This window comes from Mercenaria mercenaria, chromosome 13 (genome assembly GCF_021730395.1).
Source record: "Mercenaria mercenaria strain notata chromosome 13, MADL_Memer_1, whole genome shotgun sequence".
NCBI classification, from domain to species: Eukaryota; Metazoa; Mollusca; class Bivalvia; order Venerida; family Veneridae; genus Mercenaria; species Mercenaria mercenaria.
In genome coordinates this window covers 17,721,993-17,794,081 of record NC_069373.1, presented here as the reverse complement: position 1 = coordinate 17,794,081, position 72,089 = coordinate 17,721,993, and the positions used below count along the sequence as shown (strand labels likewise).

Sequence of the window (72,089 nt, the reverse complement as noted above, 5' to 3'; positions counted from 1 at the left end):
CGCTGGAATGTTGTTGATTGACCTACATTTCGCTCTCCCTGATCACCCTTGTGATCCGATTAGCGTACACAAAGAAAGTTATCCAAGCTCCGGTGGTCGCGACTTAAAACAGGCGTAAATTGTATTTAAAGTTAAGTCAATACATGAAAGCTTCATCACCATTAAATTATCTGCATAAAACTGCCTTTAACCTAATTCAAAAACACTTTTTCTAAACGAAAATGAATCACCTCTAACAGATTCCGCAACAAAATAAAGACTGACTACTCAGCTAGCGATTGGTTCATATAACCATGTGTCATAAAGGAATGGATCTCATTGGCTCCTTTTTACGATACGATTAACATAAACCCCTTCGTTGATCCATGAGTCATGGTTAAAACATATATGCAGAACAGAATAAGAAACAAGTACATAAAACATTTTATACATATATAAAATATATTTATATAACAGTGCGTGACTTTAATAATGAACCTAGCATTATTAAAATCAACATGTTTTTGCAGTTTGAATGTATTACATGTTTGATACAATATTGAAATAGCATTCTGAGAAAGTCAAAATGGAAAACAATAAACGTTTGTAATTGTGTTTGACGGACGGAGGGAGTGGAAATTTGTCTTGCAGCTTTCTTGGTCGTGCCCTTAAAGTTAGGCTCTTGGTGCTCTGACTTCAGATAAGTTGTTGAGTACATTAGTGTAATTATACCTTAGAAGAACCTTAATTTTATGTTTTACTTAATATGATCTGGTATTTTTTCGCTAATGTTAGAGCCTTTTAGTTTAATCATATTTTATTGCTTAAGAAATACGGCAATACAATTCTATACAATACATGCAAATAAATCAGCAAACAAACAAAAGGAAGAATGAACACATGTAGTAATAACGCGAATATCAAAAGCAAACGGGTTGGGCCACAAGTTATACCAGCATTAGCGGACGGCCCTTCCCTATATTCAGACATAAGGTACAAGACTTAAAAGATTTTTGTATTGTCGTCAGGCTGTTTATACGTTATAATAGCAGAAAATGTAAAATAGAAAGTTCTAAAAGTGAAAAGACAAAAATATTGGAATGAATCTAAAAAGGCAAAGGATACATAGCACTGTAAAGTATTCATTCATACTGAATGGTAAAGAAAATAAGTAAATATTGGCTTCAGAAAAAGAAAACATTGTTAACACAAACAACATATTAACCTCAAAAACAAACAAAGGAGATTACCATTTGTACGCTTCCTACAAGGTTGCAGCCACCCCGGATCCCCAACGCGCCCCTCCAGTCCCTATTCTAGCTGTGTTTAGACAGAAATATACCACGTTTAATACTGAAAATTATTTAAATATTCAAGAAAATCTCTTGGTGGTTTTTATGTAATTTTGTACCGCCTTAAATATTAACGCATTCACATCATAACTTTGGTTTTCTATTCCAAAAAGTATTTTAAAAGTACTTAAAGGGTGATAAGTCCGTGTGTTGTTAAAAAGTTCACGTCTTTGTAAAACAAATGATGGGCAGCGGAAAAAGAAATGTTCTGCATCTTCAGACGTATTTCCACAAGAGCGACTGGGATTATCGCGTAAATGATTGCGAAATAAATCTGCATTCAAATTGCTTCATCTATTCCTAATTCTAGCATGGTGGACCTGGAAGACACGGTCTCCTGGAAGATAATACGAAGGGACTTGGGGTGGTTTAAACTTTTCTTTTCGTTTACTTTTGAATGAAGATAAAGTATCAGCGGTCCGTATGTCTATATTAATTCGTTCCACAATTTGATAAATGATGGTATGGTTGATTTAGAATATATTTCGAGCCGACGAGCCACAGTGGCATAATCATCGTTATTTCGCAAATTATAGGTAATAGATTCAAAAACAGTAGGCGGAAATTGTTCTTTCAGATAACTCGGTAAGTCTCCATTTTTGTACTTGTAGACTAAAAGTAGTTTTTGTATTGTTCTCCTATCACTTAATTTGACCCAACCTAGTTCTTTCAAAAGTAATTCAATCGAGACTGATCTGGTAAGTCCAGTAACAGTTCTTGCTGCATCATATTGTATCTTATCTAATACTTGTTTTTCATATAGGGTACAGTTATCCCAAACTATTGATGCATATTCTAGAATTGGTCTTAGGTAAGATATATAAATTTGGTTTAGAGTTTTTCGTTTAAGTTTAAACATTAACATACGCATAGTTCCTAAAACCTTACTCGCTGATTTTGCTTTATCAGAAATATGCTTGTGCCAAGTTCCGTCGTCATTTAGTGTGACTCCTAAGTGTTTATGCGTCTGAACATAAGTTAACTGTGTGTTCTGAAAGTAAAGTGAAGGGAGATTTCTATTATTTTTAGCCAAAGATAAGAGCATAACTGCTGTCTTGGATGGATTAAACTGCACAAGCCATTGTTGTGCCCAAATTGACAAGATTTGAAGATCGTGATTGATGGTAGTTTCTATATAATTAGCGTCATTCGAACTAACAGCCAGCGAACTATCATCTGCAAATAATCTGGTAAAACTAACAAGAGAATCTGCTATGTCATTGACGTATAATAAAAACAACAGAGGACCAAGAACCGACCCTTGAGGCACGCCGGCGTTGATATGTTTTTCACTTGAAAATGTTGAGCCTACAAATACTTTTTGTCGCCTGTTATGTAGATAATCAGAAATCCAGTGTATGATATCTCCGCTAAACCCATACTGTTTTAATTTGAAAATAAGACCCCTATGCCAAACCCTATCGAAAGCTTTACCTATATCGCAGAATACTATACATGTTGATTTTTTGTCATCAAATGCTCTACATATTTGATTATAAATGTCAATTAATTGGTAGACTGTTGAGTGACCAGGTAAAAAGCCAGATTGGTGTTTGTATAAAATATTATTCATATGTAAGTAATTATAAAAGTACTTAAACATCACTCTTTCCATAACTTTCCCAACACAATTAATCAGGGACACAGGCCTGTAATTTGAAGGAACGGATCTATCACCCTTTTTGAAAAGTGGCATTACATCTGCCCCTTTCAAACAACTTGGGTACGTATTTTCATGTATGGATCGGTTAAATAGCATTTTTAGCGGTCTACAGACAGAATTACATGTATATTTCAGCATTCGGTGACTAATTTCATCCGGTCCACTTGCTTTATTAATAACTAAGTTAGATAAAACATCAATTACGTCTTGGTCTGATACATTAATATCGCCAAATGTCTCGTTTGTTTTTAGTGTAAAGTTGGGTAACTCTGAATGAGAATCGTCAATAGTTGATATAGACACGAAGTAATCATTTAGTGCGTTGGCTTTTTCTAAATCCGAAGTCGCATACGAGCCGTTGTTTGATGAGAGTGGTGGTATAACGTCACAATCTGATGAGTTTTCCTTTACTAAAAGCTTTACTAGTTTCCAGTACTGACGAGGATTCGTAGAGTGTACATCATTTATTGTAAATTCAATATTGTTAAAAACGATTTCTTTAGCATGTTTTTTCATGTTGTTAACTTTATTCCTAAGTACTTTGTAATAATTCCAATCAGAGATTTTCTTCGTAGTAAGAGATAAACGTTTTTGCCTATCGCGTTTACGGGAGAGTTTCCTTATTTCTGAATTGTACCACGGTCTATCGTTTGGTCTAATTGTTACAAACCTGTTTGGAATACACGATTTAGCAAGTTCTAAAAATTTATCAGTGAACTCAATTTTTGCGGTATTAATATCATTTGATAATAAAAAGGACCAGTCTGTTTCACGAATTTTCTCATTAAATGCTTCAAAATCTGCTCGTTTGTAGCACCATACTCTGCGCTTGAAAGGACTATTAAGATTCATGTTTACTTTAATGTACGCAAAAGTTCCGAAATGATCGCTAATGTTTCTGTGTGTCTTTAATGTACCAGAGTGATGACATGTAATATTATTCGTTAGAGCTATAGTATCTATTGATGTTTGAGAGGTGTCAGTTACTCTTGTTGGTTCATTAATTACATTTGTCATATTATTCAAGAGCAGTAGTTCTCGAAATTTAGTATAAGTCAAATTCATTTGATCTTCGTTAATATCTCCAACTACAGCTATTTTATTGGAAACTTCATGAGCTTTATCAAGGCAAATGTTAATCCTTTCCCAGAATTCAACGGTGGAATGGGGTGGACGATACAAATTGCAAATTAAAAATGTTTGGGAAGAATCTTTAATTTCAATCCATAAAGATTCCGGAAGAATATTTTCCAGTTCTAAAAGGCGCCTCGACTGGATATGTGAAGCTACGTAAATAAGTAATCCGCCAGAGTTTGCAGTATTATCTTTTCTATACATTTTACCATATCCGTCTAATTTTAAGAAATCATCAGCAATATCAAAAGACAATTTACGCTCTGTAAAACAAAGTATATTAAAGTCTAGATAGTTATCTTTGATATAATCGAGTTTATGCCTGATACTACGTATATTTTGGTGTAGAATTGAAAGACAGTCATGATCTGTCTCAGGTCCTGGGTTTACCTCGATATCGCCACATAGTTTGAGAAGAAACTGTACAATAAAAAAGTAATAGACATTCTCAACTAAAAATACAACTGGAGATATACATGTAGCTTCTCCCTGTTTTGAGTATGTGACATTACATACTATTAAAACGGTATAAAACGCAAATTTGAAGTTAACTATGCTGTGGTACAATTCAGAGATGCCTTCACGACACACAGTCGTTAACAAATAGAACAATTTTTGTACCCAGTATAACATACGTTTTACATAGTTTCTGTCTACGTATATGAAACAGCCCAATGGTTGATAGGTAAGAAACTATATCAATCACCTATACGGGTAAAGTACTACACATATACAGAGTACGATCGACCATTGAACTGTATTCAGAATGAATAAACAAGCATAGGGACTAAGAGACGGACGCGCACCAGGATCCAGGACAACATACACAACAATATAAAAAACGTACCAAAAAATCACGTTTCCTACCATTTGCAGAAAAAAAAAATCTAGAGAGATCTAGTTCCTACTGAGGGACGAAATGCTAAAAATCGCTCAACTAGAGTACCAGGATATTTAAAAAGTGAGGTACAAATAAGTAAAAAGATTATTATATAAACTGACTGAAAGAGCAGTAGAGTTAACAGACAGAAATATGCAGACAGACAGGTAGATAACGAAATCGCACGTACAGACGAACAGAACTGGGAAATGAGTGCAGACGAACAGGTAGACAGACGACCGAAAACGTAAACAGATGGACAAACAGCGACGAACAGGTACACCTGGACAGACGAACGAAATAGATGTGTGCAAACAGACGGACGGCAGCTGAGCATTAACATATGAAGACGGTCGTAGAAAATAAAAATAACTGTTAGCAAGCAGACAGGTGAAAATAAATAGAGTTTGGAAGCTGAGAGACGGTTTTTCAGACGGACTGACTGGTAGACATGTATACAGAAACAAAGTACAAACAGTTGAACGGACAAATTGGCATGTAGAATAACGGACTTATCTATAGTCCTAGCAGACGAAACGGGTATATTATCTTTTGGATGACAACATGATGTAAAAGAGCAAATATATAAACAACTGCAATGTTATTTTACAGTTGAAAACAAACAAACAAATAAAAACAAACAGGCATTCAAGACAAAATAGCAAATCGTATACAATAAACCTAAATTATGTCAAGTAATAATGAAAGTAAACACATACACATACAACAGTTTCAATGATATAAACTATACATAGTTCAAAAAACAATTCACTATTTTACCTTTCCGATAATAAACTGAAAATGGTCAGTAGTAGAACATCCTTTATAATAATAAATTGAATCAACGATGCATATTATAAGATTTGCTTCCCTTGAATTGTGTAATGGACAATGTCTAACCTCATACCCTATTTGCTCACGAAAAGGCGTCAAGTTATCCTGCACGAAAATGCCGGCACCAAAATCTTTCCTGGCCGCATAAACCCTTTGCCTTGCTTTGCAATTGGTGAAGTTAACGATGACTTTACGGTTCACCAATAAATCTGGATTGAATTTACCTTTTCTATGACATTTATCAATATCTGAACTTTTCAGGTCCAGATTATGAAGCTTGGCATGGTCCAGAATTTTACTTTCCACATTTTCATCAGGTGAGCCAGTGTCTCCCGGTATACCTGAAATATCCAAGCACATTCGTCTACCGTATTGTTCAAGCTCATCACGTTTTGCCTTTTCAGTTTTCAGTTCTGTCTCAAGTTCAGTTACGCTAGACTTCAAAGAGTTAATTTCATCTCTGAGGCTTTGAGTTTCCTGTTTCACTATCTGTTGGATATCTTGCCTTATTTCATCAAGTACTTCAGCTCTGAGAGCTGCTTTGAGGTCTCTAACAAGTATAGGTGCAAGTCTAGCACTCAGTTCTGTTATATCCGATTCACTGAATTTTGACATGATTTGAGGAGTTATGGGTGGGGTATTGCCAGGTGCGTAGTCTTTGTCTGATTCAAATGGCTCAAAAATGGTCAGTAGCCTCACTCTCGCTATCGGCTATGTAATCGGAGTTATAAACTGTTGTAGAATTGTCAGTTATTTTGTGTTTTTTGCTGGATGGTTTTTGTCCCGGGGAAGATTTTACTCGCTTACGCCTTCCCATCAATATGGCGGTATGACCCCCTCCACCTGGCTCAGGTAAAAGTCTTTTTTGATTCAGAAAAGGTTTTGGGGAATGGCTATACTTATACAGACATAGGTGACTTTATGACGACTCTATCGGCACATAATCTGGCTGTGAATCCTCTCAAGAACTAGTACAGTTATAAAACGTTTACATTTTCTTTGTTTTGAAAAAATCACAACCATCTTGTTGACGCATGCGCAATAAAATGTTAGAGCCTTTCTCAGCGGGGATTTTATTTACATTGTGTTGTCTAACTTGTTGAAAATATAGAAAGTGCGAGGTTGGAATGCCCAAAACGCATTTAAACCCCCGGTTTCTTTATTTAGGTTACTGAATGTTCCAAGTCGGTGCCCCTATTTTCAACTGGTTTTCTGTCTGTCTTGTATTTAGTGTTACGTATATTGTCTTGTTTGTTGTTAGCGTTTTTTCCTCATTCTCCTCAATCCCCCTATTGCCCCCATCCTTTCCCCTTGCAATTGCGCTCCCTTGTTTTGGCATCCCCTCCCCCTTTACTATGAGTAAGTTTATTTTGACTGCCGGAATTCTAAGGCGGTACACGATTGTTTTTTTTCCTACTTATATGTGTGCGTGTGTGTGCTTTGTCTGAAGCGGTGCCCTACAGTGTTGTTGTATCTTACTTGTCTGTTTATCTATGTTAGTTAGTTGGGTGTGGTTGTGTATGTTTATCTTTGGTACATGAATGTCTGCACTATTGTGGTCTACGTTCAAGGAACGTAGCTTTCTCTTTGTATATTCATCCTTGTTCTACTTTCCCCCTTCAGCCTCCTCCCCACCACCCCTTCTACCCTTTCTACCCCTTATCCCTTCCTCCCCCTCTATCTATACTTTGCATAAAATTTAAATGTACTTGTTGGATTTTTGAAGCAACCCGTCTGTAATATTTTTCCGTTACAGCTTCTTTTTGTTGTGGGCCTACTTTGCAAATGCGTGGCTCTGAGGCTGTGTTTTAGTGCTCTGTGCTTCCGAGAAATCTTCCCTTACCTTTTATCTTTTGAGGTTATCTTAATCGGGCAAATTTTGTCACTCTCGGAATAACGTTAATTTTGTAGATGCATGTATTTAAGTAAGACATGGTAAAATTTAGTAGGAAAACCATCTTTTATATATATATATATATATATATATAAACACTTTACGAAACGAAACAGCATCGATGTAACTAATCTTTTTTCTGTCTCAATGTTTTGAGATGGTGATATGAAAAATGTTCACCTCAAGATATATGAATATCGACTGAGGCGTCAGCGTAAAGTATCGTACAGTTATGCTTCAGACCAAATTTAAGAATTTCATAATAAAAAGTAGTTTAAAAATGTTTCTATTTGATATTGTAGCTGTCCCTCAAAGTAGACAGGCGTTCCCCATTTAAGGAATATAAAGTCTAGACCTTATAATGATGCTACAGACAAAGTTTGTTAAAGTCCCACAAGGTGGTTCATAAGAAACATTCGTTACTTTCTAAGACCTAGTGGCCGCTAATGGGACCAAACTGTAAAGATTGAACAAAGTTTGGATATGCTGATGGCAAAATGCTACTTACCAAGCTTGATGTGGCTAAAATCAGGTAAAGGTGTTACAGTATAACGGACGACCATCGCAGGAACATGCACCTATAATAAGCTGACCTTTAAGCATGTTCAGGTGAGATTTAAAAAGTACCCATTTTGTTTGCATAGCTTATAACATATTGATGCAACGCCTGGAAGTCGCAGTCCTGCTAGAGAATTGAATTTTGTTCTAGGTCTTCTAAAGTTCGCTGAAGTTTTCAATGTAATTACATACTTTAGCAAATCTGTTTAATGATTGTTTTATATATCCCAGATTGAAATATAAGTCACCACCGACCTTAGATTGTTTTATAATAATAATGTCATTATATAAAGATAAAAATATTCTTGTTAAAACAAGTTTCCAATAATATTAGTCTGGATTACCTGCCCCTTAACTGGTACACAGTGGGCCAGGAACACGCCATCAGTGGCGACCTGCGATGGACTGTTAAAGGTAACGGAACTGTTTAGATTTATTAATCATCTGGAAACCAATACTTTCCAAACGAAAATCAATATCATTATATTGATTAAGGGTATTGTTTAAAAGAACATCCCAGTGGATTATCAAGTTAGTGAAGTGAACGGAATTCAAACATAATACAAACATAATCGCCATAACAGGAATTTCGGATAAAAGAATTTCAGGATTGTTAGGCTTGGTTTTCATGAAAATTTAGAGGTTACATATAGCAACGGTCCTGTTCCTGATTTCCTCAAAATTTGAAAATGATGTTTACACTTGGGTGGGTTAAATGTAGGCTGATGATGATTAATGACTTATTTTTGTGTCCTCAAGCCAAAACACTATGGCTCAGCCATCATGGATTGTCACTATGTTTTGCACTCAACAGCGTAAGCAAATAGACCAACTGAGTGAATACAAAATGCTTGTTTTTGTAGAGTTTTAACATCAGATCATCATGATTATAGTCATATTGTAATTTTCCAGGTTTTGATGTACCTCTAGGAATTATTTCAGGCATGGGTGGGAATCTAGGTAAGACCACTGACCTATAAGCCAACTGGAAAGGGCATAAGTTGAGATGTAACTATTTAACTGTATGTTAATAAAGAGATAGACCCTACATTTTTAAAGATAGAAAGACATTAAATGCAGTCTAGAAATTGATTTCTAAGTCCTTTGAATAACCAAAAACGATTTTACAAATGTGAAACTCATGACAGTTGGGTTTATATCAATAACTGAAGTTTTAATATTGACCACAAAGAGTGACAACTCTTGCCTTAGGTAAGTATTTTTAAGAGATATCCATTACTACTTTTCCCTTGCAATTACACACTTGACTGAAAAAAGAAGGTTTTAGACATAATGTCACAATTCTCTTTAACAACAAAGGCAATTAGAATGTATTGATATGTGTTTCATTTACCCTTAAAGAACACTTTCAAATGTTATCAGCTTATTTTTGGTAAAGAAACTTTCATTAAGCTGTATAATAGAATGAAATATCACTTACTATTTTATAGTGAAGATAATACAGTTTTGCTTGTATCAAAATGTCACATTTATATACGGGTGTTGTTCTGACAGGTAGGATGTAGTGGTGCAATTATTTTGATCTGTATAAATTTTCCTACGTACTGGTATCCAGTAGACTTTGAAATTACCTCAATGTTTTTTGGGTTTGTTTTTTTTTTTTTGGCTGTTGTTTTTTTTCAATTCAATTTGCTGAAAAAATGTAGACATTTAGTTTAAAAAAGTAACTATACACGCGCAGACAGGAAAACATCACAGAGTGAATTCAGTAAAAGCGCAATAACAGACCACTCAGTGCAAGACAATCATATAATAGGTTGGGAGGGGGCAACCATAGCGGATAAGGAAGCAGATCACCGAATCAGACAAGTCAATGAGGCAATTAATATTCGGAGAGTGGGCACGGTCATGAACAGGGATGAGGGGGCATACAGGCTGTCCCAAGTCTACGACCCTTTGTTCGTCGTTTCCATGAAAACGGAAATTGACGAACAAGGCCGAAGATAGCCGATTATGATACATTTGAGGATGACAACAGACCGTTGTCGAAACTGTCATTGTAAAAACATATTTTAGTAGTGTAAAAAGGACTTTATTTCAATGGATTACACCTACTAAATGAACAGCTTCAAGGACTTCCATCAATATTTATCATCATGTGAATTTACCCCCACCCCTCCCCCCGTCACCACTCATGTTCCAGATTTCTTACTTGATTGTGCTCTCTTAAAGACTTCTGTTCTTTTAAGTTCAAATGTAATGAAATTATCTGCTTCTTAGTGACATTCTTAACTTTTTGCCGGATATATTTCTTTGCCATTCCTCACCACGAACCCATTTGCCATTCCTCACCACGAACCCATTCGGCGGGGGATACCAATTCATCGAATTTAATTTGCCCGTTTATTTGTGTTTTTGCAGTTTCTGTGACACACTGGCTGTATAACCACACACAGATCCCCTCCCTCAATTCCAGTTTGCTTAGTTCTGTCTTTTGTTTTCTCGTTTAGGGCATAGCTAGACAATACGCCGCTCTTCATGGAATTGTTCAATGTGCTCCGCCGTATGAATACATCTTCGGATGTCCCTCACTTATATTCAGGTACTTATAAACATGTGTAAATGTTGCGTTCTGCTCAAACCGGGGCTAGAGGGCGTGGACCGTAGCTTGCATTTCCATTACTATACATGAACAGGCTCAGACAAACCGAGCCTGCAACATCTTGGTTTATGTCGTGTTGGGCGGTCTGTGGTTTTCCACTTTATTATAAATTTTCTATCTTATACAAGAATAGCGTTCACGCTTGTTTGTTTCTTAAGAGTATGACTTTGATGTTTCATAAATTGTTGTTGTTTGTTTCCGAAGGTCACATTGAAAATGACATTTTGTTTTTCAACATGATTAATGTGTTTACCTTTGTTAAACTGATAAATAAAACTATCTCTACATATGATTAAAAGTGTGGTTATATAATTCACAGAAGCAGACTTGCTCTTTATTATTTGTAAAAAGGCGCATGAATAATTGCTGTAATCATTTTTAAGATAATCTGACTTTGTATTGATGTCGCTTTCTCTGGTGATGATTACTAACCGTTTAAGGGCAAATTATAAATTTAAGTTTATTCCTAAGTCAGATCTCCTTCCTTTGGTGAATAGTGGTTAAATGGTTATTAAAGAATAGCTTATAATTTGTAATACCATGTTGACAAATAATATTTAATAGCTAAAAACTATGCTAATATAGTATAATTCGTACAGATTCGATTCATAACCATATTTATCATATACTTATATGAATTGTGTCAAATATACACTTGTATTTCACAAGTGAATATGAAGAGGCAGAAAAAAATCCGTATTGTACTTTCTGTATTGTATGTTGCTGGACTACTTTTGTTTGTCTATATTCATGACATGAAGTTCAGTAAACAGGGCACACAAAAATCACTTTATTGAGGAATATTTAGTCATCAGTTGCTAAAAAACAATAAACAAAAAGCTTGAGGTGTATAATAAAAGGGTCAGTATAACAGTAGCTTGATCTAGGATATTGTGTTCGGCTCTCGTGGATTTTGCCTGACTGGATCACACTCGGCGCTTATACGCCTCGTGTGTTCCGGTCCGAAAAAATCCACTCGAGCCGAATACAGCATCCCAAATTAAGCTACTGTTATAATAATCCTATTGTACACTTCAAGCTACATTCGACTGATACATAGCTTTTCCAGAAAATGCATGTTACTAGATAGCCAGAGATCAAAGGATTTCGGATGATTGGCGTATATCGGTGGAATAGACCGATCGGGGTCAGACATGATTGATGATACATGAAAATGTATCCAGGTTTTTTATCTTGTCTTGTGAAGATATGCATATTTTTTTAACAGTACGAATTTTGTGTTTCATGTGTAATGGCTTGTAGTAGTGACTGAAAGTTTATGACATGTATCTTATAGAGCACTGACTATATTTGAAAGTAATTAACCACAACGAAACACTCATGTGAGAGGCATTGCTTTAGAATCAATTCTTTATTAAAAAAAAAAAAGACGTTTACAATGTAGTATAATTTGTGAAATTTACTGTTATAACTTCCTATTTTGTACTTCTTAAGCCGGTGCTAGAGGGCGTGGGCAGTGTTGCATTTTCCATTTCTGCTCGTGAACAAACTCAATCAAACCGAGTCTGCAATTTTCACAGTTTGACTTGTTCTCGGTGCTTCCGAGGGATCTTCTTTCCAGATTTTATTAGTATTCTTACGTTTAAGGTACTTATGCACGTTCGGATCGAAATTTTCTCTACAATGTAGAATTTGATTAAACCCTGATTTTTCAAAGCTTCAAAATATACTTAGAAAACTCAGCAAATAAAAAAGATAAGTTCGTGTGCTTGTTCTTTTTTTTCTAGACTGGATTGAAAATTTTGGACCTCACACAATATTTCATAATGGGAGTCTATGGGAAAATCACAACTTTCATAACATTTTCGCGAATAGAAAATATTCTACAATGTAGATATTAATGAAACTTCTCACAGTCATAAATAAACATGGTGAAATAAAATGTATAGGACCGTGTGCTTATTTTTAAGATATTTGACCATGATTGAAGTGAACCGTACATTTCAAGCTAACATTTAAGACAATATTTTGAATTATTTAATGTGTCAGATGTTTCAATACCATATTTTAACTTAGAAAGATAGTAACAGTGCCATTATAATAAATTTACTCACGGTTTGCCATTAATTCATTAAATAATTTCCATTGCGTAATCTAGGCTTTATTATACGTTTGCCGGACGTTACGCCATCACATCTGGTTTATCAAACGTGCACAACTACCTTAATAAGATTGATTCAAACATATTGTTTTCACGAGGGATGTTTTTTTTTTCTCTTGATATTTTTATTTACGGTTTGAGCATTTTACCTAATGTATTTTCATATATTCTTTGAAAAGCAAAACTCTTCTTTTCGTTTTTGTAAAGAATTTGTACAAAACATTTTTCTTTTTGAAGTGTGTGTGTGTGGAAGGGGGTGGTGTAATACAGCTGCTCTTGAAAAAGCATGTTACTTTGTGGTCAGAGGACAAAGGACTCGGAAATCGAATAACTGACGCATGATCAACTTAGAAACTTTTGGAGTAGAATGTCCATGGTGTGATTAGGGAAAAGACATAATTGAGCCGTGCCATGAGAAAACCAACATAGTGGCTTTGCGACCAGCATGGATCCAGACCAGCCTGCGCATCCGCGCAGTCTGGTCAGGATCCATGCAGTTCGCTTTCAAAGTCTATTGCAATTAGAGAAACTGTTAGCGAACAGCATGGATCCTGACCAGGCTGCGCGGATTATGTTGGTTTTCTCATGGCGCGGCTCATATTTCTTGTAGTTGAAAAGAGGCCTTTATACTTTATAGTTTCGACAAAACTATTAGTCCTAGTACACTTAATATTATAAAGAAAATGATATTATGTAACTATTAATTACATCTGACTTACAAGTATTTGTCACAACTTTAAGACTCATCTGCTTTTACAGCGTTACATTAGTCAGAATATATTTAAATATATGAATATGCATTTATTCAAAATATAACGCCCACTGTCAGATCATCAACTTTCTTCTTAGACTGGCAAAATTATAATAACATAAAACGGACTATACCCTGTAGGTTTATTACATAGGTCATCAAATTGTTAGTGCGGATAACAGTAACATCACGAGTCTACGAAGCGCTGGATTAAATATCAAAGCGAAATGAAATGGTTAATGTCCGAGGTATTAGTATATCCAGTTCAAAGTAACATTGCGATGTTCACATCGAAGCGCCGGTTTAGAACTATGTCAAACGTTATGTCCAACAATGGAGAAAACATGATGATTTTTCTTTTCAGCAATACAGCGAACTTGCCCTTTCCGAACCAGTTTTTAATTTCTTATCGTTTTACTTCGTCAAGTTTATATTTAAAATATGAATTTCATCTTAAATGCTGGACAAAAATATGTCACGATCAAAGTAACGTGAAAAGAAATTCGAAACAAAACATTGTTTATAACAGATTTCTGTAACTGATCAGACTGGTACTGTGCGTAATCCGGGTCATACTCGCCTATTCGGAATCACCACAAATGAACTAAAATGGTTTTCTTATTACTATCCACAATAACATAAAACTACCATCTTGAATCGAAAACTGAAATTATTTTATGTTAGGAATAGAAATAATCGCATTTAAGACCAATAAAATGACTTAAACGATAGGCATGACATCCTTCTTTGGCATTATTGAAATATGCTGTTTTAAAACAATCAGGTGGGCGGTCTTGTCCTTCGTGTGAATAAAATAGTTACATGGTATAATAATACCTCCGCCTTTTTCTTTAACAACTGGCCATGGGTAAAAATAATAACATAAGTTAAAATTTTGGACACACTGAATCGGCATTTTTCTGCAATCTTTAAACAACATGCAGCAAAACAGAACAGAACTGAAAATATGTGATTCGGAATAAGCATAATGTATGCCATCTATATTTCCTCTTTAGGCATCTCAATGGTCAAGTTGTTTTTAATGTGGAATATATGACAGGAATGAACGTAAAGTTTCTTTCTTTTTAATCTCCCTTTCGTTTCATTTCGTTAAAAAATTAGAACGCAAGCGCTTCTTGAATCTGACATTTTTATTTACATTCGTCAGAAGAAAAAAAATAGCATTTGGACAATGTTGCAAATATGGATTATGTAAGAATAACTTGAACATTTACCAGCAATGAATTATTAGTTTAATGCATTACATATAAAACCAAAACATAGCTTACGGTTTTTCTTGACGTATGCGCGACGGCTGCTTAAAAGCTTGGAAATGAGTCAATTTGCAGACTGGTTCGGAATAGGCGAGTTCACTGTATTTCAACTTTGTTTTTGCCCTGTCATTTAAAATTTGACTATTTGCAATTAGACCGAATTCACTAAATTTTGTAAAGGATATTGTCTATTTTACGATAAAAAAACAGTGAAACTATCACGACCGACTTCTTTCTTGCGTGACGAATCGAGTACGGTCTAGATTATTAAAAGCAAACCAAATTCAAGCTGACACACTTCAAAGAATGGCAAATGTCTGTTCGATCTAAACAAGAGTATTTCATTGAAGACGTCAATACATTTTCAATTAAAATGAAGAATACCCGGTCTCCAGACATTCGGATGGAAGACAAACGAAAAAAGAATGAAATTCTCTCCAGATGTAAGGCAGGGAAAACAGCTAAAAGAGGTATATTCATATTTCAGATAATGTCATCATCAAAACTCATTTTGACGTGAAATCAATTTATTATGATATGAATGTATCGTACGATATAATTTTCAAAATAACAGATAAAAGCATGAAAAAAGTATAAATACGCCGAATATATTAACAACTTGATTCAATAATTATTGTCGATAACTCCGATATATATTTTTGAAATAATAAAATGGCTATAACAAAGTTACTTTGTGATATAGTCTGGAAAGTTGAACAAAAAATTTCTACTAAATTCATTTTCCCCGTATCTTTCATTTTATTTTAATTAAGTTCGTTATTACCACTTTTTCGTTCTACAACTATATTCTAATTCATAGATTTGTGCGTTTCTGGTTGGCTGCTACAGCACACGTGATCATCTTTCATCTCTCAGTGAAGCCATTACGTATTCATTAGATCTAATTAATATTCATAATTTTACGGTCTTTTTTTTAGTTTCGGGGTCACACACTTTCAGTTTCAATTCGCCGATTTTAATGATGTTTTAGTACATTTTCTGACCATAAATCTTGGAACAAAATAAAAATGAATAATATCATATCTATTATTTGGTTTTATTTACGCCCTTTTAATTTCTATATACATTATATTTACTGCAGCATCTAGCGTTCTGTATAAGTCAGAAGAAGGTAGTCAAGATGAAATTCTTGAGGACATCCATGCCCTATTGGCTCTTCCTTTCGATGACGAACTTGAAATCGAAAGTGAAACTAAAACTGAAAGTGAAACCACTACCAACCCGGTGTCTACTAGCGCCAAAGATGAAAGTGAAAGTGCTAAAATTTTAGAGAATAATACAGTACAAACAGAAAATGTAGCTATTGAAGCTAAAGCTGTAGATGTGACACAGACTGCTGCTCCTCCCAGGTTTAAAACCTTGTCACCAGAAGAATTTGAAAAAATCAAAGAGAACAAATATGCCCACAAGACTAAACAAAATACCAAGTAGGTAATAAATTCATTTCAAGATAAATACGCTGTTACATATAAGTTAAAAATGTATTTTTTATATTTTATCAGTATCTTCCATAAAAACTGAAAAAAAGTTATTTACTTAGCAACTAGAGAGTTTGCACAGTCAGACCAGGGCTCGACATAAACTGTAGTAATTATCTAATTCTGCAGCACTGCTGTTTTTCAAGATGCAGAAATATTCTTGCATACTTAAAATGCCATATTAACAAGTATAATTATAACTGAATTTTAATCCGTTTTTAAAGAATGGAGCATGGAGAGGTATGGGCATAAATTTAATCTGGAAACTGTCCAAAAGGAGCAACTTAACAACTATTTAAACCAATTCCATGCAGAAGCATAAACCAAAAACCAAAATTACACCAGACAGAAAAAGATTGTTCAAGGCATAAACCTAGCTGCAGAATACCACCAAAACACAATGAAAAATGCACGAGCAGCTATTAATAGACATTTCCGTGGCATTAGCAGGTGCATAGATATTGTCCGTGATACTGCTTTTCAGGAGGGACGCAAAACGTAAAGTTAACCTAAAAGCTGAACTTAACATGCCAACTGCCCACAAACTAATCATTCCGTCTAAAGATCTGAATACCATATATATAACCACTTGATTTTACGTGACTTCGATTTACATTTCTTATTGTGTTGTTACTTTAATGGACAAAAAAAAACAACAGATACTTCTATGGAGATGTTGGCAAAACATCAACTAAAACTAAGTACCACTTCTTTAGAGCGGAAATTACGAAAATATCCGGTTTATTTATTAAATTTCTTTACATTTGATATACTTTCAGATAGGGATCTACACTTGTCGTTACGACACATATATCCTCCTTTTTTTTTCAAAAGTCTATAGCGGATGTTAGCAGTTTTACGCTTTCTACACCTATTAGCCTTATTCCAAATCATACAGTTTCATATGCTTTATGTCATGGTCTAAGCAAAATTCCGTTAGCTCACAGATCTCCTCTAAAGAACGTTCTCTCAAGAAATTGTGCTCACTGCTCTTAAAATCTTCATTCAAGATTTTCAAACTGTATGATCTTCCCTCAACACATAGTCTAACAGCAGTGGTTTTAACTAACATATATCCTCTATAAGTTGAATACGCTATAGAATTACGCTTTCTTTAATTAATAGAGGATTACATAATATTTGATCTGCTTTAAAGTTATGGTCTAAGCGATATTGATGTCAATCATTAAAAAACTGTCCATTATGCTATAGCGCAATTAATCTAACTAAACAGAAAATCATAACCTAGAATTTTTTTGTATAATCTTATCGGAAAAACAAGATGGCATATTTTGCATACATAAACAAAAATAATGTTGTAACATATATCCTGTTTAAACCAGCACTCGCCCCGATTATATGCGTAACCTTGTTGTACTTGCTGCACATTTTAGTAGCGATAGTAATAAATGTATCCGCCGCCCCCCCACCCCCATATTACGTCGTAAATTAAAATATGAGCCGTGCCATGAGAAAACCAACATAGTGGGTTTGCGACCAGCATGGATCCAGACCAGCCTGCGCATCCGCGCAGTCTGGTCAGGATCCATGCTGTTCGCTAACAGTTTCTCCAATTCCAATAGGCTTTAAAAGCGAACAGCATGGATCCTGACCAGACTGCGCGGATGCGCAGGCTGGTCTGGATCCATGCTGGTCGCAAACCCATTATGTTGGTTTTCTCATGGCGCGGCTCAAATATATTGTTTCAAAACTTAACAATTAAAAGGTTAATACGACTTTTACTAGTTTATGACATAACTTGACAGTATGGAAACTCTAAAATGCAAATGGAACGTGGTTTAATTGATGCCAAAAAAATCTGTAAAACGATCCTTTGGAAGCAAAGAATGCAACCAAGAAGAATAATAGCAGACTCGGTTTAATTTAGTCTGTTCATGAGAGGTAATGAAATGTGCAACACCTCTCACGCCCCCTAGCACCACCGGCTTAAGCGGAACTCTTATTACACACATGTTGAATGGTCTCCATGATCCCAAAGGACCGGAAGTATAACAACACTGAATCCAAGTACGGGGAGACTTTTTACAGCCACCACATGGCACTTAAAGCTTGCTGTTGTGATAGTTCATAAAATCTGTAAGAAGGTCCTTTGGAAGCAAAGAATGCAACCAAGAAGAATAATAGCAGACCCGGTTTGATTGAATCTGTTGAAGTCATTGAAACCATGTGCAAGAAATCGTTAAGTTATATACATATCCACATCTTAACCCTTAGCCTGCTGGCGGCAAGTGATTCTGCCTTTGCGACCAGTGCAGACCAAGATCAGCCTGCACATCCGTGCAGTCTGATCATGGTCTGCACTGTTCGCTATTCAGTCAGTATATTTTAGGTAATCACCCCTTTTAACAGTTAATTGTACTGTCCAAGTTGAAAGATGGTCAAGTTCATTATAGAAATTTAGCAGGGTAAGGGTTAATCTAAAATTAGACGAAATGTTTTTGCGTTTGATAATTATACACAGGCAGAACACTTATATTCACTGAGAAGATAAAATCTCTAAGTCAGTCAGATAATAGTTCATATGAACTTAGTTATATTTGTACATATATTAAGGCGGAGTTGAGGTATGATTTATGTGCAATTAATTTTATTTACGACAGGAAGAACTCCATTAACTGTGTCAACGTTTTGGCGGTATATGACAAAAGTGACTTATGACAGTTATCTTAAACAAAAACAGTTCCTATTGTGATGTTAAATGTTTTGCAGTGAGTCACTCAAACTGCTTAATTTTCTAAAGGAATGAAACTTTCATAAATTATCAGACTCGCAGATTTTATACAGCGGACTAATAATTGGCATTTACTCATAGTAACATCCTTTGCATTCTGACAAAGAGCTTTCACGGGCTTTTTCTATAGATCGAAATTCTCTCGAAACTTGTAAAATTATTGCTTAAATTTGGACAAAGCTAGCTTTCTTTGCAAATATCAAAGAATCGGTATAAGTTATAATTCACTGGTACTGCCAGTTAGTAAATAATACAATATGTAAGAAGCTCCTTTGGAAACTTAGAATGCAACAAAACAATAGCAGACTCGGTTTGATTGGGTCTATTCATGAAAGGTAATGAAAAGTCAACAACCATGCGTCTCCCCACACTCCCTCACTCACCCCAGCACCGGTTTAAGCGGAACTCTGTTACAGATGTATTGAGTGGACTCCATGTATTGAGTGGACTGAGTGTATTGAGTGGACTCCATGTATTGAGTGGACTCCGTGTATTGAGTGGACTCCATGTCAAAGGACTAGCAAATATAACAACATTGCATCCAAGTACGGGGAGACATTTAAAGATTACTTTTTGTGATAGTTAATAAAATATGTAAGACGATACTCTTAAAAACACGTCAGAGAAATTTAGGCAGTTTTGACCGATTAAAAATGTTGGTAAAATTACATTATATTTTTTCTTTGCACGAAAATTGCCGTTAGCTAACAAAGTCAATACGCCGATAATCCGGAGTATTGTCACAAAACTGTTCCAGTTCACGTAATGTAGTTGGGTAGAGAAGAAGTGTGAACTTACACTGCCTAGCTATAGATACTGCTATTATAGCGAAATTGTAGCCTTGGGTGTGAGAAGTCATTGATTCGAGTCCCGGTCGATCGCTCAAGATAATATGTTGATCGCTCGAGATAAGATGTTGATCGCTCAAGATAATATGTTGATCGCTCGAGATAAGATGTTGATCGCTCAAGATAATATATTGATCGCTCAAGATAATATGTTGATCGCTCAAGATGATATGTTGATCGCTCGAGATAAGATGTCGTGCGCACGAGATAAGATGTTGATCGCTCGAGATAATATGTTGATCGCTCGAGATAAGATGTTGATCGCTCAAGATAAGATGTCGTGCGCACGAGATAAGATGTTGATCGCTCAAGATAATATATTGATCGCTCAAGATGATCTGTTGATCGCTCGAGATAAGATGTTAATCGCTCAAGATAATATGTTGATCGCTCAAGATAATATGTTGATCGCTCGAGATAAGATGTTGATCGCTCAAGATAAGATGTCGTGCGCACGAAATAAGATGTTGATCGCCCGAGATAAGATGTTGATCGCTCGATATAATATGTTGATCGCTCAAGATAACATGTTAATTGCTCGAGATAAGATGTTGATCGCTCAAGATAATTTAATCCTAAAAAAAATAATTGCATGTCCTTAACATACCACCGTAAAAAACTGTATGCAAACAGTTTTAGAGTTATACAGTTTATTTATCAAAGTTCGTTATATTTTATGTATCTCTTTAACATTAAATTCAAGCTTTTAAGCTTTTTTTATGTGAATATTGAAAAGCCTAGTTGGTATTTATATGATTTTAGGTTTTGATCACGATATTTAAAATGGAAAGTAAATGTACATCTCTTATCGAAAAAGTGCATCAGTGACACAGTGGTTAAGCTTGCTACACTTGCCCCTCATCGTTTCGGTTCGAAACCTCTCATTGGGTGTAGATGTTTTACATGTGAGGAAGCCAATCAACCTGACTTAAAGAAGGTAATTGGTTCTATCTAGGAGCAAGCCCGCCCGTTAAGCTCAATAGGGAGAGCCCAGATCTACGGATCGCAGGGTCGTGAGTTTGATATTCAAATACTGTTGAAAAACGGCGTTAAACCAAAAGCTAACAAATCTACCTAAATAATGTCTGGAGCGACACCTGTGGTCTTCTCCAATCGGCAAAAGCTGAACGGTCGTTTAAAATTGTGTCAGTGTGACATTCAAATCAACAACAAAAACCTTTCATAGCAAAATTAATTAGCATAGTTGGGTAAATATAGCTGTCGGAAATTCAGGCGTTTCGACATTTATTACTGGGCAACCTTTAGCGTTTCTGATTGATTCTCCTTTAGGATTAAATATTAAATTGAACAGCTGCGGATGGTACCAGACAACCCGCATTAATCGAACCAAAACATAATGTGAAAATATTTTTAGTTGGTAAAAAATGAAAGAGGTCGATCACTGTCTGGAGGAAAAGCAAATGCAGAAATACCTGTTGACAGAAATATAGAAAATGTAGTAAATGTTTTTTAATGTTTAGTGTTATGCAAATTGTATGCATGTTATAATTGTAGTTTATTTATACTGTTTTACATATGTAGAAAATCATACACAAATATAGGCAAAGAAACTATATTTGTTAAGATATTCTATATAGAAATGAGTTATGTTTTGTACATTGGGACTAAATATGAGTAATTTTATTAACAATCTCAGAGAAAGCATGGACTCTCGTGATATTTATGGTTTCGGATATAAGCTTTCTAAAGAGTTAGAAGGATGTCCATTGAAAAAAAAGGATATGAGCCGTGCCATGAGAAAACCAACATAGTGGTTTGCGACCAGCATGGATCCAGACCAGCCTACGCATCCGCGCAGTCTGGTCAGGATCCATGCTGTTCGCTAACAGTTTCACTAATTGCAATAGGCTTTGAAAGCGAACAGCATGGATCCTGACCAGACTGCGCGGATGCATGCTGGTCGCAAACCCACTATGTTGGTTTTCTCATGGCACGGCACATATGCATTTTTTGTTACATTTTGTATATCTGAGAAAATATGTTCAAACAAAACAGATATAAATAATATCTTTTAGATTTTTGAATGATGCCGACAATATCTCATCGAAAAAATATCACTAGATTTTGCAGTTTCAAAATTTGCCTCGAGGCAAAATATTTTTTTACTTTAATAAGTAAAGGGACCTTGTTAAAAGAATGAAAGTTACATTACAGGAAAGGTATAACTTAAACAAGAAGTAAAAAATTTTGTATTTTTTGCGCTTTTTTTCTCTACTTCTTTTAAAATAACAATTTTATACTTTTCCTGCACTTATTTCATAAACATGATTATAATTTCTGTTGAAAATATTGAATATCTAAGGGATAAATGAGACAAAAAAGTCAGGACGAAATATTTTCATATAATTAAGTCTTTTAGAAGAGCCTTTTGAAGAATAGAATCTCTGTTGATCAAATTTTTAAGCACCTGTCCTACAAGGTGTCCTTAGGTTTGCTGAGGCAATGTTTCCATGGAGATCGAGATCGAGATCGAGACCAATTAATGTATGACTTTTAGTTTTTGCGGTCATTTTGTTGTTTTCTTGGCTCTGCATTCACAGGCTCTCCAACAACTATGATGACTATAACTAGGCCCTTTGATTAAGTTAAACACTGGACACGAAATATCACGTCAGATTTGAAATTTTTTATCTTAACCTTCGACCTACCGAGACGATTAATGCATCCTGGACATTGTTTTATCGCCATATACATTTATGCCAAGTTTAAAACGTATTAGTTATGCTCCGGACAAAGAATATGACAGATAGAAAGAAGGACGCACACGCTTTATTTGGCGCCGTCAAATAATACGTGCTGTTTTCCCAAACTAGCGTAAGAAACGTTTACTTAACTTTTCAGTATTTTGCCATCAATTTGGTTTTTCAAGGATTTGCCGTTCATATTAATTATAATTTATATTGATGAATTTTGATAATTATTAATCATATAAAAGAAGAATTTTTGAGGTACAAATAATACAGAAGCTTCGCTTTTTCTTTCATATCAATTTCCAAGGACTTTTTATCTTACACAGATTTTTCATGAATTGTGAATAACCAGGATATATGTTAATTCGTTATAAACATAAGAAAGCACAGATGTCCATTTTAGAAGTATTGTTTACGCCGTTAATGCTTAATCTGTATTTTTTGTTAATTTTATCATTGTGTTTCAAATGACCTTATACTTATTTTAGGCAAAATGCAGAGTAAAACCTTTTGATTTATCATATTTTGTGAAAATGTAACGCCTTATCAACTTCTAAACAAAAGAAGGCCCTTAGTTTTATCTTAATCTGTTCATACAATATGAAATTTAAGACGTAGTGACACCGGTAGTTTTGGAGTGACAAAAATACAATTTTTTCTAAAACGAAAAGTGTTATGTTTTGACCTTATGACATTTTTTCCCCATAAAAATGCTTAAATATAATTTGTGAGAAACGCATTAACAACAATGTTCTAATGAAAGTACAAGCTGTTGTTACTTGTGTCACGAAAAAATGTACGAGCAACTTCAACACTTCTGCAAAACTTAACACTAATAATATATCAAAATACTTACGAAAAGCCTGCATATGATGGAAATTAAATATCATCTTTGGCAGTGAGTGGAAAACAAAATTGACAAGTCGAGATTATCTGTGAACGAATAAAATGGTTGTGCTGTAATTATTTTCATTTACCGTTTTGACTTTCTTAAAATAGCTTTCGGACATTGAAGTACACCAGGCAAACAAAATTGAATGTTGAGTTTGTCAATGTCTCATGTAAAATTTTCTATAGTTTCAGTTAGCCGTCACCTACTTGAATCATTGACAGTTTTGTACGTTCTGAAACGGATTCGTAATTTTTAAATGTACGTTAAGGATATGTCTAATGAGCTAATACGTTTGTACAAAACTTTAGTAACAGAAAATTCACGAAAATAGAACTGTGTGAGATGAGTCAAACACTAATCTCAAACTTTTGTTGAAATAATTAGTTCACATAACAAGGGTTTTAGGTAAAAATATTTGTGGGAAACCTTATGCATATTTGTTATGTTATCTGTTATCTTTTTATGATACATTGTAACACAAGATTAGGGCACATTGATTTTTCTCATGTATTTCTGTTTGTCCGTATGCATATCGTTCGTCTGTTAATATGATTATTCACTAGGGCTTCTCCAAAGCCCTCCTTAATCACGTTTTGAATACCACTTGTATTTCTTGATTGATTGTTTTTTATTGTTTGAAGTAATGGTCTGTAAGGCGATCAGAATAACAAGTACTGATGGTCGGTTTTCAATTGCATCGTGTAAGAACACAAGCACCCGATCATGTTGTTCACATGGCCTGCAATTAATGGTTGAATGACTGTGATTACAGTATCCATTTTTTTGAATATAGATTGTCCATTTTTCTTTTTAAAAAGTTGTTGCAATAATCAGTACCAAAGATTACCCTAGTGATAACCATATTAACAGAAGAACGATATGTATAGGGTCAGAACTAAAAACAAAGAAAAATATCAAACAGGGAATGCCACGCACCAAAAGCGCAGCCTCCTCAAAACGAACCCCCAGCACGCAAACGCGTGCACCACACACACTCAAAGCTTACACATCAGGACAAAACGAACAACACACACACACACACACACACACACACACACACACACACACAGAGCCAACACATAAGGACAAGACGAACAATAAGCATACACACGCGCGCACACAAAGTCAACACACAAGGACAAAACGAACAAACAAAGGAACATAGTGGGGCACCGCCTTGGAACGGTCAGTGGCAAAAACACCACTGGGGAGCTTAAACCGGTTTATGGTGCGCACCCAACCTCACTCTTACTCCCACCATGTTCCAAAGACATGGGACAGTGTAAATAAAAGTAATCCCCTCCAGGTGAATCTCTAACACACGTAATGGAAACAAAAAGGCATGGCATGTAAAATACAAAAATGCTCGTGTATAAATATATAAAAAGCAAACCTTAAGAACCAAAAACGTATGTACTCAATGCCTTTTCAGAAGACAGAGCAACAAGAGAAACACCCTTAAGGGCCCGACGAAACAGGCCAGAAGACAAATATCAAAACAGTTCAGTCCTGGTAGGATTTAAAAACTGCTCATCATAGAGTCCTCCCCCTCTTCCGTCAGACGCAATCAAAGAGGGAAGCGTAGTGTTCAACTGTAAACGGGTTGAACACTAAACATGCGGTATGTCTCAAAACAGTTGGGTCGTAACCTCTTTTAATAAAACGTTTGATAATCTTTTCAAATACATTTGGAAAATTACCATGACCCAAGATCTTACGAAGTTTGTAAACCACATCCCCATAAAAAACGGGTTTAGAAATACCTTCTCGCAGAAGTGTCTTTAAATTACTATTGAATTTTAAAACTAAATCAGAATTACGATAATAAAATTTAGTAAAATATTTACGCAATTTGTAATAACGGTAGCCTTGCTGAAGAAGTTTACTTGTAATATATTGATTACGTTCATTGAAATGCTTGACATGATTACACGCTCTGGCAAACCGAATTAATTGAGAAATATATACCCCATAAGATGTAGCCTGAGGTACATCCCCATGCAAATGGGGAAAATTTAAAATACTAAAATTAAAATCATCCCTCTTGTCATAAAGTTTGGTATGTATAATATTGTCATAAATAGAGAGATGTAAATCTAAAAGTGAAGCATCAGTATCCGAATTGTTAGTTTTAATTAAACCGTAATTGAAATGTTGTTGGCTGTTTCATTTTAATAGTACTATTTATTTTGTATGGATAGCGATTGAAATATACTATTTCCCCATTGCTTAAATATAAATACCAAACTTGTATAGAACAACGGGTATTTTTTTGCATAGCGATTAGTTTTGGAAATCTGTTCTGTACTTATAATAGCTGAAACATATATAGCATTGTAATTATGCCATGAGAATGACGAGTTAACAGTCACCCGCACTTTTACTATAACAATCTCTAGTTTCTATACTTAAACAATACCAAAAACAGCTAAACATTCGTAAGAAATGCAGGAGAAAACACCACTAAATCCAGCATGAGTCTACTTCAGTTTATAACCCTGTGGCTTGCCTTTTTGTACCTTTCTCTTATTACTTTTCGGGTCTTCTGTTAGTACTAATATTCTATTCGTAATGAACACAATTATACCGGATGCATTTAGATCCTTTAACAAAATGTGATGAATGCTTTTACTGGCTCCTTCTTTCAAGTAGTTTTATTTTTTGTTGAAAACAATTTCAGGTCATGTGACATTATATGGACAATTAAAAGTATTTTTCGAGTTTTTGATACTAGTATATTTTTTTTTCAAGTTTAGATTGTATTTCAGTCAAAGGTTAGTTTCATTTGTATTTTCTTAAGTCATTTCAGGGAAATTTTCACAAACTTCAACGGCAAATTTAAATTTTCCTAAAATGCATGTGCCAATAAACAGTTTTTGATAGGCGAAAAACCTTTTGTCATTCTATTTTCGTAATGAAAACTATGAAACGGACATATTACAAGGTCATTTCACAACTAGAGGATGTTTACAGATTGACAGTAATTTACAGAAAGGAGTGTTTTGCATTAATTACAATGTCTTTTAATATGATACGGACACACAAAAATTAATGTAAGAGGAATAAAGCGGCAAATGTAGATATAATGAGCTCAAAATATGTAAGACACTGCGATCCCTGCCGGTTTAGGGATAAAAGGGTAACGGCACTATATTTCTGTCAAAATTGTATGGAATATTATTGCAAGAGATGCAGGAAACAACACTTAAAGTTTCGGCTTACAATGGGACATTTGATGCTTGAGGAAAAGCATGGAAATTTTGCAACAGTCGATAAATGTATAATACATGATGCTGCTGGTCTAGGCAATAAACTTGATAGATACAGTACAGAAAGTGTGTTCTCAAATTCAGGTAAAAAAACAACAAATGTATTGATTGACTTCCTTTCTTAAACTGTACATTTATTTGCATTTGCGTGATGTTGTCAAACTTGTAAGAAACCTTTACAAACCATTTTATTGAACTCATAACTTTTATAAAGATATCAATTACTTATCATTGTTATTACCGTTTTAGGTGAAAATTTCAATAATTAATTAGTACAGTCGTTTTGAACCTAAAAGCGTAAAAATGCACATTTGACAGTGCAATATGCATCAAAACGCAATATACTAATGTGTAAATAACATTGTATTTTCTGTTGTAAAAATAATTAAATGTTGCTGTTGGCGAAGAACGTTTCAGTGTAACTGCCCCAATGAAATGGAAAGAATATTGTTAAAATCATAAAGAAAAGAATAGTTGAAACTCATTTAGGTAAACACCCGCCCGCTTAGCTTAATAGGTAGAGCGCCGATCTAAAGATCGCGGGGTCGTGAGTTCGATCCCCGGGCGGGCCGTATGTTCTCCGTGACAATTTGATAAAAACCATTATGTCTGAAATCATTCCTCCTCCACCTCTGATTTATGTGGGGAAGTTGGCAGTTACTTGCGGAGAACAGGTTTTTACTAGTACAGAATCCAGGAACACTGGTTAGGTTAACTGCCCGCCGTTACATAACTGAAATACTGTTGAAAAACGACGTTAAACCCAAAACAAACATATATTTAGGTAAAAGAATAAAATGTGTTTTTCTCAATTTTGATTTTGCTTGAATACTGACCATGGAAAGTTTTTAAAGCTTTAATTTGTCTGGTTCATTTCAGAAAGATTAAAGAATTACCGTCTTTCTTTTATTTCTGAATTACAAATATTTTGAAAACTTGTTTTCACAGTTTAAATATCAAAATATGAAGGTATTAAATTTCAGCTGATGTAATATAAACCAAAATTTAAGAAAATGAATATACTTCAATATATCATATAAACGTTGTCCAGTTCACTTATCCTACCTCGAATTTCGTAAAAATTATTGAAAATTTTAAACATTAATTGCAATACTGTTGCATCATTCTCATTTTTGTGTTAGAAAGTATTAGAATGAAATTGTTATACTCATTAAATACAACTGGAAATTCTACTGTTGTTTTAAGTGCAAATTATTGTGTCAAGATGTCATTTTGTATTCGAAACTCGCACGAAAAAAATTAAATAGAGGATATTACATGAGTGTCTTTTCATACTGAATTTATTAAACGAGTTTAATAAATTCAGTGTGGAAAGTCACAAATGTAATATTCTTTTTATCACATGTTAGCCTTTTCTGTCGAAACATAAAAAAATCTACTTTCTTTTACTATAATAAACAAGTCAATTTGACAACGTCTCATATACTATAAATAACGTCGACGTCAAAGCTTTATTACACTAGTGCATTATCATTTTTATTTAATGACTTTATTACATTCCCGCGACTTCAAACATGTGATAAACAGCGTTAAATCATAATATTTTAGCAACCTCTCGGAAAAGTTAGAAAATCTTACAAAAGGTGTTCGTCCGTAGTTGCACATATATATTCATAGATATTACTAATACCTATCTCTATTAAAGATCTAGCATTTCTTACTATAAAACATATTTTTGTTGTTTTTTTAAAATTGTAAAACTATTAACTGTTATCATATAAAAAGAGTTTATTCGCATGTTTAATTCTAAATGTGTAATTTCTGACTTGTGCCATCAGTTATATTAATATTTTGATTCTTATTTTAAGAGAGAAAGAAATATGCTGAAGCCGTTTCCTAAACAAAGTTGTCGTGAATTTAAAAAACAACATAGGCCATTTTTATTATTAGTTTTTAAAACTGATATAGAATAACTTTAGAATGTTGTTTTTGAATGTGTGCGTGTGTGTGCGCGCTGGGGTGTGTGCATATTTTATAACCTGTCATGAACAGACTGAAGCCGAATCTGCCATTATTTTGCTCAGTTGCATTCCACTCTTCCAAAGCATTACACATAGATTTATTAATCATGATGAATACAATTAATCGGTTTTAGCACACGTCTTCATGTTAAAAACATGAACAGAACTATGATGCTGACTTTCATTAGTATACATATACTTGTAACATTTGAAGGTTTTGTTTATTATTGTTTCTTGTCAAACGTGCATGCACATTTTTTGTGACTTTGTTGTAAATATGGAGCAACATATATTGTATAAGAAAATTATTAATGTTCTGTATTCAAGCTCAAACTTTTATTACTATTACATTGAAGACAATTAAATAAGAAATGATATATTTAAATATTTTAAAATAGCTGAATATTTTATTAAATTTGTTATTAAGCTATTTATGTAGGTGGAATTTGTGGACAAAACATTAATTTCTTTTAATTTTTATACAAATATATTCGTACCTTTTTTAACTTAGATGTTATTTTGACTGGACAGGTACAGCCTTTGTGTTTTTTTCCGAATTTGACTTGCATATGTGAGGCAGGCATCATGTCTGAAAATTGTTACAAAATGTTATTCAAATCTTTCATAGGACCACATGTCATATAAATTAACCTCATTCTTATTTCTTTTATTAACTAGGTAAAGAATTAAGAAATGATATATTCTAAACAGTGATTTGTCATTAAATAAAATCATGTTATCACATTTGACGTCACAGGAGTGAAATACCAAACAATTCCTTAAAATTGTTTCTAGCCTAAAACTGCTGTTATTGTCACTTTTCGGGGGTGTTTTAACAGAGAGATTCTCGCGCACACGTGCTGTTATAACACCTTTTTATATATGCGCGTTCCGTGGCAAAGCGTAAATGTATACAGGCCCAAAGACGGATAATTCAAAAGGAAATGACGTCAACGTGAAAAAACAACACGGACATTACCGCGCATTTCACAGAAGTTTAATGACCTTGAGAAAAAATGTATTTACGTATTAGTTTTTACGCGTTTTATGCTAGAATAGCGTTAGCGCATGTTCATTTCGTGCTATAATATCTTCAGAATCCATCGGGATACGTTGGTATCCTCGCCCTACCGGGCTCGGGTACCAACCAATCCCTCGGGATTCTACAGATGTTATAACACGAAAAAAATGCGTTATCCCTACATAATACACTAGTGTACGTCGACGTCATTGAATTAATAAGAGGCCCTGGTCAAATTGACTTGTTTATAATAGTTCAAAAAAGCAGATTATTTGATGTTTCGACAGGAAAAGCTAACATGTTCTAAAAGGAGTATTACATTTGTGACTTTTCACATTGAATTTATTAAACTCGTTAAATAAAAGTGATAAAACGCTCGACAGAGCCTCACATTTTATTATTTTATTAAACTCGTTTAATAAATTCATTATGAAAAGACACTCATGTATGGAGTTTAGATAGATACGAATGAACTATATCACGAGGGCGCAGCGTAAGTGATAACATTATACGCATCTAAAAGTCAATGATTATATTCAAAACCAAATCACTGATTTAGATATATCATTTCTATTTTAATACGTTTTCAAAATCCATCAAGATATCCAGCAAATACTTGCCTGTTTTCTGTTGGTTTCTTTTCCAGCGCGCTGCCATGCCGCTTGACGTTATGAAGTAATATTTGAGACGTCTGTTGTATAATAACAGAGTTTTCAGCCTACTTTATTTAATAGAAAAACAAATTGGGTCGTGTTAGAATTATGAATTAATAATGAATATATGTATTTAAACGTGTCTCAATATCCGTTTAAGGTATGACCAACCTAATGGTGAATATTTCAAATGTTCAAATCAATATTACAACAGTATACTGTATCCAGTGAGAGACTTGTATGCAATATTTAAACAACTTTTACCGTGCCGTTTTTTATCAATTTTGCATAATTCATGCTATTTCCCCAAGAAATAGAATTTCAAAAATATTGCCACTGTCCAAAACGTTTGTGTTATTTAATCAATAATTTTGATAAAAGAAACGTCAAACTATTGGTAAACAATTATAAAACACAAAATAAAACTGTGAATACATTTTTTCTAGGTGCCCTAAGTAAAACGATTTAATGAGACATAATTCTAACTCCAACATTGAAAAAGTAAGGTCAAGTCCTGTGGGACTGTTTTAAAATTTGCTCACTTCATTCAAAAATAATCTTGTGGTAGAAGTAAATTCTACCTACATTTTTTTCCACAATATGTAATCTAAAGAGGTAAGACAAAATGGAGAACTTTTACTGCATGTAACTCAGTATCTTAAAGCTGTCTAACTCTGCCCTCATCTAAGTTAAATTCACTTTGAACAGCAAGAAATCATTTATCAAATGAAAAAATTTTCACGTTTATATAATAAACAATAATAAGTCTTGAAAAAAAGTAAAATCTTTCTAGAAAAAAGGGAATACACCGAAAAAATTGCCCCAGTGGAGCTTGAACATATGCCCCCTGAAAAATGTAAGTCAAAGTAGGTTTATTGTAGGAATTGAATAATCTTCAAAAGGAGGTACATTATTACATGGGTCATTCCTTAAAATGCAAACTGCCGCACCCACCTTCCCTGGACATTTGGTATTAGTACATTAAAAATTCCCAATGCTGGGCGGTGCTCGGACCAAGTCGAAAGTCCGATTTTATAGGATTCAGGTTTTCAGAGTTTTTTAGCACAGAGTTGTTTGATATTTTATATATAATTATATTAGTTCTGAGAATGCAAATGCATTGCAATTAACCCTGTTCCTACTGTTCTTTTTTTATCTTCATGACATCTCTCTGGTATAATTTAACATTTGAAACAAATGAATAAATGATTAGCTGAATCCTTCAACTCAATAATCATATGAGCCGTGTCATGAGAAAACCAACATAGTGGGTTTGCGATCAGCATCTGCGCAGTCTGGTCAGGATCCATGCTGTTCGCTTTTAAAGCCTATTGGAATTTGAGAAACTGTTAGCGAACAGCAAGGATCCTGACCAGACTGCGCGGAAGCGCAGGCTTGTCTGGATCCATGCTGGTCGCAAACCCACTATGTTGGTTTTCTCATGGCGCGGCTCAATTATATTATTTTAAAACATCAAATGAGGTCAAAGTTTAAGACAAACCAAATGTTTTTTATGTAATCATGGAATTATGAAAGACCAGATTTAAATCATAGAACATGTATCATGTGAAGATTTTTCGTTTTATTGATATTATTCAAGACTACTTATCTCTTTTCATATTCCAAAAAGTTAAGAGATGCTTTACAAAGAAAACTTTTGAACAACAACAGACCAAATGTTTTTAAAATTGATCAACTTGTCTTTTATTTTTTCATTTGTGTAGATTGTAAATTAAGTAAACTTACATGCTGCTTAGATAACACTGGCAAACCAAAAATTGTCACCTGTTGAGATCACGTTTCAAGCCAAAGTGTCATTTAATAGATGTCTGACACATCCGGTTTTCAGAGAATATTTTATGTGTTATTAAATGAGACCTTGAGACGTTTACGCATTTTTTTTTACTTTGATGTCGACGTATTTTGGTACTCGATAGCAGTTTTGATTCAGGTGCCGACTTTAAACATGTGACTGCAAACATTTAGTTGCATCTTTCGAATTTTCTTTTCGTGCGTCTTGGGCAAGCTCATGATCAGTTTGAGTAGAAACAACAAAATATTATTAGATTATTTAACATTGTTCTATACAATACGGAGATATATTTGGACGAGTTCCCAGCTGAGAAAACCATATTGGACGGGCCGGTAGGCGAGTCCAATATGGTTTTCCTAGATAAGTACGAGGCCAAATATATCTCGTATTGTAAAGTACAGTGTTAAATAACCTTTTTCCTATATCTATTTTATTTTAGCTTAAATTAAACATGATTCACTGAATAACGTATTTCTGCCTGTTCTGTATTTTCCGGATTTCAAGACGCAAAATCAAACTCTGTACATAGAGCACCTACTTCACCCGATTTACATTCGGAACATTTTCACGCGTTTCGGGCTTTATCGTATGGTTAACATAGGACTGTTGAAACGTCCAAATACGGAAAAATACGCACGTGCGTCTAATATGGTAATATATTGTACGGTCACGTAATGCAAATAAACGTTCACGACTGGATAAATAAAACAGATATAGAATAATATGTTGTTATGCTTGTATTAGATTTGTTATTGGCGGATAAGATGATGTCAGTGATAGGAGTGTAAACAGAGCATTGGCAAATAGCAAAAAGCGGAGCATTGGCAAATAGATTCTGGGAACCAAATGTCCTGCGTGAATTTGACATTGAGAACATTTTTCAATATTCAGTTACTTACAGTCACGCGACACTGCCGAATATGGCTCGACGCAATTCTCACATTCCAGTGGATGACTGCATGTAACATGATCGTATGAATGACAATTTTGTAATGCACTTTGAGAAGATGTACTCTCCTTTACAGCCCCACTAGTTTTGCCCGAATTTAAAACATAATTACAATGAAGAAGATTTGGTACATAAGCAGAGACGCCTGTACGCCGATGGCAAAATTTTATAAATGAAAAAATAATACCAAAAGTAAGAATAATAATGTTTGTGCTGCTTTCTTTGCCTAGTCGTTCGATTTTGATGCGTCTGGCAGTAGTGGCATGTTGTTCAATAAAACACTGCTTACAAATTTAAGCCTCATGATACTTCAGCAAGATCAGTCTGCGAACGACCCTATTGAGAAATTCAGAGCACGGTGTGCAATGTACTTAGATGGACCGTTGAGTAACAAAGCGAACATTCTGCTAATATATAGTAGTTATGTACTCGGACAAGAATTTTACCATCTTGATTATATAACCAGTTGCATTGCAGATTCAAAGATTGCTACTCAACCATCCAACTGGCCCTGGGCCGCCGTATTCTACGAAGTATGTAACACATCAATATTGGCCATTTTCTCGAGACTTTGTGTGATATAGCAGACGAAACTTAAGACAGACAAATATTGGCCGGTAGGCTTTAAAAACTGCCTACCAAAGTATTCTACGTGTTCTGTCAGACACACTATCAAAGAGGAAAGCGTATTGCAACTGTATCTACTTACAATCTTAATATGTCTCGAATATATTTTCCAGCATTACCATAATAGTAATTAGATATGACTTCTTGGCGGATATTGTTTTTCCTGGTTTTAACGTCGGACTGGCTCAATTATAGGTCATATGCCGACTTTTAACGGAAGGTAGTACAAACATACATCAGTTAAATACTTTGAAATTCTAAATGTTAAACATCTTTAAAGGTCTATGGCTTTTGAGAAAAGAAAACGTTTTGCAAAAGAGTCCAAAAACCACCGTACTTTATAATCAATTTTCATATTTTTTGGCTGACAATTACATACTAGCGTAATTTCAGTGACACTTTGTGGCGATTAAGAGATAAAAAAAGAGAACCATCGTTTTTAGCTCATCTGATTTTTTTAAGAAAAAAAATGATGAGTTATTGTCATCACATGATCGGCGTCGACGTCGGCGTTGCCTGGTTAAGTTTTATGTTTAGATCAGCTTTTCTCCTAAACTATCAAAGCTATTGCTTTGAAACTTGCAACACTTGTTTACCATCATAAACTGACCCTGTACAGCAAGAAACATATCTACATCTTGCTTTTTGCAAGACTGATGGCCCCTTTTGTACTTAGAAAATATCAGATTTCTTGGTTAAGTTTTATGTTTAGGTCAACTTTTTTCCTAAACTATCAAAGCTATTGCTTTGAAACTTGCCACACTTGTTCACCATCATCAGCAGCTGACCCTGTATATCAAGACATCAAGAAACACAACTCCATCCTGTTTTTTGCAAGAATTATTTTGGGTAGGACAATATTTCTATTATACAAAAAATCAGATGAGCGTCAGCACCCGCAAGGCGGTGCTCTTGTTTACTACAGTTATACATATTAACATTAACGGCCTCTTCTATAATTTTCCCTTTTCCGTTCAGTTTAAGGTTTGCTAAAACACTCAAAAGCCTTAACACTTGCAAAACACAATACAGCAGTTATCACAACATTTAATAAACAGGTCTGAACTTATTTTAGGAATTATATCACAATAAAACTATTTTTACATCAGAAACTTTATTACATCAAATGTATGCATAAATATTTGTCAATTTCATTCATAAGTTCAGGATATGTACGTCGCAATACAGATATTTTATCATTAGATATAAATATGTGTTGATTTATTACACCATGTAAAGAATAAGTAAGGATAAGTCAAGATATTCTAATACCGTTTTTATATCCTTCAGTGAATGATATTGCATCATGTTAGCATTTATCCCTGATGAAGACTTTGTGAAAGGTAGAAACGTTGTAAATCTTTTGTTTCACTGTACCTTCTTCTTTCATTGTATCTTACACTTCATGTGCACACACTCTTGTGTTGTATGATAGTATAAAACATTACTACAGAATTGGAAGAAAATATGTAAGCGGTCCAGTAGCTCAATAGATTGAACATCTAATGATACTCTGAAGCTCGGGTAGCACGAGAAGGCAGTGTGACAATTCTAAACTTTCGTTTCATTTCAGAAATTTGATATATCAGAAAGTCAATCAGTGCCAATTAACACTGCGACAATTGAGAGGTATATTTTAGGTATGTTTAATGGACAAAGAATAAACTCTCAACGACTTTACAAACTAGTCCATGGTTACATTTTTCTCCCTCTATGAAATTCAGCACCAAAAGTGTGACCATGAGTGCATTACGCTTTGAAATCATTTTTTCTTTATTCACTATTACATAAGAATTTTGAGAAAGAGTTTAAATTTAGCGGGTGAGTGCTTCATGGCACAAAACACTATTCTAAAAAGAGGTGAAAATGTAAAATCTAGCCGGTAGCTCATTTGATGGAACATCTAAGCATTATTTAGAAGCCGTAGGTTTAACTATCGGATTGCTACATATTGTCCTCATGTAATGAAGCTTGGCGCTATGCATGGTGTTTATTTTATGCTTTATCTCATTAGTAATTAATTAGAAATTAAATGACACATTTCGGTATGACGAGGTAGCATTTCGAGGTATTGAACTTCAAACAATGGGAATAAGATATGTAAGCGGTCCAGAAGCACAGTCGTAGGTTCATGGGTTCATTCCTCGGTCTTGCTTCTTATTTTTGCTTGCCTTGTTACAATTATACGTCAAATGTTTATCAACTGAATATATCTTATTTACCTTAAAACGAATTAGAACTCGTTTTAGATGAACGCATTTTTGATATCAACGTGATTATCTCTGTGGTGCAGGAGTTGTCGTTTTTATAGAGTACCTTTAACGAAGACCCTTTGAATTAATTAAATGAAAATTAAACCAGAACATTTATATGAATCTTTCACCGGCTTTAGATGAAACAAATGACTTTCTTTACACCGTTTTGTTTTCATAGTAGCGAGATTAAAAGAAGCGTGGAAATATAAATGAGGAATTTCTGTGTAATATTCTTATTGGCGGGTCAAAAAGACATTTATATTGTAATGTTACATATTTTGTCAGATAATTCGTTATGAAGTTCTATGATCTTAAGCGACAATCATACTCAGACTTACTACTTTGGAGAAATTCTGAAACAAGGAAGTCATGATAAAACTAAGTCGGTCACCTGACATTTACTATTTGCCTTGCGTTTGGTAAACGTTTCTGACTCGGATCTTGACAAGAAGATTTTTTTTGTCCATTTTAGCTCTTGGTTCACACAGGCATTATCATTTTTACAACATAGTCCGGCTTAAGCGGAATTCTATTACATAGATATTGAATGGACTCCATGATCCTTAAGGACCATAAAATATAACAACTCTGAATCCAAGTACGGGGAGACTTTTTACAGCCACCACTTAAAGATTAGTTAATAAAAAGATCCTTTGGAAGCAAAGAAAATAATCAAACTTGGTTTGATTGAGTCTGTTCATGAGGGGTAATGAAATGTGCAACACTTCTCACGACCCCTAGCACCACCGACCTAAGCGGAATTCTATTACATAGATATTGAATGGACTCCAGCCAAGATATGAATCTGCGCTACTATAAATAAACTATGTTATATGTACTTGATGAGGAGTTTCTACATTTTACATAAATACCAAATTGTGAAATATTTTAGGAGAAGATATGCATTGTATATCATTTTAAACATATTAATTTATATTATTTTAAACTCAAGTTTTAATTATTTTCATATGTCTGAAGCAGCATGTTAAATTAATTGTAAAGTTACACATGGTATGTTATCTGTGTGTGTGTTCGGGTTTAACGTCTTTTTCAACAATTCATATAAACGACGGTGTCTACTTGTAGCAGTGAGCACAATGCCCAACTTTATAGTGCTGCCTCACTGGAATATCACGCCGTAGACACATGGCATGATACCCCATCCAGTCACATTATACTGACACCGGGCTGACCAGTCCTAACACTATCCCCTTAATGTTGAGCGCCAAGCGAGGAAGCTGCTAGTACCATTTTTTACGTCTTTGGTATAACGCGGCCGGGGATCGAACCCACGACCTCCCGCACTCGAAGCGGACGCTCTACCACTAGGCTACCGAGGCGGTTGGTATGTTATCTATCATTTTCAGAATTCTACGACTACGACGCAGAAATTTTGGAGACCGATGCCGCTCGGCACTGCCATTTAGAAGGAAAATGCATCGTTCGTGTGGATAGTTGCAGCATTTCACTTACAGAGGTTGCAAATCACATGACACTTTGTTGGCCATATACCTGCATCAGAAAGTATGGCAGTATGGACACTAAAATGTTCTTTTTTGAAAGTGGTAGAAGATGTGGGACAGGAGAAGGGCGATATGTGCTGATGATGCATGACGCTGTAATTTTGCACAAAAACATGACAAATTTCATCAGATGTATTGAAAAGAAGATACAACTTTAAAAATACAAATATACATTATTACAATATTTATCCAAATGACAAACTCTTTCCTCAAAAGGGTTGATTTTTCCAGTTTTCTTGGTTATGTTGGTATTTAGATGTATGTAATATGTTCCCATATTTTTGTTTTCTGTATAATGACCTATAATCGTAATGAGGAGAAGGATTAAGTTTTACAGTAATGTTATTTTCATATATACAAAAGAGATACCGGTAGTAGTTTTTCAAAGGCTCTTCAGTATGCCTGTGAGAAGTTAGTAGTATAATGATCTACATTTATCATTTTAAAGGCACACGCTACAGTTTTTCTGGACGGGTCGATATTTACCCCAACACCGTGCCAATTTGGTTGTGTTACTCATCGATGTAGCTCACTGCAAAGTTGTTGTGGCCCTCTGCGCATGCTCGGAAGTGATTATCTAATGTCGCGTACAGCAAAATTTCGCAAATTATTGTATGTTCGCATGCATTTAATGTACAAAATGTATAATATACTGACTAAAAGGTTAGGGTAAGTATCACAAAGGTTACAAAATATATACATTTAAAGTACTTCTAGTTCAAATTGCTTCAATCCGACATATACTGGAGTCTGTTATTTATACCAGCGCTCAAACTCTGCATTGAATCACAGCTGTTTCTAATCCCGTACCGTACCCGTACCGTACATTCGTAAACTATAGGTTTTGTTAAAAAAAAAAGGCGGAAACTTTTATCGTTCTATGCCATCAAAATGCTTCAGAAACACCTTAAAATCCGCTTATTAAGAAATCTGCCGTTTGATAATTTTATATATATATATATATATATTTCTAAGTCATTTGCTCCAACACTGAAAGAGTATTTCGTACCAACCTGCGTTGTATAAATGCCCGCCACACCCCACCTCGTTGTAATTTGATTTAAGCGAAATCTAATATGGTGACCTATCAATTTTCTTTTTGTTTTAGATTACGTAGACATAACCAAAGGTATGTGCAGAGTTTGATAAAATTCTATTATGTGAAAGTCGATAAAATAGCAGAAGTACCAACTTAAAACTGACAAAAATATGCAATAATAGCCCTTGGGTCTGCTGAACAAGTATTCCTTTCTTTACAAAATCATGTTCTTTTGATTTCTCTGAGCATGTTTCAAATAGATATAATATTGTTTTCCGTTATAAAAATGCTTAGATAATCAAATTTATGCTGATTATTGTACTTTACTGAAATGTATTTTAGGATTACAGAAATTTTGAAAAATGTTTAAAATAGCACCATATCTAGGGGCAAATTAAATTGAAACAAAGCTGGTGACCTAGTATTTTTATTTCATTTTTCAATACATCATAACATGATCTTTTAATACAAAACATTTCATCAAAATCTATTATTGAGAAAAAAATTACGAAACTGTAGCGAGCGTCCTTAAAATAAACTAACTAAATTGTCATGGAGAAATAATGGCTTTTAGTTTTTACATATATTGTTCTAATATAAATAATTTAAGAATAATATCATTTTCAAAGGATTTAATGTTGTTCTTGTGACAAACTATTACTGTGAAGAGAGGGGGTATGTAAAGCTATAATTACTCTTAGATATGTTAATGGTAAATAGTTTTAAAGGATCAGCAGTTAATCTTGTAAGAAATGTCAGTATAATCATTATAATATAATGACATACAGTTGTCTTAAAGCCAATGGTTATGTAATGAGACACGATGAAGAAATGTTATCATTTTCATATAATTTATCTTTGTGAGAAATTATCAATATAATGATTTTCTGTAGTTACAATTTTGAGAAAATATCTTTATTATAATGTATATGTTAATGTGTTTACTTTATGTAGTTTTTCATGATGTATAGTTTTCATTTTGACATTTGACCTACAGTTGTTGTCAAGGTTTGGTTTTCAGTTATTTCAAAGTTGTATAGTCATCCCTGTGACATTTATCATATGACAGACTTAAGGGTTTAGTTAGTGAGTATAATTTAAGTTAACGGATCGTATGGGTTTTTTTTTGTTCTGATGATGATTAATAGTAATCACATTTATAAGTTATCAAATCCAGGATGTCATAATGTAAGAGAAGAAAAAAATGTTGTAAATATTTTTATATATTCAGTTATATATATATATTATATAATATAAAACCATCAATAAGTAGACGGACTCTGCGTAAGGAGTTTGAATGATGTTAAAGGTATAGGTCAGAAAAGATATTTACACTAGTAAGTTTTACGGAAACCGAAATGATATTAAATAAGTGAGGAAAAGAGTTTATAAAGTAATACCGGTATATCAGGAGAATATTAATTCACAAATCACAGTCTATGGAATGTATCTGTAGGATTCTAAAAGGCTTGTACTAAAAAAGAGAATATAAAATCATGGTTATCCCCAAAGGTAGCAAAAAGGCCGATACCGTACGTAGCAATGACAGGACAAGAATATATATGTTGAGTAATCCTACACTTAGTGTGGATTACAAGGAAGCTATGAGCTGGAAGTACGAATTATCTCTTCTGGATAATCTGAACAAAACTTTTTTTCTGAGGGCAGCAGAAGTGTTTGTAAAAGTAAATTACTAGTTTCTGTAAACATTCTGAATTGTATATCAGAACTGTACCGCAGTACCGAAAGAAGGCAGATTTTTTTTAGGCTTTGTGGGATTTAATACACTTAATTTAATACACTTAAATTTTTTACAAACAGAATATTTTCAAATAATAAAGATTGTATGTTTTCGTTCATAATGAAAACAGATCAATGAAACAACTGTTCAAAAATAGTCATTGATAAACAAAAAATAAACTGTCGGTTAAAGAATTATTTAGCTGATACTTGTTTGCTCATCACCTCTAAAGTAAACATTAAGGACAATGTTCACTCTTAAGCCATATATGGCCTACACAAACTGAATAATTTTCAAATTGGTTATAATTGAAAAATTGCAACTCTGTAGTGAATTTGGCTTTTTCGACACAGATGTATCAGTTTATTTTAAAGATGTCGCTGAATATTGCTGAACCAGGATTTTTATTGTCATTATTTTGTTGTGGACGACAGCTGTGACTGTATTGAAAATTTCAGATTTGTTTAAAAATTTAGTTTAAAATGATGGTTTCCCATAGCTGTAATGTTAAAAGGGTTTTCATTTACGTCACATATTTTCTTCGAGTAGGAATAACTTGAATAATATTGCATGCAGTTTGATGGAACAATACTTTTTGATGAAAAAAAACTTGGAATTTAGCTCATTTACAGACTTGCATACTGGACAAAAGTGAACCTTTCCCTTTAACAAAGTTAGATTTATGTACATAACCGGTTGGCATTTTCAATATTTTATCATATTCATTAAGGAGAGCAGACTGAACAACTGGGGAAAACATACATTGGTCTTCAAAGCTTTGGAATGCAAATAATGAGACATCATTAAATAAAAAGAACGACACTCCAGTAGTTCCCCTTTTGGGTATGATTTGAAGATGCGATGAAAAGTTTCAAACTATTTAGCTAACTAGTTTGTACATGCATCTTTCTGACACTATCGCGACATCTTTGTTTTTCGAGTAGTTGTAAACGGCTATTTATAAAATATGTGAGCCGCGCCATGTGAAAACCAACATAGTGGGTTTGCGACCAGCATGGATCCAGACCAGCCTGCGCATCCGCGCAGTCTGGTCAGGATCCATGCTGTTCGCTTTTAAAGCCTATTAGAATTGGAGAAACTGTTAGCGAACAGCATGGATCCTGACCAGACTGGTCGCAAAGCCATTATGTTGGTTTTCTCATGGCATGGCTCATGTTCTAACTGTTTGTTTGGTAAATATATAGGGTATAGGAAAGAAATAATTTATTTTTGTAGTTAATTTAACTTATTCTTTAACTGCATTTCACGAAAACTATACACTTTATACACAAAGGTAAATATACTCATGCATTATGAACAATTGTACATCAATGCAAGGTTTTTGTTTCTAATGAAATGACAGTTCGTGTGTAAAGGGACAAAATCGCGCCACATTATCCACCTTTACAATATTTCGTGCTTAAATTCCATCAACTATTAAAATCATCACTTTACAACTAATTGCAAGAACTGGTCTGTTACACTGATCTGTCTTATCGAATACAGTTAATATGTAGTATCTAACGCGTGGAAGAGTCTATTGCAAGAACGAGCCTAATAGCAGAAACATTTAGTTTATTTTATGTTTAGTTTTATATTTTCCCTTGTATGGTTATCAAGATAATAACTATCCTGATTTCAGAATTTTGTGAAAAAGTTTGTGTTATCAATTTGTGTAGTAAATCACAAAAAAAAAAAAATAAATAAAAAAAACTATACATAATACGTGTTGTTGTTGAAATACCTATCGCATTATAGTAAATCACGAATTAATTAAAGCACGCTCTAATGCACCAACACTTCGAGCATTAACTTAATCCCTTTATAAACAAGAAATGAACAATAAAGTACCCAAAAAGAAAGTGATATTTTTTCTCCCGCACTCCTTTTGTCCGAAAATTCATATATATAAATTATGCAGATGTAGGGAAACTCCTGCTTGACAACACGTTTTTAGAAATCAAGAAATTCCTTACAGACTTGATTTATGGCAAGATAGTAGATAATTTAATATTGTTGTTGTTGCAATTTTCTTCGAGTTTTAATATCATTCTTAAAGTTTGTATTTATCAAGACAGTTTCATTATTTAAAGAAAAAATTCGATTTGAAACTGAACAATGTGTTCATTGTATTTCTGAATTTATTTATTACTAAAGCCGTTCCTTTGCTATATTGTCTTTTGATGTAAATGTGTTTTATGAGCAGCAGTAAACCGTTATCTATAAAAAATGATGTATTCTTGCGTAGAAATTACTTCTTCACTAGATCCGGGCATGTATTAATGAGAGAAAATTATTCCCGTGTTGTTAATGCATGTTTTTTCCACGCTTCTTCATTTTGGGGCTTATGAACATGTGGTATCTATCTCTTGTTGTATTCCATAAAAGTCTCTTATTTGAAGCAATAAAATTTGTTATTAAGGGCAGCGGTGGTCTAGTGGTAAAGGTGTCGGCCGCACAACCCGGGGGTCGTGGGTTCGAGCCCTACTAGGGTCACGACCATGACATCTCAAATGACACCAGTACTGCCCGCCCGCTTAGCTCAATAGGAAGAGCGTCGGTCTACGGATCGCAGGGTCGTGAGTTCGATCCTCGGGCGGGGCGTATGTTCTCCGTGACGATTTGATAAAAGACATTGTGTCTGAAATCATTTGTCCTCCACCTCTGATGTGGGGAAATTGGCAGTTACTTGCGGAGAACAGGTTTGTACTGGTATAGAATCCAGGAACACTGGTTAGGTTAACTGCCCGCCGTTACATGACTGAAATGATGTTGAAAACGGCGTTAAACCCAAAACAAACAAACAAAAAAGTACTGTTTTTTCCAGGAAGCGGACTCGAGAGTGGTTCAATTAAGCTTTAAGCTTGCATCACAATCGAGCTAAAATAAGTTAGTATAAACTAAAATTTGCATTCAAATCTAGAGTATGTTTTGCTACATATGCTGCCAGCCACAACGCACTTCTACTTCCTCCCTTCATACCGACGCCCCTGTTTAATCGCTTCCTGTCCTTTTCACTCTCCTTTAGTTTATAATTCAATCAAAAATGTGTTTCCGAGGTGTAGCCGAATGAAGTACAAAGTAAATAGATCAATATTCTTTCATTTTTGCACAGTTTGAAGGATATAAAAAAGTGGCCTTTAAAACAGAAGGCATTTGATTTTTGCCAGTAGCCGTAAATATATTGAAATACACATAACTTATATCATTGCTTATTTTGAGGAATCAAAGATACTGAAAAATATTAACCTCTATGATTTTCATTTAATTTTCTAATTATTAGATCTAATTCATTATTATTTTTAGGAGCAGGTCAGTTCGATATCGTTCTCACAACTCGTACAAAAGTATCATTAGAATATGAAATCTTGTTCCTGTTCACCGATGTTTAAATTATATTCTAAGTTTCTTTAATGTCATGTTTGTAATAAGAGATATCAAAATAACACATGAAATAAACGTTTTTGTGGTGTCTTTTATTTGTGCGCACCTGTCATGGGTCAGGATGCGAGTTATAAGACCCAGGTGTGTGCCTACGCCTTTAGTATCTTGAACAATGAAATGGGTCTAATCGCTGAGATGACTATGTCTTAGACAAGCTGACAAACGATGTAGAATGTCCTATGTTAAAACGTATACATGGTGAGACCAAATATCTTGTATATAAAATTTTTCTCTGGCTATCTTGCCTAAATGACTAGTGTACCAATGATTCGTAAATTATTTCAATTAGGAGCTAAATAATTTCAGGGATCAGGCAAATCACTCGGTGTTTCAACTAACAATCATCAACTAATGATAAAAGTCCTATAGGCTGGAGATACTCTACTTGACTGGTCCTTTTGTTGAAGTTTCCGTCAGACAATCGTATTTGCATTTTCATTATAGCTTATTGTGCGCATGCGAAAAGTGGCGCTTGCGCATTACACTTGTTTGCGTTGAGCAGTGAACATACATCATTTCTGTTAAACTTTCAGTAACATTTGTTTGTACACAAAAGCAAAAATGTGCTTTAGCGCTTTAAAAGCTGTCACAACTTAACTTACAAGAAAATCTAGACACATAAAAATCATCCTACATGTACATGTTCAAGGATTTTAGGCACGTCGTAAGTAAAGTCGACCTCTTTCTGATTTTAATTCTCCCGAAGTTTTGTCAAACTGAGTTTTACAATAGAAATTGGTAATACTGTCTGTCGTGTAGCTTTCATCAATTATGACAAAAAATTATCATGTCAGCAGTTTTCTTTGCTTTATCAATATGATTTATAATTCTATTGAATTTTATTTATTCATCATAGAGTTATCGTATGAAGTTAAAATAGGCAAAAATTCTCGACATTAATTTGAACAGCAATTATAAGAGTAACAACAACTTTAGATATGTCCTCAGTAACTTAGGAAACACGTCTTAATAAATGTATCTTTAAATAACTCTTGTCAAATTTATTTCTTTGTGACAGTTTTGACAATAAAGGATAAAATAAACGTTTGTGTTTGTTTTATGAAAGTTTAAACTCAAACGCATAATTAAAAAAATTACCTACATTTTGTTCAGGGAACTACTTTTAATAATTACATATGTAATCATGTTTCAAGGTTAAGAATGGTCAGATGAAAAATAACATTTTGGAGAAATATTGCAGTATAAAATGATACAAGGCCATTACAGCAACTCAATAATCCGTATTAACGCGGCAAAATGATACTTAATGAAAATAAATGAGAAACAACAAATTATGTTTTAGACAAGCACACAATTAATAAAATCGAAAAACGTTGCTAACACAGGAAACAAAATCATCACGAGATAGAAGACCGATTTTGTCGGCGCATTGAAGTGCAATTCTTTAAGTGAAGTACAAGATTTGTGATGTGTTTTTTTATCAACCTTAAATAAATTAAAATGAAACCGATCTGGGTTTTTTTTAACAAAATGCGGTTTTTTGTTTATTTATGTTTTTGTTGTTGTTTTTTTCACTGAAAATGACAATCATTTATTGTACTAAATATTCGAACTACATATTTGTCCTAGATAAAACCTGATAAAACAGTCAGCTCAGTTTATGTCTATGTGTCAAATGAAGTACAGCAAGAAATATTTTTAAAAAAGATAAACGGCGCATTTACGTTAAAGACATTAGTTTGGTATATTCAAAAAACACATTGGTAATTATACATTCTTTTCTTGCCCGCCCTGTGCAGGCGTGCTTAAATCTGTGATATTTACTGTTAGGATTTAACCCGGGGGTAATTGAGGCCCACCTCTTCAGTTGTGTCAGTACAATAAAGCCTTGATTTACTAATGCCATTTTAGCAGACGGGCCTCAAATTGTCAACGTTATTAATAAGGGTTTATTGTTGTGTCATTTTATGACAGATCACGAGGTTTGCGTGTTTCGACCTAAACCAAGAAATTTTGTGTTTTTGCTTCTCTGCCTCGCTCTATCGATTCGACAATATAATGTATTAAGATATAATTTAAACATTATTTTCGCGGATCAGTTAAGGCAGAATTCTAACAATAAATGAGCAACACCCACATTTAATCTCCTGTATCAGTCGTAAATGTGTTAATTCAGAACTTTAAAAAAGAAGAAAAAGCTTGCATGGGAACCAAACAATATTTTACATATGAAAATATGAACCTGTAATCCCGGGGACTAATCGGCACAGACATAACATGTGATTTTTTTTAATGGCTTTCCCATGCGTTTTCTTTTCCATAGACGATAAGGCGAGTTTGGTTTCTTTGGTCCAGGGAGACAGGCTTAATTTGCATATTCAGTGAAAACAAACGACGGTGTCGAAAAATCGGATACTGATTAATCATTCTTTGCATACCGTCTACAGTGCAATTTAAGCCGTATAGAAGTTGGACTTTTTATCCCTCCGCCTTAGTTTTGTCGTTGTCCGTCCGTCCGGAGCCATATCTAGGAAGTGGTTGGGAATATTTAATAAAAAACAACTTCATATCCATGTTTACAATTATAGGAAAATGCGGCCCGTCAAGTTTCAGTCAGATTGACCCAGTAACACTAGAGGTATGGCCCTTAGAAGTTTCTAGTGTAAACTATAGTGTAAACTATATAGAGTACTATAAATATGGCAATTTCTGTTTCATAACTTGTTACATATTTGACCTAGAACTATGAAACTTAAATTTAGATCACCATAATGTGGTAATGTACACACAATTTTGTCAAGATTCCTACTAACTTCAGAGTTACTGCCCTTTAATGTTTTAAAAATCCACATATTTGTACATAACAAATAATTTTTCCATGAACATTTATTATCAACATGTGAAGTTGTGTACCAACACCCGGTCACCCCAACAACCTTTGTCACACCCCCCTCCCAACCCCTCCCCATTCCAAAAAAAATATTATTCCTTTTTACAAAAAATATAAAACCTTCCATGAATATTTATCTACATGCAAAATTCAAAAATGTACCCCCCCCCCCCTCGCTTCTTCACCCAGTCATCCCAACCACCCCAGTCATGCATCCCCCAAACATTTTTTTTTCATTGTTTATTTTCCATCCGTATTTATTATGTGAAGTTTTGTACCCTCCCCCCAGCCCAACCCCCATCCCCAGCCCAACCCCTCCCCGCACCCCCCAAAAAATAAATCATTACTTTTTTTTAAATTCAAACCTCTATGAATATTTATCGAAATGTGGAGTTGTAACCACACCCCTAACCCCGCCACCACCCACATTGCATATTTTTTACTTGATTGTGCTCTCTTAAGGACATCTGTTCTTTTAAGTTCAAATGTACATGTTAAACAGCGACACTTGGTGTCAAACTATTTGAATACAATATTTCGTTCTAGTTACTCTTCAAGCTCACATTTCAAATAACTCCACATAATTCTGAAAGCTAAACTTAGTACAATAATCATATTCCTTTCAAAATTGTATCATTAGTCAGGATCAACGTAACATACATTTATAATGTACACTTAAAACATTCGTTTTCTGTTAAATTGATCTTGACTAATGAAATTATTTGCTTTTTAGTAACATCCTTAACATTTTGCCGGATATATCTTTTTGCCATTCCTCACCACAAACCCTTTCGGCGTGGGATACCAATTCCTTGAATTTGCTTTTTTCCTTTGTTTTCCTTTTTAGTTTATTTTTTGTAACAAATTAACTTTAATACCAAAATCACTCACAATTCTCTAGTTGGTAATAAAACTCCCGTTACTTGGTTAAACTTGACATCTACAAGGGAACAAAACAGTATTCGGAAAACACATTATGTTTGGGGATGAAAAAGACTAATCTTGATAAACTGTCACTTAAAGTGATTCTGCAACAAATAGGTTTCAGTCCATCCTCTTGCACAACGCTACGCAATGGGCAATAAAGCCAGTGTAACGGTCAGTTTTTCCCCAGTCAGTTTTTTCCTCGGGGAAGATACTGACTGGTCAGTTCTTCATCCCCCACCCCCCTTGTCAATACCCCCCCCCCCCCCCCCTCCCCATTGCAACTGGTTACTCTTGATCATTCTTATGGGGAGGGAAAACTAACTAGTCAATTCTTTCCCCCACCACCCCACCCCCTTCGTAAATTTTCCTGACTATAGTCAATAATTATTGCCCCCTGTTAGTGAATTGGAACTGGTTATTCTTGGTTATTCTTACCTAGCCTGCTTTTTATTTCTGATAATCGGTTTTCATTTAAATTTCATATAATATAAGAAATATGTTTCATATTTTGTGTAAATTAAAGAAATGTTTTTAAATGAATTTATTTTAATTTCTGTTAATTTTTTTTTAATTGGTTTCTTCTAAGAAAGACCTGTCAGGTGGGGAAGAAATTGACCAGTCAGTTCTTTCCCCCCTAGAACATACTTCACTATCAGGTGGGGGAAGAAATTGACCAGTCAGTTCTTTTCCCCCTAGCCAGTACTTAACCTGTCAGATGGGGGAAGAAATTGACCAGTCAGTTCTTTCCCCACTAGATAGTGCTTAACCTGTCAGATGGGGGAAGAAACTGACCAGTTAGTTTTCCCCCCCCCCCCCCCCCAGCACATACTTCACTATCAGTTAGGTCAGTTCTTTCCCCCCCCCCCCCGCCAGTACTTGACCTGTCGGGTGGGGAAATGAAATTGGCCAGTCAGTTCTTCACCCCCCCCCTACCAGCCAGTACTTGCTCTGTTAGGTGGGGGAAGAAATTGACCAGTCAGTTCTTTCCACACGCCCCCCAGCCAGTTCTTAACCTGTCAGGTGGGGGGGAGAAATTGACCAGTCAGTTCTTTCCCCCTAGCCTGTACTTGTTCTGTTAGCTGGGGGAAGAAATTGACCGTTCAGTTCTTTCCCCCCTAGCCAGTATTTGCTCTGTTAGTTGGGGGAAGAAATTGACTGGTCAGTTCTTTACCCCCTAGCCAGCACTTGACCTGTCATGTGGGAGAAGAAATTGACTGGTCAGTTCTTTCCCCCTCTAGCCAGTACTTGACCTATAAGGTGGGGGAAGAAACTTGCCGGTCAGTTCTTTCCCACCTAACCAGTACTTGACCTGTCAGGTGAGGAAGAAATTGACCAGTCAGTTCTCTCCCTCTAGCCAGTACTTGACCTGTCGGGTGGGGAGAAGAAATTGACCAGTCAGTACTTTTCCCCCTAGCACATACTTCACTATTAGGTGGGGGAAGACTGACCAGTCAGTTCTTCCTCCTCTCCCCCAAGCCAGTTCTTAACCTGTCAGGTGGGGGGAGAAATTGACCAGTCAGTTCTTTCCCCCCTGGCCAGTACTTGTTCTGTTAGCTGGGGGAAGAAATTGACAAGTCAGTTCTTTCCCCCCTAGCCAGTACTTGCTCTGTCAGGTGGGGGAAGAAATTGACCGGTCAGGTCTTCCCCCCCTAGCCAGTACTTGACCTGTCAGGTAGGGGAAGGAACTGGCTAGGGGGGAAAGAACTGACTTGTCAATTTCTTCCCACACCTGACAGGTGAAGTACTGGTTAGAAGGGAAAGAACTCACTGGTCAATTTCTCCCCGCATCTGATAGTCAAGTATATGCTAGGGGGGACTGACCAGTCAATTTATTCTTCCCACCCGAAAGGTCAAGTACTGGCTAGGGGGAAAGAACTGAATGGTCAATTTCTTCCCCAACTGACAGGTCAAGTACTGGCTAGAGGGGAAAGAACAGACTGGTCAATTTCTTCCCCTACCTGATAGGCAAGTACTGGCCAGGGAGGAAAGAACTGACCGGTCAGTTCCTTCCCCCACCAAACAGAGCAAGTACTGGCTAGTGGGGAAAGAACTGACTGGCCAGTTTCTTCCCACACCTGATAGTTAAGTATGTGTTATGGGGGAAAGAACTGACTGGTCAATTTCTTCTCCCCATCCGACAAGTCAAGTACTGGTTAGGGGGAAAGAACTGACTGGTCAATTTCTTCCCCACTTGACAGGTCAAGTACTGGTTAGGTGGGAATGAACTGACCGGCAAGTTTCTTCCACCACCTGATAGGTCAAGTACTGGCTAGGGGGGAAACAACTGACCAGTCAATTTCTTCCCCCACGTGACAGGTCAAGTGCTGGCTAGGGGGGAAAGAACTGACAAGTCAATTTCTTCCCCCAACTAACAGAGCAAGTACTGGCTAGTGGGGAAAGAACTGACTGGTCGATTTCATTTCCCCACCCGACAAATCAAGTACTGGCTAGGGGGGAAAGAACTGACCGGTCAATTTCTTCTCCCCACCCAACAGGTCAGTAAAGTACTGGCTAGCGGGGAAAGAACTGACCGGTCAATTTCTTCCCCCACGTGACAGGTCAAGTACTTGCTAGGGGAAAAGAAAACTGACTAGACATCTGATGATGGGTAACCTCCCACCACACAAGATGCTTGATGATTACATAAGGTATATAAATTTAAATAAGAAAAAAACACGAATATACCTATGCACAACAATATGTTACAACGAATAAATTACATTGGCAGAAAGCTCCAACAACAAAATGAAGAAACGAAATTAAGGTGGAACCTTAGTAATGTTAATGTGCTTGGTAAAATTTCACACATGTAATAAAAAGTCACGAACGTAGGCGTAAAGTGCTAAATTGAAAAACTCATATTAATAATCTTTATTTATGCATACCATAAATAGGACAATAAATTTTATCTGTGATTATCAGGACAATTGTAAGTTCAGCAGAATCCATGCACTCAAATCTGTAAATTCATACACATAAAATTTGTAAATTTACTGTACATATACCACTTTCGTAGACCTGTGTAAGCTATATAGAGGATATTTGTTTGTTTGCAGTGAGATATCGAAATATATCATCACCGATAAGGGAGACAATTGAATATTTTCACGAAGGCGGAGCCTGAGTGAAAATATCAGAATTGTCTCCCTTACCGGTGATGATATATTTCGATATCTCACTGCAAACAAACAAATTTTCTTTTTATTTTATGCTAGTTTGTGAATATCAACGAATTTTCTGTTTATTATGTGCATAAATGTTCATATAAATCCAATATTTCATGATGAAATTCGGATTTATTTAAGCTATCGTGTTACATATGATACATCCGCTAAATTACCATGGACACTTAGGCACATTAATATCGAATATTGGTGATTAGGTTCAATCAACACGACGCCATTTTGTTTTTAAAAACAAAAAGTGCATTTAAATATTTTGTGTAAAAAATACACAGTCCGCGGCTAACCACACCCGTTAACCGGTTCCGAGCAAAACGTCATAACTTATTAAATATAGGTTATTTTTAAACGGGAAGCACATGACATGTTTTTCGTTTATGCTACTTTTTACAGAAATAAAAATCTTTAACATATTTTGCACCAACCGATTCTTGGATAGAGAATACTTACCCCAATGCAGATACCGGCAAAAATATCGGTGAACTGTTTTGTCCGCCACGAACTGTTTTGCTCGGAACCGGTTAACGGGTGTGCTAACAGAGACATTGACAAATGCCGGTAGTTAAGTAGAAGCATATTTAAAACTTTTCGGGTCAATCCGTCAGTTCGTTGAATAACCGGAAGCTTGCTTTGTTTAACAAAACACACGCGTGAAGGTCAGATTAAAAAAAAACACACGAAAAATCTAAACAACTGTGGAATATGCGTAAGTCCTTGGAAAATCAAGCTTAAGAATTAAAAATCATCATGGATTCAATGGAAATAGCTAGGAAATATTGATCTAGGAGCTGCATAGCATAACAAAATGGATGGAAGTTGGAACACAACTGACTGGGCTTGGAGTTGGACGAAAATGCTGGCATATTACGTAAGGTTGAGTTGATGTCTTGTGATAATTAACTAAGACAACAACCAACTAATGTGCTGTCGCCAGTAAAATCTACCACACGATAGTGAACCAATGGAAAAAAGTAGAGGAAACACACATAGATATCTGTAGCTACATGAATGGCAAGGCCTAGCAACCAAGCTGAAAAATGTAATGTTCATTATTTCTTTTGCAAATTTAATTATAGCTAGCCTGTTCTATATAGGATTGTCTCCTGTATAGTTCATGACTCCTGTATGGCTTGAATATTAGTATAATCCAGTAATTTTAAAGGCAGCAAAGGGAGGTAATTAAAGAATATATTTCAAGGGAGATAATTTATCTGGAAAAAAAGAAGTTCGGCACTGTGACTGATATCGATTTATATCTCACTGCTATTTTCCAGTATTTCACCAATAAGCATAAAATAAACAGTGGTATTATCTGAAAACTTGCAATTAAAAAAAATATTTTAAAAAAAAAAACAACTTAAAAATATCCCGCACGCTCTTTAAAAAATATACCTGCCTCTCAAAAAGACAAAATTAAGATGAATAATGAAATAAGAAATTCATTCACCCTGTCCATATTTTTGTTTGAAATTTTTTGTCAGTTTGGAGTGGCCTTATTACTGGTGGATATAACAGTACACTAATTAAACTCAACGTACGCAGCAAAGTTATTTATCATTTGAGTGAAGGTGAAATTTGTACCGAATGTTACTAAGCTGACAATCTTTACAACCGTGTTCCAATCCCTTTTCTAACTTAAAAGATGAAGATCAAGATTGATTTCGTTTCGTTTCGTATATCCCTCTTATTTACAAAAATGACGTATGTTTACGTCACAATTATGTTAAAAAAGACAATGATCTAGAACATGAAACGAAGAGCAATGCAAATTACAAAGACTGTGGGCTCACATAATTTAATTGTTAATCATTTCACGACTATATGACACTAAGTGTGTTGTCTATCATTAATACCGGCTTATATAAATGCACGTTTCATGTGTCAGGATAGTGTCATATAACATGTAACTGTTTTATTGTTTTGTAAAAACATCAGTATATAAAAGTCGTAAATGTTGTCTATTAACTTACCTGATTTAGATCAGTTTGTTTATTATATAAATTGTGAATTATTCATCACATGACAATGGGCTTTATTGTATGAACGATTATCATAAATTTGTGGCAGGCATCCCTTTTACACACGTTTTCATACTGAGTCAGAATAAAATTGTTCCTTATGAAAAACACTCTTTGGAACTATACTTAATTCCGTTCGTTGATCTCGGGAAATGAAAACAATTAAAGCAATAATTTAATACATCTTTGTCACTTTTGTTTATGAGAAACGATACTAAAATCAATCTGAGAAACTGATCTCAATTTATTTGCACTACTAGTAGTTTGCACACTCGACGATATTATTAAGAATGTTACAAAGTGGCAAATATTTCTAACATTTAAACGAATTTTATGTACCAAACAATTTACGAACCTATCTATTGTCGCAATCAATAATTTTCTACCACTCTGAAGGTGAAAAGTGTACTCTCCATTAGAGATGTGAAGCTAATTTGCGTGAAATAAACAAATGCAACAACAATCTTCTCAGGAAATAAGATTGTTTGAACAGAAAAAGATATTTTAAAAAATGTAATCAATAAACTGGTGATTATATGAGCTTTACTGCATGAAATTGTAGTGTAAGTGAAAACAGTCTGTAACATATTATACACATTTTCATGTTCAATGAACATGTTAATATATTATATCAGTTATTAAGAAAATATTGTAGAAACATAATTCCTATAAAGTTAATTAGTATTTTAGCAAATTAAATACAATATACTCCCATGACAATTTTCCGTGACGACACTGTAAAACACGATATCACTGTATTTTATTATGTGTAACAATATGAAATAGAAGAAATTGAAACCACTGTTATTTATACATTTGTTTGTTTAAACTGTAAGGTACGAGTTTTTGAAAAAGAAATCGTAATTTCTTCTGTTTAGGAAAACATCTGAAACTTACATTACGCATTCTTTTCTTCTGTTTTTAATTTGAATTGATATTATTACCAATTAAATTAGACATTATCACGACATTCTCGCAATACTATTGAGATTAAAACATAACTGTTTAAGAAAATAGTAAGAGACTTTAAAACGAGATTAAAACCGGTTGATACAATCATTGAAATTGGTTTTTAATTCAGAAAATGATAGTTGGATGACAGGATTTAAAAATCAACTTGAACATCTTCATTGGTGTATCGTAAACTTAGATGTTGAAAATCGTCTTGAAAACCAACTGCTAAAAAAGCGCGAAATATTTACCAGATTATATGCGCGTAAGGGGAGTCTTAAACTGTATCCATACAGCACTGAGAAGTTATACTGGTTTGTCATTTTTGTAACAGCTTAAAAATACAATATAGCATTCTGTAGCAAAAATGGAGTAAATCATCCGCTGAAAGTACTTGTTCTGCATCCTGAACAAATTCAAGAGTAGATCAAGCATGAATAAAACTGGCAAAGCCACGTTCCAAACAAACGCTGTCTTCTTAAGCTGAAATCAACAGCAATTGGACGCGCACAAGACCGGCACACGCGCACACAAGCACAAATACGAAATTCTCAGGCAAGTAAACATACGAGGAAAAAAAACTAACAAATAAAAGAGCACAGTGGGGCACTGCCTTCGGACGGTAAGTAGGAAAACACCATTTGGAGCTTAAACCGGTTTTGCACATGACCTCTATCTTAATCCCCACCATGTTCCAGAGTCACAGGATAATGTTAAAAAAGGAAATCCCGCCAGTTAATCCCTTACACACGCAATGACAACACAAAGCTTGGCATGTCAAACAAAAATACTCTGGTAAATGCAAATTAAAATCAAATCTTAAGACTCTAAAACGCATGTACATAGTGCCTTTATAGAAAAAAGAGCATCAAGAGGAAAAACATTTAGAGTCCGATGAAGCAGGCCAGAACACAGATATCAAAACAGATCAGTCTTGGTTGGATTTAAGAACTGCCTGTCATTGAGTCCGTTAGCCATAATCAAAGAGGAAAGCGTGGCGTGCAACTATAAAAGGGTTAAACTCTGAAACAAAACCGTTCGGTCGTAACCTCTTTTGATAAAACGTTTCATAACCTAACCAAATGAAATTTGGAAATTGCCATAACCCAAAACCTTACAAAGTTTGTAACAACATTTTTGTAAAAATAGGTTTTGATATACCTTCTCGCAGAAATGTCCCTCAATTTCTGTCTAATTTTGAAACAAAATCTGACTAAGGATAGTAAAATTAAACAAAGTATTTACACAATTTGTAATACAGATAGCCTCGCTGAAGAAGTTTATTTGTAATGTATTGATTACGTTCAATGAAATCCTCAACATGACGTATATTAAGACTTGTCAATGGAGTTAACTAAAATATGGCCACCCAGGTTGTTATTACTGTAGCAAGTTGTAGGGCGAATTTTGAATTTCATCAATTACTTCCTAATATGATATCAGATTATCTTAAATGCAAACCGTAATGTGACATATAAAGTGTAAAGTAATGATAAATGCAAAGATATCTTGAGGAGAATTAATACGAGCAAAATAATGGATTTTTACAAGTCATGCCATTTAAGCAGAAAAGCATTTATCATATGTTTTCGGAATAACATACTAGTATTATGCTGCCAGGGACGCAAATGATTTTGTCTGTTATTTCACATATGACTCTGTTTAAAAATACTCGCTACCCTGCATTTTAAAAACATGAGGCAGCAAATATCAAGCAACACATATGTATTTTTACATCAATATATTAATAATATTGAAAATGACCTTTGGTGCTTAACTGCATCAAATCTATTTCTTTATCTTGGACATTTATCAATATAAAATGTTTGAATCAATGCGTTTAATAATGACCGTTATCTCAGCACTAAATTTCATGGACAAGTTTCATGATGTTGTAACACATCAAAACCCAGCTTACATTATTTCTAAATGTACATAATGCAGTATGAAATACTGCTAATTAGAGGAAATAGTAGCCAAAAATGTAAAAGAGATAACTCTCCTGTGACATAGGACCAGTCTGTGTTTAGTACTAATTAGAATCTCTGTAAAGATATTTCGAAGAAGTGAGTGCTTTAATTGTCTTCACTTTTAAAAACGTTTCACTACTAGACAAGTTACATATTAAATGAAGATTATATATCTCTTTGTTCCAGCAAAATAAGGCAGACATAAAAAAGTTATGCGAAGGTCCACTGGCTTCTGTAAACATATTGAAGTAACACCTTCGCAAATTACGTTGTAACTTAAATGCTTCAAACACGTGTCTAACTGATAGTGCAAGATACTAGCTTATGCAATAAACACATTCAGGTCGTAAAAGATGAATAAAACGTGAGAAACATGACAACCCTACATCAATCACCTGAATATAATTGTTTTTACAAGAAAAACAAAAGTTCAAGAAGAATGTCACAGCACACTAAAGTTTTGAACTGAAATTCAAAACTTGTTAATACTTAAAGTATGTTGTAATATAAGAGTTATGGCCCAGTAGGTGATATAGGTAAAGAGCGGTCAGCTATATACAACTAAGCATTACGTACAATACCAGTATCATACTTGCTATATTGTGATATGACAGGACTGTGTTACATATCATAAAAATTAGATTAAGTTACATATTACAATATATGCTTGTTTTATGTGTTTTTTATAGATAATTTATATATGCCTGAAATAAAATCAATCACTCACTAATTCAGCAGCCCAGTAAATATTCTGACCTTACTACATTTCTAGCTAAACACAGATCACACATGTATTCACATTAAAATGTTCAACATTGATGTTGAAGTAATGTCTTTATTAAATGAAACATTTCCTTAATCAGTAGGTATAAATTCGTGATAAACTTGGTCTATCAGAACCTTACCAATGTTTTATAAAAATCATATCCCGTCTTACTACAATTAAGATTTGTAACAAAACGAAAGTTCCAAGAACTGTAATCTAATAAAACAATTCTTGTATTATGAATTAAGACCACACTAGTGTATCTGGTCCGATCTCGCTCATAACCAAATTTGACTGAGATCGAGCGCGCATAAGTATCATTAAGATTGGTGGCAAAATATATGTGCTACAGTGTAAAAAAGATGGCATTTTATGATAAATCTTTGGTATATATCTTTAGACATGTCACATAATCAAGTTCAGAAATGAACAAATACTGAATTAAGGCATTCCAATAATGATAGACACATAAACCCAGCACTTGTTCGCTCGTTTTAAAAATTCAAACTTGAAGAAAAAACGGATTCTTATAGATGTAAATATTATGTGTGAACGTAATTGAAATAAAATGAAAAATGAAAACAGTAAATTACATTACAGTCATTAATAAAGTCAATGTCATATCTCTGAAGAACGATCATGAGTGGTATATCATAATTTGTACACAGAATGGAAAAGAATGAATAATGATGTTACTAATGTATTATTTGTGACTACATATTATTAAGAAGGCGGGTTATAGCAAGGCTGACGTACGACTTAATATATGAGTATTTTATTAATATCTTTGGATAATGTTTGTAACTTTTGTCAGTATGTATCAGGCTGTCTGAAATAAAGGTCAATTTTAAAAGAAACCGCTACCTAACCAGAATAAGGTTCACAACTTTCGCTTGGCTTCAGGTAAATTAAACCTGGTTGATTTTAATTCCATTGTAACGAACAGGCGTTTTTTTATTTTATTTAAATAACTATGATAGTAACATATTAGCACAATACGTTTTTCTACATTGCCGCCTGTTTTGATACTCTGACTGCAACTGTTGGCGACACCACAATGCAGTGACAACACAGTCTCTTGTTTCTACTGCGTATTTTACGTATACTTAAATTTGTTTTACTATACTTTACTGTTATGTTTTATTATTTCTCCTACCTGTGCAAGGGACTTCTTGTTTGACGTCCGCCCGTCAGTCAGTCAGTCAATTTGTGACACAAAATGCGACATTTTCCATGAGACTTGGTACATGCATAGATGGTTATATGGAAAATGTGTGCGTCCTTTTCTTATTTTGTTGCTATGGCAAATATATGTCTGCTATTATGGTAACAAATAACAAAATATTGTGGCAAAGTGGGATCCTACGATAACTTTCAAAGTGGAATATATTGTTAATAAAGCTTGCCACTTAGACAGATGGAGAAATGGAGCATATTGACTGAGCCATCTTTTCATTGTCATAAAAGTGCTTGTTATAACAAATAGTACAAAAATATGATGGAAAAAGTGGCAACTTTGAGAACTTTTAAAGCAAAATATTACTTTCGTTAAACTTACCACATACATTTATGCCAATACGGAGGATATGCAAGTTTTTTTCATTATGCTGTGGCAAAAAGCGGTTTTGCTATGGCAACAAATAGTCCATGAATATGATTACAATTTCATTAATGTTACTTTAACCCTTTCGCTGCCTACCAGACGGGTATACCCGTCCACTACAATGTCGGCTTATTTGCCTACAAGACGGGTATACCCGTCTTGGGATTTCCCAACATTCCAGTCTATAAACAATGCAAATGACGTCACATGAATTTGTCCCAGAGCAACCAATCATATCAAAAGAATGTTTCCCATCGTTGTTTGCTGCAGTATTTTTAGAATACTGTACATAGGAAAGCCCATAATGACCTTAGTGACTTGTAAATTTCCACATTTTCAAAATGGCGGACGGCGATTCAACTGCTGGGTAAAGTAGAGAAAACAGCTCCAATATTTCCTCTGAAGGTCGAGGATTCGATAAGGAAATTAGGTACTTCATATTGCTTTGTTTTCTAAATATTGGTTTACAAAGAAAGCAGATTTTTCAATTTTTTTAGCTGTTTACAGTGATTCTTCCCAATCTAGCCCCTTCGCTGTCTACATGTAGGACGGGTATACCCGTCCCAGATTTACGTCAGCATATTTCAAAGTAAAACAAGACTTTTTGTAGATTTTTTTTCATTTGTATGCATTTATTATTTTTCTTTCTAAAAATTATAGGTTTTATATACATTTGTGAACAATAAAGCCTCTTAACTATTCTTTCAAATTCAAGGTGATTTCCAGGAAAGTGCCTTGGCAAATAAGTGTACATAACGTTATTGGTTCCTCGGCAGCGAAAGGGTTAATACACTGTAAACATTGTTGTACATATTTATAGAATTGTCATCAACCTGCGGTTGGGACATTTATTACTACGCAATAATCTTTTTTGAGTGTTTTATTTACTACAAATATAATTCTTCTTTATCATAAGATCATGCTAAGATATGTTTGAACAGGAGATTTAAACAAGGCCAAAATGAAACGAACGCCTTTCAATATAAATATTAGTATATTTAGCTTTTTACACGTCTTTTCATTACCGTATAGGATCAGCTGAAGCCCTCGGAATACATTGGTGCCTCAGGATTGTGTAGGAGTTAAACATGAAAAACATGCGTTATGCCTACAAATACAGGAACAGTTTTGAACCAATTACTAATTTGTTGTCGACTGATATGGACGAATTAACGTAAAAACTAGAAAAAGAAAATTATTCTGAACTTTTGTACCAATTACTTATACGTTTATTGAGAATTATTTTAAAATCTAGCAAAAGAAAAATGTTTTGAATACTAAACATTTTCAAATAAAAGGGAATAAATGATTTTTCCTACATGAATCGAAGGAAATGCCAACTTTGTCATTTTTCTTTTTATCGAGGAAGACCCAATGCCGACAACTCCCCCCCCCCACCTCCCACCTCCGGCTCGTGTATTATTTCACCTGGGTAGAACCACCAACCTTCCGTAAGAGAGCTGTATGGCTTCCTCACAGAAAGGTTTCAATTCCCCAAGCGAGGCTCGGACCCATATCGGTGAGGGGCAAGTATTTGAAGTCAGCGAACTTAACCATTGGGCCATGGGTGCTCCCTAACTTTGTCATTTATAGCATTTTATGATACTTAAGTTAAAATATGCATATTGTAAAAATAAAACGTGCCCAAAACCAAATTATTATTAACAGTTCTGATGACTAGTTCTCATTACATAATTACAACAAAGTTTGGTTTTGGAACGGAATCAGTATTTCACCGAGGCACAGTTTTAACCTACATCCAAACTATGTTAAAACAGCTCGGTCATTTAAAGGTAAGGACCGTTTTTCATGTTTCTTGAAGTCTTAGGAACTATTTCTTCTCCTTTGGAAAAATAGCATAAAGTAAAATTGATACACTAACATTATACATACAGCCATGCTTAGTTAAACTTATATAATTTGCATTGTACGTGTTATTATACACAGTTTTCTAGTAAATAATTTTATTTAGAAATTTAAGAGGTCTGCCCTGTTTTACAGACATTCGGGAGACATGAATCCGTGATGTGTTATGACAAACCTTTTTCTCTCAGTTGTTACGCTTTGTCCTAAGAACACATGGGTATCTAATATGAAGGTATTTCTCAACAATGGTTGTAAATGCGATATTCGCCACCTTTTACACTATCACTAATATCTCATGTTATTAACTCTGTCACAAACCTTGCCATATCTTACGGAAAACCCAAGAAGACAGGGTGTATATCCCAAACTTTCACACACAAATATTGAACAAAAATAGCACAAATACGATTACAACCGGTTTGTGTTTAGTTCCAAATTATGTTTCTGCGTCCAAGTACAGCATTTAAGACAAACTTCTATTATTTAACTATGTTTTCGTAAATTTCTACTACTAATGTCAGTTGCAAAAAATAAAAAGCTATTGATAACTTCAATTGTAGTTGCACCAGGTTATCCGAAGTGTATTGTTTTCAAAACCATGTTGTAGTTAGTGTATTATAACTGGCATACTACTATTACTACTACTATTAATAATAATTAATAATAATAATAATAATAATGATGATAATAATGAGAAGAATAAGAAAAAGAAGAAGAATATTGAATCTATACATATCTGATATAAAACAGAGCGTTGCTTTTTTTCGAACGCTTATAGGCTTCAAAATGTATATGTTTGTCACGTATTCATTCATTAGTGTCAATTTAATACTTTTAGTTCTCATAATTTTATATTTCATACATTTTGTTCCACACCGGTGTTAAGAAAAGCCGGTTTGTTAATTAAGATGAATCACACATTTCAATTAATTTGTAACTTCATCGAAAACAGACTATTGATATTCGTAAAAGAAGTGTTAGATAACTGCAGGAAAAGTTATAAGCTGCATGCCGCCGATTTACCTCCCTTCCATAATAAACGAACAGCCCGTCTAAATGAACAAAACAAAAGCACATGTTTTACATTTTCCTCTCTCTTTCATGTATCACCCATTTTTCTTTTAAGTTTCTCATAACCTTGAACGCTGATTACATGCTTTTGTTGTTACACTTAAGAAAAGAAAAAGGGCGATCTTTCAAATCACAAAAGAAATCCAATATCTTAATATCGATGTGAAGAAAGTCATCTAATTATGATTATACGTTGAGTGTCTAAAAGGCATGCTATAAATTTTGCTCAAACAAAAATATTTTGTTGGTTTGTTTCGAAATTGTCGATGGTTTCATGGACCTTTTATTTACGGAAAAATTTCAACGTTAACATTCATGTATGCATTTATTTTTAGTGACATGCCAAATAGAACATATAGTAACTCAATTGTATAAAACTGTATAATAGTTAAATGGTACGTGCGAGGTGAACTTTAACTTTCTTAATAATCGATATGAAACTGTTTCAAATCTATATATATTTAGCATGGTACTGTGCATAGGCCTACGCTTTTAGGCGAAGTTGGCTTTAGATTAGGTCTGATCATTTATTTAAAATCTCAACTATTTACAATTTATAAACATAAACAAAGACATAAATAGCATATAGCATACAAGTAATTAGCTATTGTGTATAGAATAACAATAATTCAATATTTACCAAAGAGTATTTGATATATCACAGTAATAATTAATACACTGTATTTTCAATGCGACTTAGATTATGTTGTAAATGTGTTGTGTTATTATAGGGACGGACCGATTTCTAATGCTGGTAAATCTTTTCTCCAACCCTTTTGTATTATCGTACTATTGCAAAGTTACGGAATGTATTTTAATGTAATGTAGTATTATATGTCTTGATGATGTTGGCGTGTTTTTGTTAATATATGAGCCGTGCCATGAGAAAACCAACATAGTGGGTATGCGACCAGCATGGATCCAGACCAGCCTGCGCATCCGCGCAGTCTGGTCAGGATCCATGCTGTTCGCTAATAGTTTCTCCAATTCCAATAGGCTTTAAAAGCGAACAGCATGGAGCCTGACCAGACTGCTCGGATGCGCAGGCTGGTCTGGATCCATGCTGGTCGCATACCCACTATGTTGGTTTTCCCATGGCACGGCTCATATATGTATCTTGATGTACATTTACTATCATATTGTGTGTGATAATTGCAATATAAAATGATTAAATTAAACCCAAGTGCCATTATAATTATTATTTGAAGTACATTCTAGCAGAATTAACATGAGTGATGTATGTGTAGGGTGTAGGAAAGGACAGAAGTGTATGTATGATCATGAGTGTCTGTTAATCATAATGTGTGTCGCCTAGCTTTGTATGTGTAAGAAAGGGGAGAAGTGTATGTATGATCATGAGTGTCTGTTTATGAATGTGTGTCACCTAGCTATGTATGTGTAGGAAAGGGGAAAAATGTATGTATGATCATGAGTGCCTGTTTATGAATGTGTGTCGCCTAGCTATGTATGTGTAGGAAAGGGGAGAAGTGAATGTATGATCACGAGTGTCTGTTTATGAATGTGTGTCGCCTAGCTATGTATGTGTAGGAAAGGGGAGAAGTGTATGTATGATCATGAGTGTCTGTTTATGAATGTGTGTCGCCTAGCTATGTATGTGTAGGAAAGGGGAGAAGTGTATGTATGATCACGAGTGTCTGTTTATGAATGTGTGTCGCCTAGCTATGCATGTACGCGAGTGCATATGTGTACTTAATCGTGTAAATCAACATTTTATGTGTTAATCAATTCCAGTTCGGATAAAATAATAAACACATTTTCTTAATTAACCTAAACGCAAGTATTTGTCTCTCCTGATTTAAGTAAAACAAATCAGACTGAGCAATTGTCTCTTGTTGGTAATTATGAAAGAATATCTAAACCTAGAAACATTGGCACTACTTATAAGGATAAAAGTTCCTACGTTCAAGTTTATTAAAACAGGTTTTGCAGTACAGCTGGCCATATTACATTTGATAAAATAACGTTCATTTTGTTTTCAGCCGAAACATATATGCTGAAAACTATCGTGCTTCGTAAAACTAAAAATTTAACATTCAGGGGTCTGATTGTACGTTAATTAGACAAAGCATATGCATTATAGCTTTAATTTTAGATAAGAACTATCACAATAAAAACAAACATTTAAAATATTTAGGTGCAAGAAAAAGTGAATGTTTGCATAAACCTATGTACACTTAACAAATATTTTAACGCAATACACAGGTTTTCGCCAAAGTATTTCAAATCACATGTTTTTAATCAACTCTTTTAAAATCTTAAACACACTTAGAAAAATGTAATATAAATGTCTTGTCAAAATGACTCCAATTCAAAATATGCAGTAAAATACGTATAATTACTTTAAAAACTCAACCCATTTTAAAGAGAAACCGAATAAATACGAAATAATATGGTATCTAAACTGATTTCAATGTATTTTTTCTCTAACTGCACTTTTATATAGTTACATGTGAGATAATATTAACGCCGTAGACCCCGTTAAAGATCCACCACAATCTAGGACATATTTTGTTACCCTACAGACATATTTTTTATCCTACATAAATTTATTGAAAATCATTGTTATAACAACAGGTAGGAAAATCAAACCTTTCCTTAAATAATGATTTTCAAGACTTCATCTGCGAACTTATTTAGTCAATCATTTTAAGTATAAAGACAAAGATAAATAACTTAATACATCTTACACCACAGAAATAAAGTGCGGTCTACGGCTAACAATATACATCAGGTATTGTGCATACTGCTATATTAATTATTTTTTAAAGTGGCTAGACATTTAACACAATGTCTTTGTTTAAAATATGCCATTGTCAGCTTGTGACTAAAAACTGGCCCATGAAACTTTTGTTTAATTACCGTCATAGAAACACAAAAGAATACAGTCATTCTGTGGTGGGTCTTAAAGGGCAAAATATTTCGAAAAAGGGTTGGGGTAAAACATCTAAACACTTTTAAAAGGATGCTTAAAATTAATATCGGCTTTTACTTCTTTTGTTTTATCCCAATGTTAGGGATAGGTGTACATGTAGATATTTAAACTAGTAACTGAAAGTGTATTCGAGAAGACTTTATTAAACAAACGTATATTTCGCAAATATATGCTGAAAAAGTTCAATATTTTTCTAGCTTTATCAAAACAAAGGTGTCATTGTACATTGTTTTATAGAGATTGTTCCTATGTAAAATCAAGTTTACTTCTTTAAATACTGAACTACATTATTTATCGACTTAATAAATAGGTTGTGGTCGTTAAATGAGTAAAATAATAAGAACAGATTAATTTTGTTGAAATTTATATGTGTCATTCACAAAATAATTGTCTGAACGAATGCCAAACTATATGAATATATCTGAGTAATGTAACCTTCTCCAAATATATTTACTCTGGGTGATTAGTAAAAAGAAAGAGTTGGGCTAGATTTGTTGAGTGTTTATAAATTATGCCTTGTGATAGAATCTAATATGTTAATTATATTTCTGGCTCAAATATAAATATTGTTCTTAGATAATGTATAACATTCAATATTTCACATCTTTGCATCTGGCATATTTCTGAATTAGATAAAATGTGTTGATGTTTTAGTGAAATGATATTTAAACTGATTTCAGTGTGTGCATATTTTAAGTATTTACATTACTCTTTCATCAAAGTTACGCTGTCAAATATTTGACACAGGATGTGGATCAATTTAGGTGTGCAGTAAATAGTAACTGATGTTAATAGCTCAGTATCAGATAGTTTGAAAAACAATTACATTCTCGTTGAACGATACTCTTGTAGGTGGTCGCTCTGAATCATCTGTGGTCCCTGCTTCTTTTCCTGTTTGTTTTTTCAGTGCCTTTTTCTTCATCCCAACTGCCAACTGGGCATTCTTTTCTTGAATCTTTTTCCTGTTCCTTGCTCGAACCTCCAACCTTTTTTTCATTTCTGGTGTTGTCCGCGAGTAATTTTCGTAATCGAAATGCATTTTCTTCGAAAGCTTTGGCCACAGGTCCCTTCCACCATACAGTGAACTAGCAGACTTAATTCTTGTAAGGCTATCTGCTGGAAATGGCGAAGGACCTCCAGTAATCACGTTGTTATTATGATGTTTCCCAGTAGGAGTGTATGAGTTTTCTTCATTATTTATAGTTAACAATGGTGGTCTTTTATCATGCAGTGGTGCTTTCATCTCTTCCTCGTGAGTTACGTTTGCTAGCTTGACCCGGTTAATAGTGTCCGTTTCTCTGTCAGGAGGTAGTACAGATGTATTAAACATTTTTGCTGGTTCTGCTGGTCCTCTTTTACACATCTTTAATTCAATTGTTTTAGGAGGATCAATCTTTTTAGTCGCTGCACTTGGCGGGACTGGTAACCGGCGTTTAGTCTTTTGAGAGTTGTCCATCTTGTTTGTGTCCGCAGAAATACTTCCTTTACTTCTCTTTTCTCTCTCTAGTTCAATGCGCTCAGCCGCCGTCAGTAGCGCATTTTCAGTAAATAATTCAGTTCCAGGGACCTCTTTGAAAGAAGACGTGCGTGAAACAGATGGGAACTTCTCGCTGTCAGTTCGATGTAGCTGTCCTGCATGTGTTGGTGATTCCTTTCGTGCCGTTCCAGGTCTCACAGAATGCATGTACTTATTACGAATAGTTGCCACTGGGGAACCAGCTCTTGGTTGTGGCGACATTTGTCTTACAATGATAGTCTGATTTTCTTCTTCTTCTCGCTTTACTTTTTCTTCCTCCTTATGTTTCTTAAATTCCTTGAAATCTCTTAAAATAGCCGATGTAGGTCGGGATCTGTCAAATACTGGGACTGGATTTTCGGTCAGTGATACTTTATTGTGTTCTTTTGCTAATTCGACTTTTTCCTTTCGAAGTGACAAGCTCTTCCACGAACTAATTACGTCTGTCGCTTCTTTTTTCACCATTTTTCTCATTTCGACTTCATTTCTACTTCTCAGATACACAGTGGACGGACGATTTGGTGTTTCCGGTAATGCTCGGCGCAACGATACTTTTTGCACCTCCTTCGTTGTACCGGACTTTGTTCTTGGTGTTGTGGGCAATACCCGATGCTTTTCAAATTTTTCCTTTTCTTTCTGTCGCATTAGAATCAAATTCTGACCCATGTCGAAGACAGTCAGATTTGGATTAATATCGGACGACTCGTTGTCGCTTTCCGCGTCTAATCCCGCTGGAGGTGCAGTAAGTGTACTAAGCCTGTCTTCATCGTTTGGTTTATATTTGAATTTCACATGTATGCCCATTGCATCTTCAATACTGGGGAAGGATGTCATGTCCTGCGGTTTGTCGTCTTTGCTTTCGAATTTCAGTTCGGTATAAGATTTTTCTCCAAATATATTAACCCTGGGTGATTTGATTTCATTAGAATTATCATGATGTGCTATTGGTGGAAATTTGAACTTTAGTTCATCTTTGTAGCTCTCGATCTGTCGGAGTGATCCTAATGGTCTTGGGGCATTTAATTTTGCAGAATTCCTTCTCTCTAATTCATATAATTCCGGTTTATCTGACACTGGGCGCGGCTTTTTCTGTTTCTGTGATTTGTAGTGTCGTTTGAAACTTTGCTTTTTGTACACATACTGGTAGGCTAACTGCGCTGTGAAGTCTTCGCGCATGACTTTCAGATCTTTTTCTGTCTTTCCTTTGGTTGACTTTTCTTGCTCTATCATGTGCTTCATTTCCTCAACATGTTTTAGCTGCAAATGATCATTTTTCACTTTAGTATTAATCATTGATGCGTTTGACATCTGCTGTAGGGCATGGTACTGAGACTCGAGACCATGATACCCACGATAAGCCGAAGCGAGCTGACGTTTTGACATTTGCCCATCACGTGTTATGTTTCTGAAATTGAAACAGGCTACAGTTTAGTGGAACTCCACGTAAATAACATTCGTTCTTTACGATTATGTTTGAGAAATAGTTTTACTTACTACGAAAGTGTCCGTTTATGTACAATTTACTTGTGAATTACATTTTTTTTTCTCTATTTCTTATCATGGATAATAAGGATACAGGCAAAAAATATTACATAATAAGTCACCCTTTACTGAGATTCCAACATTCTCAATACATATTGCATATCATTCTCATTGTACTGAAGACAGATACTATCATTTATTCTAATTGAAAGGATCAACGTTTTATCAAATTTCTTTGTATACACATGCAATTTGATTTGTCCCTTACCTTCTTCGGGCCTCCAGTCTCCGATATACGACCTGAATGTCTACCTCCTTCAAAGTGTTCTGCAGGTCCGACATATTTGTTTAAACTGTCTTTATTGTCCTGAGCCCTTATTGCGTTTGCGAGAAATTGCACACCAGTACTTTAATGAAACCATAAATTTCCAATGTTCGTAGAAGGATTAACTGTCTCTACCACGGTCTTTCAAACACCTTTAAAGTCGTGTTCTAAAAAAGACACTACTTATTCTTTCGTATACACGAATTTAAATCTTCATATGACGACAAAAACTACGGATATCAAATTTGTTCCAGCACACAAAGGTTTTTTTTTAATCACAACACAACAAAGAATGTACCATATATCTCTGCTAATTATCAAACATATTAACAGTCAATCGATAGTGGTTTTTACCATCCATCATTTTCCTGTATCTACGTTAGATTGTACATGTATTAATAGCTGTATTAATAAGAGCAAGTAGTCACTATGAACAAAATATTAAATTCGACTAAATGCACAATACAATATTCTAAATATGTGTGTATAATTCCATTTTGCAGTGTCTAACTGCGCAATATCAACTATTTTGAAAGTGACATTTGTTTTTTGAAAAACTATTTCATACAAAAATAAAGTATTGAAATTTAGACTATGGAATGGGAAAAAGGATTGATTTAAGGTCAGTTTAAACTAGCTAATAAGTATATCTTTATTGTTAACTGTTATTGTTAAGTCGGAAAATTAAAATGATTTAGATGTGAAAAGAACAAAGAAGGAATTCTACTCTTTTATTTTTGTACCGTGTGCAAAAGGAAAAAGAAAAGTAAATTATAAATAAGTAGCTATAATTATTCTCACGATATTGACAAACACATTATTTTAAATATTAACATGAAAACAATGTCTCCTTATCGCTGATAAATGAATGTGTACTTTTGTTTGGTAATATATGTATTAAGTAAAGACTGAATATGTACGTTTGTGTCAGTTAAACAAGAAACTTTTTTTTATTTACTGTTGTAAATCGTTCAATAATGACAACAAAAGTGATGAACCTACAAGCATAGTGTTAACTTTTTTCTTCATATCGTCAGATGGCATCTACATGTATCTCGCCTAAATGAAAGTGGGTGAGATAGCTAAATCCTTTTCGCATTATTTCATCATAAATACATAACGAGCTGAAATTTATTATACCTACATACAGGTAGAGTTTTTGTATAATAATAATGGATTTAATGTGTAAATGCCATTGTTTCATTTTACAAATATGGTAAACTATTTCGCCATAAGGTGAAACTGAATGCTTGAAATTGGTGCTAATTCATTAACAAAGTTGAAAAAGTTGTGCTTTTCACCTCAAAAGAAATAAAACAAAAAAGCAATAGATGAACTGTATTGAATTTACACATTATATTATGGGTTTCATGTTTTAATAGCCATAATGACATTGTATGAATCTTTGTGTAAATCGCCGGACCATGATGTGTACTATATGACCCGTCTATATTCGAACAAATAAGTCAGATCATTAAAATGAAACAGATTTTTTATGATGTCATTAATACAACATTTATTGAATGGCTGGCTAGCCAAAATAATTGAAATAATTGCTTACTGGTCCTTCAGACCTTGGGCAACAATTTTGACTATTTAGCGTCTATCCATTCAATATATACATTTCATAGTTCATGGATAATGATAAAGCTAATTAAGCAAAGAAATTAGAAATTAAACGCTTGAAATGATGATACTTAACCCTTGAATTCTAAATTTCAGGTTCGTAGTTTGTAACGGTTATAGGTGTGTTATAGAGGTTTAGCTTATCATTTCCAAATTATATAATGTAGGATTTCTATGAAAAAAATGACAATTTTGACAGACTAGTATGTTTGATTTACCTACGTTACCCACAAAAAATATTTATTCAGCTCATAAAAATCTTTCTGGCATCTTCATCTTTATATTGAAATTACAAATTACAAGCGAAAAGCGGACAGACCATCGCTACCCTTTAATTACAATCGTCAGGAAAATGAAAAAGAAAGTGTAAGTATCAAAGAGCAAATTCATTTTATCCTATTAAATAATGGTAAATAAAATGTTGCATGTTTAATCAAATGAAAACTTTACCTGTAAAAATATGTGTATATGATTTATATATCTTACTTGTCTATAAGTTAGTTAGTTATGTGTGGGTGTATGTGTTTGTCTTTGGTACATGAATGTCTGCGCTACTGTGGTTTACATTGTAGAATAACTGTGATTAAGGAACGTAGCATTCCCTTTGTATATTCATCCTTGTTCTACTTTCTCCTTCACCCCCCCCCCTCCCCCACCCCCTTTCTACCCCTTACCCCTTCCTCCTCCTCTATCTATATTTTGCCTAAAATTAAAATGTACTTGTTAGATTTTTGAAGCAACCCGTCTGTTATATTTTTCCGTTACAGCTTCTTTTTGCTGTGGGTCTACTCTGCAAATGCGTGGCTCTGAGGCTGTGTTTGTGGTGCTCTGTGCTTCCGAGAAATCTATCCTTACCTATTATCTTTTGATATAAATTTTCACAAAAATCAATCTATTTATTGTGTTTCGTGACCTTTTAAAAATTGGATGGGGATCGTATAATGGGTACAGGTGATACATGTATGGTTACTTAAATTCATTTCATAACATTTACAAAAGGTTTTCCTAAACATACACCAAATTTCAGAAATATACCACAAATAAGTTAAGGTATATTGCCCAAAAGTTTGCCAAAAAGGTTTTCATTTTTTAAGTGTAAACACAGTAATTTTATCATCCACTTGCTCGAACTTGGTAATGTTTCCTTTTGAGAAGGATCAACGATTCTGTATGCAAACATATGCAATTGTTATAACTACAAGTACTGCTATGTAGGACAGTGGAGTTGATAGTTACAATATATGTAACAGAAAGTCTGACAGCGTTTTTTGTAGGAAATAGAAATACCGTAGTACGGTACTTATTACACAACGCAAACAATAAAGGATGTGATGTCACATGATTTACAGATTAAGTCTTGAGCAGAGCCAATTGCACGTATTGACTTCAGCTAAATTCTTGCGAGTAAGCTTATCAAAATACAATTTTGCAGCAACGTCAAAATAATGTAATATAATGATTAACAACGTGACATTATGGACACGTAATCACTATACCACTGATATTGGTTCAAATATCAATAAATAAATATACCAGCCTCTGGAATTGTTTAGACTCGATAATTACAATGATAATAATTTTGTAAAATGCTTCATCCTCTGTTGATCTTAATTTTCTCAGGTCGAGACATTTTAATATTGACCTGCTTGTTGTATTTTTTTTTCGAGTTATGGAATCATTGGTATTGTTTGACAGTTTTATTGGTTCAATTTGTGTTCAAAAAGTAATGACAATTGTGCAGGAATACGGTACACAGTACAGACTTTAAATCGGAGCATATTCCGGTAACATAGCAAGCACGATTATGAGTTCGTTCCAAAATTGTCTGACAATAAGCTATCACATGTACTTCGGGCCAGTCGTTGGTTTCTTATGACGTATTTCTCTTTACCAAGAACGCTCTACTCTGTTGATATACATCTGAAATGTATTTTAAAAATTTTCGTATTTTAACATGTACTGATTTGATATAGCATGTATCATTCAAATACTTCCTGTATTGTTTTAACTCAATGCCATGTCTCTTACGGTTGGTTTGCAATGAAAGGATTGGATAAATGTTTGTTTAAGAACGTGAACGATATGTACATGTATAAAACGTGCGTTTCTACAATAAAACCTACATGTAAAAAGACAAGACGTTTATCTTACTCAGGAAGGTATGTTCATTTGCAGCTAAATGAGAGAGGAATACATTTCTTCATGGATTTTGCCAAACATTGGCACACATTCGTTTATGCTCAGTATCTCGAAAAAAATCTTTATAATGATTTCGAATGACTTTCACTTCAACAAAATATACATAATGTTCGCGGGAAGATTTGTTTGTTTGTTTTGGGTTTAACGCCGTTTTTCAACAGTATTTCAGTTATGTAACGGTGGCAGTTAATCTAACCAGTGTTCCTGGATTCTGTACCAGTACAAACCTGTTCTCCGCAAGTAACTGCCAAATTCCCAACATGAATCAGAGGTGGAGACGAATGATTTCAGACACAATGTCTTTTATCAAATCGTCACGGAGAATATACGCCTCGCCCAGGGCTCGAACTCACGACCCCGAGATCCATAGATCTGAGCTCTCCCTAATGAGCTAATGAGCTCAGAAATCATTTAACTTAAGTAAATATCGACCAACAATCAGCAGCGCGAAATCATCAGTATCAAGATAGGAGAAAAAAATGAATCTGCATTGATGATGTTCAAAATAAAAAAAAAACCTATCTTAACCCTTATCATGCTGGACACGATTGATTCTGCCTTTGCGACAAGTGTAGAACATGATCAGCCAGTATCTATTTAGAGATATTTTAAACCCTAAAATCATATTTGAAAATATGAATGATTTCTTGTTACTGTATGTAGCTGAACAGTAGAATGATTTCTTGTTACTGTATGTAGCT

The 72,089-nt window shown here is 34.4% G+C and overlaps 2 protein-coding genes and 1 long non-coding RNA gene across 3 annotated transcripts in view; 1 reads left to right on the top strand and 2 right to left on the bottom strand.

The window, feature by feature from the left end:
• Positions 1–239, bottom strand: part of LOC123530496 (uncharacterized) — a 5,603-nt gene extending 5,364 nt beyond the window's left edge. The window contains exon 1 of the mRNA XM_053521276.1: positions 1–239. This exon is cut by the window's left edge and continues 4,193 nt beyond it. The gene's annotated coding sequence lies outside the window, so the exon portion shown is untranslated.
• A 26,381-nt stretch (positions 240–26,620) lies between these two features.
• Positions 26,621–42,351, top strand: LOC123529285 (uncharacterized). The gene is made up of 2 exons (XR_008366681.1): positions 26,621–27,119; positions 37,703–42,351. It is a non-coding gene; the product is annotated as an uncharacterized LOC123529285 (long non-coding RNA).
• A 19,248-nt stretch (positions 42,352–61,599) lies between these two features.
• Positions 61,600–68,095, bottom strand: LOC123529575 (uncharacterized). Its single transcript, XM_045309953.2, has 2 exons — positions 67,507–68,095; positions 61,600–67,161 (listed from the first exon to the last, which is right to left on the bottom strand). The coding sequence occupies exons 1-2, from the start codon at positions 67,578–67,580 to the stop codon at positions 65,043–65,045; spliced, it is 2,193 nt and encodes a 730-aa protein (XP_045165888.2). The 5' UTR covers positions 67,581–68,095; the 3' UTR covers positions 61,600–65,042.
• Positions 68,096–72,089: the final 3,994 nt, after the last annotated feature.

What these genes read in the sequence shown, in the direction of transcription:
- LOC123529575 (XM_045309953.2), bottom strand. Translation starts at nt 67,580, where the DNA reads ATGTCGGACCTGCAGAACACTTTGAAGGAGGTAGACATTCAGGTCGTA. An exon ending in AGACTGGAGGCCCGAAGAAG is followed by an intron (nt 67,162 to 67,506) that starts GTAAGGGACAAA and finishes TTTCAATTTCAG; the next exon opens with AAACATAACACGTGATGGGC.